This window comes from Populus alba, chromosome 15 (assembly GCF_005239225.2).
Source record: "Populus alba chromosome 15, ASM523922v2, whole genome shotgun sequence".
NCBI classification, from domain to species: Eukaryota; Viridiplantae; Streptophyta; class Magnoliopsida; order Malpighiales; family Salicaceae; genus Populus; species Populus alba.
Window position 1 is genome coordinate 9,214,617 of NC_133298.1, and position 71,478 is coordinate 9,286,094.

Genomic DNA, 71,478 nt, shown 5'->3' on the forward strand with positions numbered 1-71,478 from the left:
TTGTAAGTCACCATGAAGGAAGGCATTACTAACATTTAGTTGTCTAACAAATCAGCCTTGAGATAGCCTAATGGTAAGGATTAATTGAATATTACTTGGTTTGATTATTGGATTAAAGGTTTCATTATAATTTAGACCTGGTAGTTATGTAAATCCACGAGTCATAAGTCGAGCTTTCTACATTTCAATAAAACTATCGGACCGTGTTTTGATTTTAAACACCTATTTACTACTAACAACATTTATGTTTGGTTGTCTAAGTACCAATGTCCAAGTTTTGTTAGTGTGGAGAGCATCCATTTTAGCTTGCATTACTTGATGCCATTATAAATGATAAAGAGCGTGTTGAAATGAAGTTGGCTCTTATGGTTGAGCTGTAAGATTAGCAACAAAGCAAGCAGATATTTGATGTCATGAAGAAAAGAATACCTTGGGTTTCAGCTTCCCTGTTTGAGCTTGTGTAATCATATGATGATGTCGTTATGGAGCAGGTGTGGGGTGAGACTTTAGTGCTAAAACATTTAACTCTGGTGCAGTGGATGGAGAAATAAGTTCAAGAATTGGAGACTAAGGTGCTAACACACCTTGGACAGTTGCTACTAAAACATGATGTATTACTTGTTGATTTGAAATAGGTGATTTTTCAGTCACAGTCATGAGTAGCCTAAGTGCTCTGACTTTAAACAACTAAGAAGTATGTTTGCCAGGTTCATGCAAGAATCTATAGGGAAATTAAAATTCATTGAATTTCATATGGCAAGATATATAGATGTGACTTGTCTAAGGTTCAAAACAACGATATCCTCTGTGATTGTTTGAGTAACCAAGAAACACTCACCGTATTAACTTAAAGTCCAATTTTGATCAACTAAATGGTGCAAGTAATGGGTAGCAAGAGCACCTAAGAACTCATATAGAGTCATAAGATAGAATAGAACCAAAAACAACTTCATGATGTGACTTGTAACTAAGAATTGAAGCAGGCAGATGATTTATTAAGAACACTGCAATGTTAAAAGTTGTTGTCTAGAATTTTATTGGAATAGAAGCATGTGATAACAATGTTAATCTAGTTTTCATGATATACCAATGACAGCATTCAACCAAGCCATTTTTTTCTAGTGTTCCTGAATAGGAGAATCTATGAATGATACCCTTAGCTTTGAAATGAGTGTGCATAGTTTGATTAACAAACTCATAACCCCCATCACTTTGAATTACTTTAACACTAATATCAAATTGAGTTTCCATTTGCTTGAGAGATAGAGGAAAAATTATTGCTACATCAAATTTACGATTCATAGAAAAGAACTATATATATTGAGAATATTCATCAACAATGATTAAGTAAAATTGAAATCCATCATAAGAAGAAACAAATGTAGGACCCCAGACATTACTGTGAAGTGTATGCAGTAATGTCTGGGGTCCAAGGAAAGATGTAGCAAGATTCACAAGATTCAAATGGCAACTTTGTTGATTTTCCCAAAACACAACCTTAACAAAAGGCATTTTGTTTATTCATAGATGGTAAACATAATTTTATAAGAATTCAAGCTTGAGGATGGCCAAGTTGTGCATGCTATAAGTTAGGTACTTTATTGGCTAAAAAACTAACTAAAGATTTTGAGAGTTGTTGCAGGTTGATCGGATACAACACATTCTTCATTGAGCCCTTCAGGATCACTTGTTTCATCTACTTGTCCTTGAAAATAAATCCCTATAGATAAAATATAAAATAACATTTATTATCCCTTGTAAATTGAGAGACAGACAACAATTTTTTCTTAATTGCAGGAACCATAAGAACATCATTTAACTTAAGATTAGTAGTAAGAAAAATAATGTGTTCAATGCCATTGATAAGTAAGCCATGACCATTTCCGACCATGATAGAATCGTTGCTAAGATAAGAGTTAATACCTTGGACTTCATTTGTGTTAGAGGTCATATGTTGGTTTGTACTGGTATCAAAATACTAGGTCTCTTCTGTAATCTCTCCAATTTTGATAGCAGCAAAAGCTTTATATTAATTAGCTTCTTCATCGAAAGCAAAACATTCGTTTGCTTTGTGATTAGGATCCTTTCATTGAAAACAAGTGATGCGTAGGATTAGGCACAAGCAATGAATGAAAACCCACACCGTGGTTATGTTATTAGACATGTGTATATATTAATTACATTGAGTGATTGTTGCCTATATTACAGGTAACGGCAGTATTACAGCAATATACAAATCCTTCTATTGCTATGATCAAGCATGGAGATCTGGCTGCAATATCTCTATTACGAGTTGCTATTACTGTCATATCTTATCATCCCCCCTCAAGCTCAAGGCGGTTGAGATCCGATGAGGAGCTTGGCACGATTGGAAACAAACTTGTCCGAACTAAGTGGTTTGGTTAAAATGTCTGCAAGTTGAGCAGTGCCAGCAACATGTTCAAGCATAAGTGCACCACTGGCAACACATTCCCTGAAAAAATGAACATCGATTTCAATATGTTTTGTACGATGATGGAACACCAGATTCTTGGCCATAGTAAGAGCACTAATATTGTCACAGTATAATGTTGGAGATGGAAGACAATAGCCAATGGATTGTAATAGGTTCATGAACCACATAAATTCAGCTGTGGTAGAAGCTAGAGCACGATATTCTGCTTTTTCCGTAGAGCGAGATATGGTGGCCTGCTTCTTAGCACCCCATGACAACAAGTTGGCACCCATATAGATGGCAAAGCCAGATGTGGAATGTCGATCATCCTTACACCCTGCCCAGTCAGCATCACAAAATCCATGAAAGGCAGTGAAGGGCATGGGAACAAACTGAAGACCAATGTCTAAAGTTCCTTTAAGATAAAGAAATATTCGTTTGACAGCAATGAGGTGAGGTTCTCGTGGGGCTTGCATGTATTGACAAACATGATGAACAACATAAGATATGTCAAGTCGGGTGAGTGTGAGATATTATAGGGAACCCACGAGCTGTCGAAAAGGCAAGGGATCAGATAACAATGTGCCTTCAGTGGCTGATAAGTTGGTACCCGAGGCTATAGGAGTAGTAACTGGTTTAGCACTAGCTAAGCCAAACTTGTGTAAAAGTGACAGTAGATACCTTGTTTGAGTGATGGTGAGCATTGTGGCAGTCCTGGTGATCTGGAGACCAAGGAAATAGTGGACATTGCCAAGATCTTTCATGTGAAACACTGATGAAAGATGAGTAATAAAAGCAGATATTTGAGATGAAGATGACCCAGTAAGAAGAATGTCATCGATATAGATCAGTAAAAGAAGAACATCGGAACCCTGATGGCGATAGAATAGAGACTGATCATATGGACATCGTGTGAAGCCCATTTGCTGGATGTAGTTGCTGAATTTCAGGTACCAAGCACGGGGTGCTTGCTTTAAACCATAGAAAGCCTTATGAAGAAGACAAATATTATGGGGATAAGCAGGATCCTCAAAGCCCGGTGGTTGAGCCAAATAGACACGCTCCTGTAAGTCACCATGCAGGAATGCATTGCTGACATCTAACTGTCGGATGAGCCACCCGTGAGAGAGACCAATGTTCAAGATTAACCGAATAGTTCCTCGTTTGACAACAGGACTAAAAGTTTCATCATAGTCCAACCCTGGAAGTTGAGTGAAGCCTCTAGCCACAAGTCTGGCTTTGTATCTGTCAATGGTGCCATCAGATTGTGTTTTAACTTTGAATATCCACTTACTGCTGACCAAATTCATGTCTGATGTCTTGGGTACCAAGGTCCATGTGTGATTGGCATGCAGGGCATCCATTTCATCTTGCATAGCCTTCTTCCAATGAGTGAGTCGGAGAGCTTGACGATATGATGAGGGTTCTGAAGGTTGTGCTGTAAGATCAGCAAGATAACATACAGGAATTGGATGTCTAGTTGTGAAAAAGGATTTTGGTTTAAGGTGGCCTGTTTGAGCACGTGTAACCATGAGGTGAATACGTGAGGGTAAAGTGTTTGTGGACTCGGTTGGGGAAGGAGACACGACTTAAGGTTGACATGTTGTAGGTTATATGGGAGACACTTCATTGGGTTGTAAACTAGGTGGTGGCCGAGGTAAAGCATGGTGTTCAAGGGATTTAGGAAGAGTCTGTAGCTGAAATAAGTGAGGATTAGATGATTGTGAAATAACAGTAGTTTTGAATGGAAAATGCAGCTCATTGAATTTGACATGCCTACTGATATAAATACGACCAGAGTGCGGTTCCAGGCAACAATATCCCTTGTGGTTAGCTGACTAACCAATGAAAACACAGTAGACTGATTTGTAATCCAGCTTGGATCGACCAAAAAGGGACAATAAAGGGTAACAAAAGCAGCCAAAAACCCGTAAGAGATCAAAACTAGGAGAAGACCCGAATACAAGCTCATGAGGAGACTTATGCTTAACAGCTGAAGATGGAAGGCGATTGATAAGAAACACAGCAGTTTGAAATGCTGTTAACCAGTATTTTGTTGGAGCAGAAGCATGGGCCATTAGAGTGCGTCCTGTGTCAACAACATGGCGATGTCGCCGTTCAGCCAGACCATTCTGTTCTGGTGTCCCAGGACATGAGAGTCGATGAATTATACCATGAGTTGCAAAGAAATTCTGCAAGACTGTGCTGATGAATTCTCCACTACCGTCACTTTGAACAATTTTTACAGATGTATTAAACTGATTTTCCATTTGTGTAATGAAGGTAGTAAATATAGTTGCAACATCAGATTTGTGAGCTATAGGAAACAACCATATATAACGAGAATATTCATCAATAATAATCAAATAAAAACAAAAACCATCAAAGAAAGGGATAGATGCAGGTCCCCAAACATCAGTATGTAATGTGTGAAAAAAGGAAGTGGAATAAGATTGTCGAGAATGAAAGGGTAGCTTTGCAGACTTGCCTAACATACAGCTCTCATAAAAATCTATTTTCCCATGCAATGATGGTAGAGATAATCTGCTAATAACTTGAGGATGAGGATGGCCAAGGCGTGCATGCCATAAGTTGCCTGGAACTTTATTTGCTAAGAAACTGAAGGAATGATGTGGAACCTGCTGCAGATTGATGGGATATAAACCATCTGTCATTGAGCCTTTAAGAATCACTTGCTTTGTCTTCATGTCCTTGAGAAGAAATCCCTATGATAAAAAAGAAAGTAGCAATTATTTTCTCATGTAAATTGAGACACAGACAATAGGTTCTTTTTTATATCAGGAACAATCAGCACATTATTGAGCTTAAGATTAGTGGTAGGAAGTTTAGTGTGTCCTGTACCATCTATAGCGAGGCCATTACCATTTCCAACCATAACCTTATCAGTGCTAGAGTAGAGATCAATACCTTGCACCTCACTGGGATTTGATGTCATATGTTGGTTGGCACCGGTATCAAGATACCAGCTATCCTCTGCATTGTCTCTTACTTGAATGGCAGCAAAGGCTTTATACTATGCAGCTTCATCATCTGAAGCAAAACAACCATCAGTTTTGTGATTTGGACCACCACAACGAAAACAGGTGATACCTCATTGTCCGCGACCAGAGCTGCGACCTGTATGGGTGAATGAAGGTAGTTTTGTTCTAGAGGAACTATCACCAGATCGTGTGTTGTAAGCATCTCTGTTACGCCCTTGAAATTGCATTTTGGAATACCCACCAGGACGGTCACGCATATTAAAGTTTCCATGAGGTTTTGTATAAGAACGATTTCTGTTTGTGTAAAAGGCAACACTGGACGAAGTAGTTTTGGCATTTTGAATCCTGATTTCAAAATCACGTACCTTGCTAATCACACATTCAAGAGAAGGAAACATATCACGAGCATTAAGTGCTGCAATGATGGGACCAAACTCAGATCCTAAGCCACGCAAAATGCAAACAATGAGATCATCATCATCCATTGGTTTGCCTACACCACGAAGTGACAAAGCCAGAGATTTGGCCTTGTGCAGATAGTCTTCCAAAGAATAAGAACCTTTGTTGAGAGTCTGCAACTCTCCCTCCATTTGTTGTAGGTGTGACTTCTATAAGGAGTCTCTAAAACCGTCCAGGCATCATGACAAGATTCACTATTGATGACTTGAGACAGTGGACCATCTGATAAAGAGCTGTTGATCCATCCAAGAATCAACTGATCAGTACGCAGCCAAGTTGCTACTGCTGGATTTGGTTGCAAGGCACTATCTACTCCAGTAATGGTTGAGTCAGGACAAGTAATATCATTGGTTACATAACCAAGAAGGCTATGACCTCTCAGAATAGGTATGACTTGAGCCTTCCATAACAGATAATTATTTGAGGCAAGTTTGATGGAGATGTCAGGTAAATGAGTTTTGGCTGGTGAAAACTCAGGGGCAGAAGACATGGGTAAAACGGAGGAGGTGGAGGAGTCCATTTCAGGCTCTGATACCATATAGGATTATGCACAAGCAATGAATGAAAACCCACACCGTGGTTATGTTATTAGACATGTATATATATTAATTACATTGAGTGATTGTTGCCTATATTACAGGTAACGACAGTATTACAGCAATATACAAATCCTTCTATTGCTGTGATCAAGCATGGAGATCTGGCTATAATATCTCTATTTCCAGTTGCTATTACTATCATATCTTTATCATATCTTATCAGCCACCACGTCCACGACCACCACAATTTGAGAATTGTTTCTAATAAGTTCCGAGGAACCTCTATTTGAGCGAGAGAATCGAGTCTATTTAGTTCATGATGATAAAGCACTTCTATTGGAATTTCAACCATTGCGACCACAAGTACCAGGATTCACCCATGGCTTTAGGTTTGTATGACCACACTTCATATAAAAAGCAACATTGGAAGTAGTTGTTCGTGCTCTTTGAAGTCGAATTGCAAAATCACGAAGTTTGTTAATAACTCCTGCAAGGGATGGAAAAGTATCTATAGCATTCAATGTTGCTACTATAGGATCAAATTCAAATCCTAATGCTCAAAGAGTGCAAATGATGAACTCATCATCATCCATTGGTTTTCCTGCTCCACAAAGAGACAAAGCCAAAGATTTTGATGTGTAAATAATCTTGTAAAGAAGAAGTAACTTTGTTTAGGGACTGCAACTCGCCTTTGATTTGTTGAATGTAATCTTGAGTGTGAGTATCATAAAGGGTTTCCAACACTTGTCAGGCATCATGTGAAGATTCGTTATTGATGACTTGAGAGAGAGGACCATCAGATAGGGAACTATTGATCCACCCAAAGATTAGTTGATCAATGCATAGCCAAACTGCTACTTCAGGATTTGTTTGCAACACACCATTCTTATCAATGATTGTTGACATTGGACAGGGAACCTCATTCTTAACATATCCAAAAAGACCATAACCACGCAAGATAGGAATGACCTCAGGTTTTCCACAAAAGATAGTTGTTTAAGGCTAGTTTAATGGAAATATTAGGTAAGTGTGTTTTTGAAAGTGAAATCCCAAGGGAAGGGGCAGGGGACACAGTTTGAATCAAGGAAGAAAATGTCAAGGGGTTGAAGGCTATATACCATGTAGAAAAAGCTAACTTGTTTTTCTATGTATTGTTCTTATCTTTAAATAGGCATTACAGGGGGGTTGATGCAGGAGTGATTTGTATGCAGAGATTATGGAAACATAATGAATGATAAATACTGAGAAAATCATGAAGAGAATAAATAGGGATCCTAGATCCCAGCAGAGAATCCCTTCATATCTCTTCATTGTGAAGAAAAAAAAAAAAGCTAGAAAAGCTAAAAAAAGCCGTTAGTATTTGGGGAAGAAAGTTGATTAAAAGCATTCTTGCTGACTAATTAGTTGTGTCCGTCCTGTGCCCTGATAAAAAATCTCCAAAATTCGTCCTTTCCAAGCTATGGCCAAAAGGAGATTTTAGGTAACAACTCCACGACTTGCAATTGAGTGTCTCCAAAGTGAAGGGATTAATTCGCATTTCGCAGGTGCAAAAAGTCAAAAAGCTATTTCAATTAAATCTGGTAGACACTAACTAATGATCATCTTTGTCATGAGTTTGGTTGCTTCATCACCAATTTTCTCTACCACATGGGATTCTTACGATAGCCAGCGATTCCCCCCGCAAAAGTGTTATCTTGAAAGCATCCATGGAGGAATAAAACTGGAAGAACAGAAAGGACTCCACGACTGATTGCACCTAACCACCTTCCTTTGGTTCCAGAAGGGAAGGGCTTGCTGCATATATATATATATTCATTCCACTAATCACTCGAGACAGCGATAGCAGTAAGTAGCCAGACACACGCAGTTGATAGAGACATGTAGTAAGAATACGTGGCCGGCTACTTAACCTAATTTCGACGAGACTACTTGTATAATCCTCCATTCCTGCAAATCAAACGTCAAGGGATGCACATGCGAGTTAAGTGATTGAGATCAATTGTGACAGTACTGTACGTTTATGATTAATCAAGTGAAAATGGAGCACAATCATCCGAATTTGCTGGCTTATTTTGATCACTACAAGGGTTAATGCTTTTCTCAGAATGACACGAAATCATCAATGATGGAAATAGTCCCTCGTGGATCTCTCTCTCTCCTTCTCATATACTGTGTACACCTTTTTATTATTATTAATTTGGATTATCCGAATTAATTTGTGTTTATCTCAATTAATTTTATAAATCTTGAAGTTAATGATTATATAAGTCTCTAATGACCATAAAAAAACTTAAACTTGTAATTATTAAAAACTAAATCCAAGATATAACTAATTTAGCTATTGTTATACCATTTTGAGCATATTATATGTGGGAAGATTTCAGCACTTACTCCGAGCTCAAAATTAATCACACTCTCCTTCCATATGAATTATCAGCACGCTAGAAAAAACCCCAAGAAGATTCAATAATAATATTATTTATATATAATCTTTTCAATAATTTGTGAATGCGATATCTTAACTACTTAAAGACTTAAATTAATTTACATTATAAACATATGTAAAGTATAGAGAGTTAGGTCTCGTGTACATTTATAAGCATCGAAAGGAAGATAGAGTGATTTTCTGATTGTTGACATGTCTTATCCAATCTAACAAGCTTCTTATTTTTTAATGCCTTAACCTCTCCTCGCTAATTGATCAAATACTGTGAGTCGACGCAGTTGTCGGTTGAAAAATATGCTTATGCGTATAAACCTTGCTGTTTTGATTAGAAAAAAAAAAAAAAAAAAAACTAATTTCCTGATTTCTTGAAATAATCTTGTGTTTGAAATAAATATAAATTTTTTTTTAGAAATGATTTTGTTAAACTCTTTTTGATTCTAGCCCCGCAATCATTATTCATGTTTGTTATAATTATATATTGAAGCTTATGATTAAAATTATTTTTTATACTAGAATATGAAAATGATTAAAAATATATATAAAAAAATTAAATAAAAAATTTTAATTTTTTATAAAACATAGTTTAGATTTTCAAACAGGTCATAATCTCAACTAATATTGGTGTCTCTTCTTCTTTTTCCTTTTTTCTTTTCATGTTTAAATCTCTTCTTTGTAAATAAGAAAAATACATAATAACTCATATTTTTCTTGGATCCTCTTAATTATAATTTAACAAAAAAATGGCATTTCTTAGAACTACTTTGGTCTTACAAGTAAACGAGCTATGCTAACACATAACGAGTGATTAAATTCAGAAAATCTTGATTGTATTTAATGTAATAATCACCCATTTATTTGTGTTAAATGGTGTGCGAGCTAGTACGTACGTAGCACCACAGCAAATCAATTTGCATTACACCTTTCAAAGCTGTAATCCAAGGACGGAATTTTAATTATAATTTTAAGAACATGCAAGAAACATCACCTAATCACGAAAGAGAAGCCTGTCACTACAGTCAACCACGATGTCCCTTTCAACTGCCCATAATTTCATGCAAATATTGGACAATCTTCCTCGAGCTAACAGAATATATGCGTGAGGTGCAATAGTTTCAAATCTACATTAAAAATATTAAGCCTCAACGTCTTCCTCTATTGACATTCGTAATGCCTTCAAAATCTTGCTTCGCCACATCCATTCTGGAAAAATAGAGTGCTTGACAACTGGGTTTAGAAGCTTAAAACGCACAACTTCTTCCTTGAACAAAGGTTTTAAATCTTGTTCATCGCCATATATATACAGAAGAATGTGCTAGAGATGCTTGGAAGGTCTTGCTTAGGTTAGCGAAAATGATTTACGATTCTGTGCTTGGTCGAAGCTTTAGCAAGCAAGAGCAGAAGAAGTTGGGATACTGGGCATTCGTTGCTTGCTTGTTCATTGCATTGAGTTTCTTCACCAACTTTAAGCCCTTCTTGGGCCCTCTATCAGTTTGTAAGTCAAACATTATTCAGTCTTCTATACTTGGTGCTATCCCTCTTTAACCTATATGGATCTTGCATGCAGTGAATTTGAGGTTATCAATGGGAGAAGATGAGAAGCTTCATCTTTTTAGTGATACAGACAGCTCTTTGCTGATAGCCAACGGTAAGCTTTGATCCACAAAAATGTTCTGGAGCTAGGGACTGCCTAGCTCAATTCGGTTGTGTCAGCGACGGGCTATGTAATCCAAATAAAATTTATAATATATCTAACATTTTTGTTCACATAATTATTCTTTTTGTTATATTTAGTCTTTGTCAATTAATGTTGATTTCTGATGATGCAGAAACTCTAGGCAGCAGCAGTTCAACTGTCAATGATACAAGCAGCTCGCATGAAGAAGAAGAAATTATGAGGAGTTCATTAATTGTCAATGACACAGACAGCTCTCATGGAGAATCAGAAATTCGGGGTAAATCTTTCTTTTACGTATTTTCTTTTGAGAAAATCAGCTATATGTATTACTTAAGTCCAATATTTAATTGATTTTTGAAGATGCAGAAATTATAATGAATAGTACCTCAATTGACAATGCTACAAGCAGATCTCAGGAGGTATTTAAGGGTGAGTTTTTCTATTTTTTAAGAGAAAAATAAATAAATCAACAAGTAAAAGATCATCTCAGTAGCTCAGCCTGAGTTTAATATCAAGCAAGTTATATTGCATCCAACTTAGAATATTTTTTTTCTTGATTTTAACGCAGAAAGCCATACACGGAATATGAAAACCAATGATACAAGCAACTCCCCACCGTTAGTCAAAGGTGTGTTTCCATCAATTTTTACAAGAAAAAAGAAAAAGAAAATTAACAGAGTGATAATTAATTATGTCAAGACAGCGGTTAGCTATGCAAAGATGAGCTCAAGAAAGTTAGTGTATTCTTACATGAGTTGTTTAATTTTTGCAGAAAAGGATAGTTACATGGTCAACAATACAAACAGCTCTCTTCCAAAAGCAACAGGTGAGTACTTAGGATCATTTCTTAGAAATAAATCTCTAATTGCTTTAAGAAATCTGAATCATTGAGGATGTGAACAGAGTCAACAAACATCACATGATGAAAGCTAATAGCTCCCTGACTTAATTCTGATAATGTTGATTAATTTTTGAAGATGCAGTTGTTGTAACGAAGAACTACACAATCGAGCCTCAATGCACTATCATGAGTAGATCAGATTTCTGCGAGATTAAAGGGGACATCAGGATTGATGGAAAATCCTACACTGTTTTTATAGTCTCATCTGAAACTGACATCCTGACAGCAGAGAATACTTCATGGAGTATTAGGCCTTATGCGCGAAAAGGTGATCAAGCAGCAATGGCTGCGGTTAGGGAATGGACAGTAAAACTTGTGACCGATGCCTCAGATATCCCTCAATGCACTCAAAATCATAGTGTTCCGGCAATCCTTTTTTCTGCCGGAGGATATGCAGGAAACCATTTTCATGCCTTCACTGACGTAATTCTTCCTCTGTTCTTGACATCTAGACCCTACAATGGAGAAGTACAGCTTCTTATCACCAACGGTAGGCCTGCGTGGATTTCCAAGTTCAAAACAATAATGAAAGCGCTGTCTAGATATCAGCTGGTCAGCATTGATAACAGCCAAGATATACATTGCTACGATAGCATGACAGTAGGCCTCAAACGTCGAACCAACAAGGAGCTCAGTGTTGATCCTGATCCTTCAAGTTCTCCATACTCCATGAACGACTTCAGGAAGTTTCTTAGAAGCTCCTACTCTTTAAAGAAAACAATGGCAGCTAAAATCAGGAACGGTTCAAAGAAAAGGCCAAGGCTTCTAATCATTTCGAGAAAGAGATCGCGAGCTTTTACAAATGTTGGTGAAATAGTTACCATGGCTAAGAGATTGGGGTACAGGGTAGCCACAGCGGAACCTGATGCAGACGTATCAGGATTTGCACAGATTATTAATTCCTGCGATGTGGTGATGGGAGTTCATGGTGCTGGCCTAACCAACATTGTTTTCCTTCCAGAAAATGCAGTGCTAGTCCAAGTAATTCCCTTCGGAGGAACAGAGTGGCTGTCAAGAACTTACTTCGAAGAGCCTGCGAAGGGGATGAACATAAGGTATTTGGACTACAAAATCAGAGTAGAAGAGAGCACTTTGATACAGCAATACCCAGCAGACCATGTAGTTTTGAGGGATCCCTCTGCAATTTGGAAACAGGGCTGGTTTGCAGTTCAGTCAATATATTTACGTCAGCAAAATGTAACCCTAGATGTGAATAGGTTTAGACCCACTCTGGTAAAAGCTTTAGACCTTTTGCATCAGTGAATATGCTTCATTTTTTGCAGGATACAGAGTCTTCTTTGCCTCGTTACCTCAGTTTTCAAATTATATATATTCAGTTCTTACAAGTTACAGCACTCTTCTTTTCTTTTCTTTTACAAAAATGAGATTCCATCTCCAGGTTTAGAAAAAAAGATTTGATCCATGTATAAATAATGGTTTGTAGCATCACTAAAATTGTACCAGGAAGCATTGCTCGTTATAATATTGGTAATGATTCTGAATATTTAGAAAACAATTATGTGATTTATTTTGAATTACTCTATTTACTAAAGGCTCATGACACAAACTAGAAAAATAATAAGAACTAGCAACATATAATTATGTTAAATAGGATCGCTATATAAAAAACTTAATTTTAAATTTTATTATTAAATATTTTCTTTTCAACTAATCATCTTCTTAATTAGGTTTATAACTTCATAAGGAAATCTAAAAGTTAATCTTGAAAAACGAGAAAATTCAAAAATAAAGAGAAAAATAACAAACTAACTTGAATAACTCTTTCTAACCTAATATAGAGGCCTATAGAAGCCTTCCAAATCTCATGGGTAGATCGAACTAATCCTCATGAAACTAGGCTTGTAAAATCTCCTAATCATATTTAAAAATGATTCAATGGTCAAAGAATCTTTTCATTAGGTATATCATTTTGCATAATTCAAGCCTTTTCTTGGACTTAGCCTTGTCCATCAATTCATATATATTCTTGTAAGGCTATCCATGAAATCCAATTATAAAAAATCTATAATCAAAAACCACAACATCACTCAACAATCATGTTAATTCCCTATTAATAATACCTAAAAATAAAAAGTAAATTTTTTAACTATTTGGATCTAACTCAAACAACTGAATTTTTTTTAGTTTAAATGATTAGGATTTTCATCCTAACATTGACTAGGATCTGTTCAATTTTATTCTAACATATATTTCTATGTATTTTTTTAAACTTTTATAAACCACGCACACACACTCTTTGTGCAAATAATTTTTCAATGTATCTATAACTTTTTTTATGTAAAGCATGCATTATTTTTTGCACCATTAACACTGCTTCTCATGAATATTTTTATTTATAACATGTATGGTACAACAATTATAACATCACACAATAACTAGCATGGCCAGCATGGCTAGCTAATTGCAAGACATCAATTTCTCCATCCATCAATAACACTCTCCTATATATATATATATATATATATATATATATATATATATATATATATATATATGCACTAAGTTACCAGGTAAAATCCAATTTTTGTCTTGGCCACACAAAGATATCCAATCATACAATGGCGCATGCCACACAAGTTCTAACCAGACAAAAGCCAAAGCATTGATAGCCATATAGAGATACTCCCTAGTCATTGAAAGTCAGGCCTACGAACCATAACTACACTCAAACACGCACTCCCTATCATTTTATTTTCTTTTTTTCTTTTTATATATTATTCTATCTTCTTAAATTTGTTAACTTAAATATTGAAATGTCTCTTAGTTTTTTAAGTGACTAGTTTTTCAGGCACAACTCGGGCCAAATAAAGACATGCATTCAAGCCACCATCAGTCCATGACAAAGCCATGAAAAGTCCCATATTTTATTTGAATGTTTTTCATAACTTCATCAATTATGTTGTTTTTTTTTCTTGCTTTAGAGTGTGGTTTTAATTATTTTTTAAAACATTTTTTATGTTGAAATATATCAAAATGATATATTTTTTTTATTTTTTAAAAATTATTTTTAAAATTAGCATATCAAAACGATCCAAAACATACCAAAAAAATTTATTTTTAGCAAAAATAAAAATTAATTTTTTTAGAAACATGGTTTGCACCATATTCCTAAACAACTTTAAAATTAAATAAAATTTAGTATATTTCCTCTTACTTGCTAGACTTTTTCATGTCCAACAAAACTTCAAGGTAAAGGAGGATAACTAATTTTCTTATCACAAAAACTCTAGCTTGTTCAACTTTGTCTCTCATTATGTGCATGTACTCAACAATAATGTTCGAGCCATACAAGAATAACTTTACATTTCTCCATTCTATTAACAGGAAATATAATATAAAACTCATTTGTATGCATAAATTAATAATTGAATTAAAGTTTATTGAGTTTGAAAACTTGTCAAACTCATATTATTTTGGGTTTAGGCCACTTGTTAAACTCATTATTTTGGGTTCAGTTAACAATGAAATTTAAAAGTATTGGATCTGACAATATATCATTCATCCCTATATAATTCTAAACTCTTTTAATGCATAAATTATTAAGTCAAAAATAATAACTCGGAATTTTTTATCCTCCAATATCTATTAACTTCATTAAATTCTTCTTATACTTTCGGTTTTCCTTCATTAACAGAATATGTTCGCTAAAGAATCTTGGGGTCTACATTATAAACGAAATAAATAAATAAATAAAAACACAACAATTTTATTGTCTTCGATGGTGAAAACATAGGGAAACACTTTATAGTTTTTTTCATGCATTTAACTTATAAATAGGAAGTTTCTTTCGATTGTCATGAGGTATAACTTCATACTGGTTTGTAGCTTAATCAAAATTAATTTTTCTTTCCAAATGATTTTAAAGACATAACTTATAAATCCACATAGTGCATTCTAGAATGAAAAAAAAAATCAATAGATAAAACAAACTTTCTTAACCATCGGATCTGCCCTATAAGAGTAGCAATTTTAAATTTCAAATCGTACATTGATACCCTTTACATCTTTTTCCATAGGAACTATATACATAGGAAAGCTGGGGTCGGACCAAAACATGTTGTGTGTTTAAATTACCTTGTTTAATAAACAAATATTCCAATCTAAAAATGAAAGGAAGAAACTTATTTTAAAAAAAAAAACATGTTTGGTCTATATTACATACACTCGAGTCATCCCATTTGGTGGTTTTTTAGGTTCGTTTAAGGGGACAGAAAAATTCACAATGTTGGGTCATTTTAGTTAAATCTTTAAAGGGGAAAAATGGATAAATATCAAAAGGTTTTGGGCTACAGTAGCCCTTAAGACATGGAATGTTCGATGTCTTTTTTTAGATAAAGACAAACGGAAATGTACTGTGAAAAATAATTTAAGCTATAGAATGTTAAGTGAATCTTATAGCTATATATATATATATAATATATATATATATATATATATAGGTTGTACATGTCTTGCTCCTTGGAAGCAGCTGCTGCTGTCATCGACCTGGGTTTCGCTTCTGCCTAGCACAATCAGCCTTTTCTTGTCTTGTTTTTTTTTTCTTATGCAAACTTTTGCTGCCTTGAAGATAAATATCACTTTGAAAGGGCATTACAGACGTAGTATCCAATTTTGGAAAATCATGCAAACTCTTGGTCCTTACCACGAATCCAAACCCAACTGTTTATTCGAACAAAAATAGAGCTACCACTTTTTGTCAATTTGCATCTTTAAAGCTTACAATAGTCTCCTATCTCCTCGATTCATCAAAAACCAAAAAGAAAATCTCCTCTCTTAAAGAATGGTTCCAAAATCCATAAAGAAAGCCGCATTTTTGCTGCTCTTTATCGATCGATTCAATGTTTACTTGCTTCAAAATCACAGAACTACATGAATGCATGCATTTCTTCAAAAACAACTTTCCAAAATACTATGTGAATTTCTGTCACTTCTTCCAGATCCAGCTATATTGTATTCCAATTTGGGAAAGAAAGAAATGCCCTCTATAATCAAGCTCATTGTCCAACTTCGTGTTTTCATAGCACTCGAAATTCAACATCAGAGTGGGTGGAACTGTAACAGTAGCTCTCAAGGGGAATGCATTGTTTGGAACAAGTTCTGTAACTGGCGAGCAGAGGGGCTTTATCTCAGCTACATCTGTTACAGAATTGACTCGTGTCAGTGAAACAAAAGGTCGATGATACATTCCAACCGAGAAACAATTGGTTGATCCATTTCGTCAAGGGGTCAACATTAAAGGAGGAGCTGGATACAGACAAACAGTTGTTACTTACAAGGTCATTTGAAGTTAGTGCTTATAAAACTGCAACATTAGAAAGCATTCTCAACCTTCTTCAGGTTAACTAGTTCTCAGAAACATTTTGTACTGAAAGAATTCTGAAACATTTAACTTTGAAAATTCTTTCGAGGATGCAGGAAACAGCATTGAACCATGTATGGGTATCTGGGCTGCTAGGTGATGGTTTTGGTGCCACGCATGGCATGGAAAGGAATAACCTCGCATGGGTTGTAACAGGGATGCAAGTTCGAGTGGATGAATATCCAGCCTGTAAGCCCAGTCACTTGTTGAAAGAAAATTATTGATGCGTTGAACCACCAAGGTGTAGTCACATTTTTGGGAAATGGATGCTTGAGAAGCTTAATGGTTTTTGTAGGGGTGAAGTGATGGAGGTTGACACGTGTAGGGGCATCAGGTAAAAATGGAATGAGGCGAGGACTGGCTTATCAGAAGTGATGCCACCGGAGAAGTCTTAGCTCGGGCTACAAGGTATTTCTCTTAACATCCTCACCCTTTCTTACATGGTTCTCTTGGTTCCTCTAATAAGGTGTTGCAAATGTTGAGCAGAACTTGGGCGATGATGAACCAACAAACTAGATGTCTATCAAAGATGCCAGAAGCAGTCAGAGCGGAGATTTCACCTGGGTTTATAGAAAAGAAAACTTTTCAAGAAGAAATTCCTGAAAAGATCAGCGAGCTAAACACGAATGCCAAATTTACAAACAGCAACTTGAAGGTGATCTTCTATAATAGTGCCTTCTATATCAATAACAGACTTTGGCAGGACCAACAAAAAAAAATTATTTTTGTGATCATACTTGTACAATTTCACGATCCAAAGAATATTATATGCACAATCAACCAACAGAAATGGTGATAATTTTTACCTCAATCCAGGCGCAGAAATATGCTGACAACTTTGCCTGTTGTCCCTGTAGTCCAAGAGAAGTGATTTGGATATGAATCACCATGTGAACAATGTTTAGTACGTAAATTGAATGCTGGATGTAAACACATATAACTTCCCTGCAAACCATTCTCATTACAGAATTTGAATAGCCAAACAAGAGAATTCTAGCGTCTCGCTTCCTAAACGGATCATCCCTCACAAGTTTTTGGAGAACTAACAGGCAACCAGGATATCTCTCGCGTGTAGAAAAGAATGTGGCAGTTCAGACGTGGTTCAATCACTATGTGAACCTGTAGAAGAGAGTTCTGAAGAAGGACATCAAGACAGCAGTAACGTTGACAATGGAGATTCACTAGCATCAGCTTAAGTCATTGAAAACGTACACCCATCTTCTACAGATTACAGGAGAAAAGGAGAGTGGAGAGATTGTTCGGGGCGAACTGTGTGGAAAAGAAAGCTCTAAACTATGCAATTGATACTTAGTGAGCTCCAGCAAAGCACGAGGCTATATGTAGCAGCAACTACCAATACAGAAAAAATCTTGCAGACAAGAGTGATGAGACTTCTACTACAACCTCAAGAGCAATTAAGTATGGTATATATCACATACACAAGGGCAGGCCTGGCTTGCTCTCTTAGTTTCGTTCATTGGCTATTTGTCCTGTAATAGCCAAGAATGGTTGCTTTAATTGAATTCATTATCAGGTGTCAACGTGACTGCAACTTAGCATGATTTTATTTTTTAAAATGAATGGCACAGGTATTAAGATATAACAAATCCACGTAACATTCTATTCTTAACATTTTAATTTGAAAAGTGGAAATTTTATCCCTTAATTAGCACGAAACAAAACTATTCCAAATATTTTTGACAATTCAAGCAAATAAGAAACTGTAAAATGAAATCACAAGATCATGATATCAAGTCCTAGCAACATATATGTAACATGATCAGAGATCAAATAACAAAACAAAAATATCGACAGTAAAGTCAGGCTTGGAAACATCTTTATATCTAGAACCAAAGAATAGAAAACATTTATCTTTTAACCATTAATATGGCATGGTCAACAATGGATGAGAGGTATATTACCTACAAGACTGAACAATAATTCTGACAAGCTAATTGATCTCAGGGCTTTTCCATGCGCCAAGCTGTGCCAGTTGACCAAACCATCCAATGCTAGAGGGTACACAAAGGTTTCTGTTGGCCTTCCTTTACCATTTATGACATCAGTTACCAAAATTTGATGGAAAATAGATAGATGAATAGTGTAAATATTTTGTTTTACAAATGAACCCTCACTTGTTTTTCTTTTGGTAAGAATGATAGTGCTATTCATTCACTATACTGACAGTAGTTAGATATAGAAGTGACAGTGGCCCTTTCATTCAGCAATATATGTGGATCGATGAGATCTTTGAACTGAAGCATAAGGACCCGTGCATAGAGAAATTGTTTGTCTTCCACTCAGTTGGGTAGAAATGGAGCCTTCTGACTTTGGAGCATGTTAAATCTCACACCTTTCTAAGAAACAAGAGGTGCAGTGAAGTCTGAGTTTCCTTTCAGCTGCCATTTGAAAACTGGAGTATCTGAATCCAACATGCGGGTTCACAAAAAATTGCTTTAGTTCTTCCTTTGCTGTAAATGATATTGATAGTTTATTACTTAGTTCTCTATCACCACCCTAATTCCATTTACCACCACGAACTGGGATTCTGTTTGGATTTGTGGTCTTACTCTTCTTCAGAAGCACCGAGAACTGGTCAGTATTTCTGGAATATGAATGTGTCTCCCCCTTCAACCACAGTAGAGCTGCAGCAGCTGCATCCTTTTCTGCAAGTTTCTTACTGCTGCAAAGCTGCCCAGCAAAGTCCAGCCCGTTAAAGAAAACAGTAGAACGGAACTGGTTGTTTTTCAGTTGTTTTGTCTTATAAGTGGGTGATTCATGCCCTGCCCTGGCAAGTAAAGTTTGAAGCTCATTCTTAGAATTGTCACCCCCATCACCAGCAACATTTTTGGCCTTTTCTGCCTTCTTTGAGGGTGCTGGCAGCTGTCGACCAAATACAAATCTACCCTCACATTGGTCCTCTGAAACCAGCAATCTTATTGCCATCAGAAGCTCGTTGTGGGACTGTATATCCAACTTGGGATCTAGAAGCTGCCAGCAGCGAAAAAACATCAAACACCCAAATATTAGGACAGGGTGGATAGAAAACTCAAGAGCTTAAATGTGTCTAATCATCAAATAATTTGAACACTTGCACAAAAAAATAATACTTACTTTATTCTGAATCAGTTCCTCAAGCTCACGTTTTAAGCTTAAATACATATCTCCTAATGTGGGTTTCATAAAAAATTCCAAGTATCCTCCCAACATTTTTAGGTGCCCATCCTATCAAAATAAATAAATAGTTTCAGCAAAAGGAAGCATAAAAATGGATGTAAAAAGAGAAGAGTAGAAGCAAACAAGAAAACCATTAAAAAACTTACTAGTCCACCCCTCTCAATGTTTCCTCCAAATAAAAGCAGCACGGAATCAGAAACGCCAGTTGAATCACGGAGAAAAACTGAATTCACTTTCACTTTTTCATTGAAAACTAACCAAGGGTATGGAATTTTGGGCACCCCAGCATTCACAGAATTCTGTTGTGAAATACAATCAGGAAAACAAATGAATGATTATAAATTTGAATGTGGTGGTATCCTCAATTAAAAACAGGGTAGATAAAACAGTGCCTTCAAGGAAGACCATGGTATTTACAGATGTGAAACTTACCGAGTACAGAAGCACCTGGCCATCCTCCATTGTTTTCAGTGTTATCGACTTCTCCTTGTTCTACATAACAAAATCATATGATGCAGACATTATACCATCTCAACAAGAAAAGGTTCACTAATTACTAGCTCTGAAAGCCTGTGATTATGTTCCAATTAATAGAAAGGCCCTAGCACTTCATCACTGTTTCTCTTCTATTCCTTGACCTACCCATGCCCTACTTCTCCATTTCATTTCTTGAACAAAGCCTAAAGCACCGTTCATTCTATTTGGCTCATTGGAATTTCAGGTTATAGGACAAACAGAAGCTGGAAGCATGAACTAGGCGAGGAATAGAAACTGTTTCTTCAATCTAAAAAACTGCAAAATCAAAGAGAATAAAGAGCAATACACAGCAAATTTGCAGTATGACTTACCACAACAGAGCACATTCCAGGGAACAGGCCAGCACAGATGACTGCTCGCATAAGATGCTCATCAATGCTCCTTGAATTGCAATTTTCTATCTGCTTATCAACCAGTCCAGTATCCTTGAGCAAGTAAAAGAATTGTTTCCTTAAGGAATCAATGGCTTTTAGAGTCTGTGCAGAAAGAAAATTCTTCCAACAGTACTCATGACCAGATTGTTGTCTTTCTGCATCTTTCCAACCATTATAGGCCCGGACAAGTGCAAGATGGTCACTGCAATCACGACCAGCGAATTGTGCTTTTGCAGACTCTGCAAGCTGCAAGGAAAAAATTGCAAGTCATTCCTAGACTCCTTGTATTTGACAACATGAAACTTGGTCTTAAAACATCATCATAGATTTCAACAAAACACCTGCCACAGACAAGACAACCCCTCAAGAGATGAACAATTGAAATTCACACAAAGAACAGAAAAGGGATAAAGACGTGGTTTCTTGTGTACATTTCTTGGTCAAACAAATCTTTTTCTGCATCTCTGAACTGCTAATTTTAAATATTACAAACTGAAAATCTCTTAAGAAAGAATGTTGAGATAAAAACTCATTTTCCTTTCATCAAGTAGATTTATTTGACAGGACTGTAACAAACAACAAGAACAGAAACATGAAGAAAGGAGAGCTGAGACCTTAAACTTAAGGAATCCAAATCTTCTGAGGAAGAAAAAAAACTAGAAAAAAGAAATATGCATAGGTAACCAATGGAACAAGGTTCTCAGAAACATTCACTTGACATCAAAGGCAGTTCTCTCCTTGCCTCTAAAAAGTCTTCTATTATGTCTCAATCATATACACCATGGTAAACAAAGCATAAGTTTCCGAGTTAAAGCACCCATACCTTCCTATCATTCTTACCTATATTTATAAATTTATGCCCAAAAAAATCAGATCAAGATATGATGATAGTTCTACCAAACTAAATCCATGGAGAAAAGAATATCATCAATTACACACTAAAAATTAATCGAAACATCAGGCGAAACTATAGATATGCTGGAGACTTACATCCTTCTTGTCAAATGGTATTAAGAATGGATCTCTAACACTGAGACCAGCAACGACAGTCATTATTGGATCTAGGCAGTTGAAAATGGTCCCCAATATGAGCATTTTCCCGAGCTTAGGCTCAACTGGAAGCACTGACAAATGACGTCCTGAAAAGCAGCAATCCTGATTTAGCATCAATTATTTGAAGAATTAACCATCGCTATCTTAAAAAAAATCAAAAAATTGGATATGAGATCCAAAATGAACTTTTGGAAGAAAAACAAATGCTGCACCTAGCACTGTAAGATTTTCATGCTCATCTAAAGCCCCAATCAACTTCAAATACTCAACAGCATTTTGAACCTACAACACAAAACAGATGTAGAAAACTTAAACATAGACAAAAAAAAAAGAGAGAGAGAAAGAAAGAGAGCAAATGTTGGAGCTGTGTTAAAACTCGAAAATTAAAGTGGCAAGCCAGAAGACTGGCACGAGCAAGATCCACCAATATGCAGATTTTGATAACAGGCTCAGTTAGGAATTACCGATAGAGGCTCTGGTGGCTGCAGGGCCCTTGATAGGAACTCTGATATACTTCCAAGTTGGAGACTTTTGATTTGCAAACTCAAAGACTGTAAAGGTGTCCTCAAAAGTTCTGGTAATTGATAGTCAGCAAATGCATCATAAACACATCTGGGATAAAGATGATAACACTCGCCAGGTTGAACACGACCAGCTCTTCCCTTTCTCTGAAAAGCAAACACCGAACACCATTATAACCAAACCAGAAAACTAACTCTCAATGCAAAAGCAATTGTCCAGAGAAACTATACCCTTAAAAAAAGCCATAAATCATTTTAATTACAGAAAAATTCTCTGGGCAACAACAAGCATGTGGAAAATTGATAGGATTTTTCATGCCAAAGCTAAGTCAAAAATATCTAGGCAGATTGAAACATTATTGTTAATAAAAATAAGAATTTTGGCAAGCTGCACATAAATTAACCAAAAATATTCTGGACGTATGTTTGGATTTGGATAAAAGATCTGCTATCCAGTCTACCTCCCTTTTTTTCCTGCACCATACCATGTTTATGCCAAAGAACCAAAAGGGAAGACCATTTCACTATTAACAACTATTTTATCAACTGTACTTGGAACTTCCACTTGCAATGATTTAGCATGCAGAAACGAGAATGTTTGGGAGATTTTCTTAATCATATAGAGAGTGTAAATAATGCAGTTTAAAATCTAAAAACTTACTCAATAATATGCTGCTTTTAGGGCTATAAAAAAAGCCTAAGAAGGGAATTTTTTCTGCTTATTAACAATTTATGTGGACAGTACACATTATAAACAAGACCAAACATCTTATAAAGTAATGTTCTGGCCACTTTCCTATGGACATCCAACCTAACTCTTGTAAAGTTGATGTTTAAGAGAGTGGGCCTTACTTGCCGGGCAGCAGCCTTTGAGATCCAGGATGGAAGCAAACAAGGAGTATTATTTAAAGCATCATACGATGTCTCCTTTGCCTTTCCACAATCAACCACAAATACCACATCATTGATAGTAATACTAGTCTCAGCCATATTCGTAGCTAAGACAATTTTCCTCACTCCATCTTCGGGTTTATCAAATATTAACCTCTGGATGAAAACAAAAGGGATCAGGAATCAGGAAAATGCCAATCACTGGAATAAACAATACAAATTCACTACATATTTCCAAACAATAACGAAAATGTGGGAAACCAGAAAAAATGGCAAAAAGGAAAAGCAGAAATTAGGGGTTTAATTTATGTGCTATTTCAATATCATATCAAAGACAATGAAATCACCTGCTCAGAGCTGGCCATGGAACCATGGCAGGCCAGTAACAATACTCTGCAAGGATCACCCAAGATAGGATGAGCTTGTAGCTGATCTTTTAAAGAGTTAATGTCATCCCAACCAGTCATAAAAACCAGCACAGCACCAGGTCTCTCTTTCTTAACTATGTGACAAAGAACATGCTCAATGAGGTTAAAACCAATTGAGTCAGGATTCCAACAAGATAAAGACTCCTGAGTGCGTGAACTACACCCCTTAAAGTCAGCAACTTCAAGGGCATCCTGTCAAAAAGTTGTAAGGCAGAGCTAGTGAAAAAACAAACTCATGCATGTTACATGAATCAGACAATTTCATGAATTTATATACCTCAACAGAAGAAGCAATCTGGCTCTTCCTCTTTTTGAAAGCTTGAGCTTGTTTTTGCATTTTCCACGTCTTTTCTTGACCATAATCGTCGATTTGATTGTAAGGAGTCAGCCGATATCCTGTTATTTCAAGAATATTCTCTAAAAAATGTGCACGGACAGGATATGTAAAACCCTGGAAAATTGGGCAAAAAACCATTAGCATCCAAAAAGAGAAAGACGTCTTGAATCTACCAAGCAATCAAATCATGTTCTTTCTACTTTGGATTATAAAATATGTATCAGAAATCACAATTGTAACATAAAAAAGGAAGTGCATGCATGACCAAAGAGAAAAGAACAAAAATAATGCACACCAAGAAGTTATGTTGCAGGTAAATTAACAAGAGAAGCACAATGTTTTACATCTAGGAGGTGTTTGGTTTAGGAGTGAAGAGGGGGAAGAAATCTTAATACATTCTCTTAAGAGATTGGATACATAAGAAAGTAACCATTGTTAAGTATTTTTCATGAAGAATAAAATAAAAAACATGACATGTTTACTCATTATTTAGCTCGTTGCACACACCACTTCTTTGTTTTTCTACTGTATCTAACTCAACATAAGTCTAAAACTACATGTGCATGCATCAACCAATTTTTAAAAATTAGTACTATGTCCAGGCCAAACCATATTGTTTGCTATGTTCTTATGATGTCAAACAATTATCCCAAGAGTTTATAGACTAGATTGAAATATGAAGTTATTGTATTTCCTGTTTTAATTATTTTCCTAGTTAATTTTGGATTTTTATTATTTGTTTTCTATTTAGCTTAGGGCTTTAAATCTTTAAATTTAATTAGTATTTTACTATTTAGCAATCCTAATAGTAGATGGATTCTATTAATTAGATGGATTCTATTAATTAAATAAATTTTAATTAGAAATCCTTTCTTATAAAGGATTTATTTTAGTACTAATATAAATAAGGATATCTAGTTTATTTTATGAAGATCAAGACTATTATTCAGATTCAATAAAATACCAAAGAATTTTCTCTACATGTCTCTACAATTTGGTCAATAACCTTAGAGCTTGAGAACCCTAGTTTTATCTTCGCTATATTGGAGTAGAACAATTATCTCAGGAGTTTATGAACCAGATTGACAAGACCAAGCCTGAAAAAAAAGTCCAAAAAGAAACCCAAAATCATTTGATATAAAGTCTGAAGTTAATGTTTTCTTGTTTTAATCATTTTCCTGGTTAATTTTAGATTTTAATTATTTGTTTTCTACTTAGCTTAGGACTTTTAATTTAACTAGTAATGGAGTATGCAGAGAGGTACACAAATGGATTGCACCAAAAACAAGGGTGGCAAAAGAACAAAGAGCAAATGAACACTGGCAAAACCAAAAAAAGGAGTGAAAGAAACTCTAGAGAAAGCATTCTGCCACCTAAGCATCAAGAAATTCCAAAAAACTGAACAGGCAACCAGATTAGTAAGTAGTAACTTGAAATAAGCTAAGAGGTTAACCTGTACAGTTAAATTAAGCAGCAAAATTAACAAGATCTTTGCCTGCTGGTTTCAAAGGATAAGGGATTGGTTTCCTACACTTTATCAGGACAGAAATTAGCAATGCAAGACTTACAGGAATATGAATTGTTGGAGCACCGCCAAAGTAGGAAGAGAAAAGCTCCGCATTTAAGGTTGCACTCATCAAAATCAATCTCAACTCCGGTCGACGAGGAAGCAGATCTCTCAGTACAATAAGAAGGAAATCTGACAAATAAGAGAACCATGGTAAATATCAAGTGATATAACAACAAATATCTTAAATGAATTCCAAGTTACCTTCATTCATTCCACGTTCATGAATCTCATCAACGATGACATGAGTTACACCTTTTAAATTTCTGTCCAGAAGTAATCTCCTCAACAATATGCCAGTCGTACAGAATAAAAGTCGAGTGTCCCTTCCTCTTATACCCTCAAGCCGAACTTTATAACCAACCTTTTAAAACGAGAGCAAAATAGCATAGATCAAAATAATTTACAAACTCCTGATTTTTAATAAAAGATTCATCATATCAGAGGCATGGACTAACTGATTCTCCCAGTTTCTCCCCTCGTTCTGCAGCAACTCTTTCAGAAACAGCCATAGCCGATATTCTTCTAGGCTGTGTACATATAATACTACATGCAGCTCCGCGAGCAGCTTCAATCTCAGATTCTAGTATGTATTGAGGAAGTTGTGTGGTTTTACCACAACCAGTTTCACCAGAGACAACAATAACCTGCAAACATGCATCAGTTTATTGTAAATATAAATGGTCATTTGTAAGATACGAGCCATAATGCTAGTTGCAACCATAATCATTTGTTCATGCACACATCCATCACTTGGATGACTTGAGTGGTCCATATTATATTAGATTTAAGAGATGGATTTAGCACAATTTAATTCTCAAAGCAGGATTCCTCTGAGACAACTCGGTCACATAACAATTTTGTTCTAACTCTTCAAATTTTATTGCCTAAGCAGCTTGCTCTTTTCTATATACAATTCTTGTCTCTTACATTTAAGAATGCACCTACTTGAATTGAGGACACCTTGCTTACAATTGACCAATATAGTTTCCAAACAGGAATTTATTTTCAATCATTATTGGACCTTCTCGTGCATCACTACCCATAAAGCCATAAGAACACACAGCATAGCCTCCATATGCATTAATTGATACACTGTCACTGTTTAAACCATTTAAGGTGTTGTATTAAAAACAAAATTGGGTCATGCACCAAACCATCTGCATTAGGTATCAATATACCATATAATCCTACTTGCTCAACAACCAAAGTGGAGAGAAATGCATTCCTTGACATGGCATATAAAATTGTCCAAGAATCCCAAGTGAGCAAATTTTATTGAAAAAATAAACAGATTTCATCTTGGTCAAGACTTAGCATTGAATTATGAAGGAATGCTGAAATTGAAGAAAAAACGACTGTCCTAGCAGGAGTTACAACCTCATAAAGGCAAGGACTGCAATCAGAAGGCAATTACAAGAAAGAACATATCACAATCACCTGATTTTCAGATACAGCTTTTAACAGCACATCCTTTTCTTTATATGCAGGAAGGCTTCTACGAAATTCAATCATCTTTTGGCCCTCAGGAGATTCCTACACAAGAACTAACACCCATCAACACCATATCTTGTAATGTTACATTAATGTATAGCAGAAAATGAGAGGTAAAATCTGCGCTTAATACAAATCAAATTGACTCCTTATAGAACCAATACTTTAGGATAACATATTTGACAGCAGAAACTTAAAAATTCCAGCAGGAACAAATATAAAATTAAGGATGTTTAAGATGCATATCCACTACACAACCTTGACAGAAAATAAATTTACAAGAGTTTTAAAAAGTTCATGTACTTCCTGAAACATAATGCCAACGTTCTCAAAAAGTGGAAGAGCCACTACCAAAGTTTACCTGAAATATACCAAGTGCTTCATCACAAAATCCTAGAACATTGAAAAACAGTACTAAGGCACCCACTACTAAGATATCATAATATACACTAGTGCACCACTGTTTTACTTGTATGTAAAGAAAATCATGATAAGTTATAATGCAAAACGACTTGACAGACAAGAAGGGCAGTTGTTGCAAAAGATAACTCTGTGAAACTGATCAGGGTAAATTTACCTGCCACTTTTCTTGTTGATTACGAAGCTGCAAACTCTTCCGACTAAGAATTCTCTCCATGGCAACACTATTTTGTACTGACAGTTCTGGCCGCTCATAGATTCTTTCATCGGTGTCCATACTCCCACCACTGTTTGATCTTGACAAGGAATTAGGAGGAAAAAATCCTCTGCTCGTGGGCTTTTTGGAAATGTAAGCTTTGAAATGAGCATCTACTTCTCTTTGTAACCCAAAAGGCAAGATCACCTATAAGTTTTTCAAGCGCATTGCAAAAGTGAATTATATGAATGAAGAAACTTAGCCCCCCAAGAATTATGCACATACTTCAATTAGTGAAAAGAACAATAAGTTCCCACCTGGATCTAATGAGCTGAGAAGTATTTGAGAGCAAGTTTCTAACAGAATGATCAGAGCATATCAATTCATTACTCTTTTATATTGTAAAACTATAATACAGTGAACAGTGAGGGACATGGACTAAGAAAAGAAAATACCTCTCTCTGTGGACGCTTATCATCCAGATCATGTCTGTAATTTGGCAAGGGGACTTTACTAAACACAACAACTCTTGAATATTGACGGCTGCAAAAAATAAATTATATTCAAACTATGCACGCAATGGTTATAATGAAGAAACAGCAAAACAAATGCTTACACTTTAAGAAAAGATTAAAAATACCTGTGTAAACCCATTCGGGATGCCATAGCTGATAGATGCTCAAAATCACGTCTGTCCTTTTTCTCCCTGGATACAACTTCTTGCTGATCTTTACTTTTAAGAAGCATGGTTAACTTCCATTTCCAATCATCAACGTTGTCAAGGGTCGAGCCAGTCTAAGAAACATGAATCAACAACAAATACGAATTAAAGTTGTATGAGTGAGAATATTGTTCATTATGTGCTTAAAAAGCCAAGAAATTCCATTTCTTAAAAAAGACTACATTTTTCCTCAATGCAACCAAAGAAAAAAAAAAAAAAAAAACAGACAGGTTACATGCTTGAACTTCACTTTAATTATAAACCCTACAGATAAATCACCAACCCATAAAGGAACAAAGTTTCATCGAGTGTGCTGAAAATAGGCATAGTTTTTTCTTCAAAGGGGCAAAAAGGGCAGCTGAAGCAAATGATATATTCAGTCAGCATTGAAAGGGGGAAAAAACACTTTTAAGAGCTAAATTGTGAAAAATCAAACAAAATCGAACTAAAAACCAACCATTTCCTTCTGGGAGGAGCCTAATTCATAATCGGATTCATCACTAGAAACATCCCGGTAAGCAAACCTGCCATAATTAAAGCTCTGCATAGACCTGGTATATGGCAAAGCAAGTTTCTTGGAATGAAAATCAGCAACAACAAAACACTTGAATGAAAAAATCCCATGATGCCTGAATCGAAGAGGGCGGGGCAATGGCTGGTTAGTAAGAGATAGGGTTTGGTGGTTTCTAACGGAAACAAAAGATGATGAAGAAAATAAAGAGGGTTTAAGGGTGGTTTTAGCTTTGTAATGGAAATGGAGAGATTTTGCTGTTTTGGTGGAAGTGGGTCTTAGAGACATGATTGTGTTCATTCTGATACAGCAAGGCATGGTTTTCTCTTCTTTTTTCTTTTTTCTTTCTTGGTTGCTTGCTGGGGTTTTAGAAGGGTTTTTGTTACATTTGCTTGGATTAGGGTTTATGGTTCAGAAATACTACTTCTACTACTCTGACAACAACCTGTGTTGTTGAAAATTTTAGTGCAGAAGAGAGAGAAAGTAAGAGGGTTGTTTTCTTTCTGGCTGGGTTAGCTGATTGTGGAGAATGAGGCCGTGCAGGAGCAGTTGTGGAAAGTCCAGATCTTTTGTTTGTAAGTTTGAAGAATGGATAGCCCTTTTTTTTTCTTTTCTTTTTTGGTTTATAAATTGTTTTGGGCAATTTTGAATGGTGGAGCTTTGGAGGAGTTTTTCGGCCTGCTCGGCTTTTTTACCTGTAATTTTGTACATGGATAGAATTTTAAGTTATATTTAAAGATTAACTTAAATAATGTGTTCATAATATAAATATATTTTAAAATATTATGAATTTTTAATTCGTAAAAACAAGTAACATTTTATTTTAATTTCTAACATAGTATAAGAAGATATATCAGTTTTACAAATGTATTTTATTGTATAATAATTTTTAATTGAGAAGTACAAATATGCTATTTATGTTTAATAAAATAAAATAGTATATAAATCATGTGAAAGAGTTTTTAATACTAATTAAATACTTAAATAAAAAGCTAATTTTTAGTTGAGTATGCAAGTATTTAATCCCAATATTTTTTTCAATTGACACTTTTTTATTTTATTTTTTTGTTTTAGAGGTTTTTTTCTTACCAAAAACAATTCATTTATATTTTTATAAATACACCAAATATATATATATATATATATAAAATAAAAAATAATAATCTCTTTAAGACATTATAAAAATGCAAAATAATTTTTTAAAAAAAACTAACTAATATTTAAGAAAGGTGAACTAAAACATTTACAAAAACAGAGAAGAAATATTAATTTAAATTTAAATCAAAATATTAGTGAACCCATAAACTAGAAAAGATATTTAATATTTTTTAAAAGATAAAATAGAAAGTCAATCTTTCCATTAAAAGTCAAAAACATATATGGATGTTTAACCATGACATTTCTTTTTAATTTATGAATTTTTATTCTTTATCTAAAATGATTGATTTTTATTTTTATAAAACATCATGAAAATATAATTTATTTATATCAAATATAAAATAAAATATTTAAAAGATAAATTAGAATAATCTATTTGAGACATTATAAAATTATAAATAATTACTATTAAAAAGATGAACAAAAAAAATTAAAAGATCAAAGAGAGAGTGTTAATTAAAATTTAAATAAATAATTGAATACAAAGTAAAAATATATAAAAAAAAAATAGGGAGCATTTTTTTAAAGTTCTCTTAAAAAAATAAAATAAAATAAAAAACTAAACTTCATGAGTCCAATAAAGACATAACTACAAAAATGAGGTACGCATTTAATCTTGTCCATTAAAAGGTTTTATCACATTTATAATAAAAATTAGTTCTTTTTTTTCATTTTAGATTAAAAAATAATTTTCAATTTAAATTTCTATATTTTAAAATTATATAAAATTTATATAATTGAATAAAAAAATCTCAAGTTATATTTAAAAAGAATTAGATGAGAAAATAATTTACAAATGAAAAGTAGAGAAAATAGGATTTGGAGGCTCTATTTAATAATGTAACCATTTAACCATAAAAAAATGCAAACACGTTGGTCTTGTAATGTGCATAATCATCAATTACGCATAGAAACACTTAAATCAGCAACACAACATTAAATATATTGCATTCTTCAATTTTAATTATTGATTTTATGTGAAATTTTAAAATAATATCTCTAATATTTAAAAATATTAAATCAAACTCAATTTGATAATTTTTTAAAACTTTTAAAATTTTTACTTAATATTGATTTGCTTTATAAACCTTTTTTTAAGATTAATAAGGAACTTAATCATATTAAAATTATTATTAACATCCTAAACTATTTTAGCATCAATTAAATAAAATATTTCAGCTTAAAAAATCTCTTTATTTTAGAAAAATTCATTTTTGTAAAAATATTTTAATTAAAAATTTTTAATTAAATCCTAAACCAATTAGAATATTTTAGAAATCAATCTTCTTTTTATTTCATGATGGATTCCAACCATATTTAAAAAATCTACTTGATCTGACTAGAACAATAATTGAAGATCTTTTTTAATAAAAAAAAAGTCATTAGAGAAAAATAATTTTGCACATAAAATTAATTCATAATTAATACTAATAAAAATCAAAACATGCAATGAACAACTTTAATTTTCTAACGATGGCTCTAATACCATTATTGAATTTTTCAAAACACATACATGCAATGAAAACAATAATTTAAAATTTTCTTGGGAGTCCCAATAATTAAATTACATAATTTAGGTTCGTTTATGATTTGAAAAGATTACTTAAAGATTTGATCTTCTTTTTTTAGGTTTGATTAATTTTTTCAAAGTTAGGTTATCACTAACCACAAGTCATCCTAAGTTTCCAACCTTTAACAATAATTTACACAAGGTGCTTCCAATCTAATGACTCGTGTCACGAGTTTGAAAAGTTAATGTCGTTCGTATTTGTTTTTTTTTATTTTTTCTCATTTTCTTTTACGACTTTATCATTCTACATTAATTTCTTTTTTAAAAGATTGGTTTTGCAATTATTTTTAATTTCTTTTCCATGAGTTTATTTCGATCTCATGACCTAGGTCACGGGATTCATGTACATTTTTTGAACATATTTTTTTTTAAAATTGTTTTGTTTTATTTGGTTTTTGAAGATATTATTCTAATTTATCTATATTTTTTTGTTTTATACAAATGAAATTTATTTTCTAAAAAAATATTTGTTTTTAAATAATATTCCTAATATGTTCGTCTTGTGCAATATTTTGTTTTAGGTCGTGGTTTATTCAATCAGTTTTATATGTGTTTATATTTCTATTATTTTTATTGATTTAAATAAACAAGTTAAGTAAACACAATCGAATAAATGTTTTATTTTGTGTGATTAAATATTCTGATCTATATCCATGTCTCAAATTTTTTTAATTTCTCTTTTAATTATTTGTTAATGATTTCCCCCTGTTTTATTTACATAAATGATTATCAATTTATTAAATTATATGTTTGCATAGGCTTTTAGATTTATACTTTGAATTTTTTATGTAAAAAAACACATCAAAATAGTTTGCATACCCGGAGTGCAAATTAAATAGCTAATTTTTTTTTTTTTTGTAACTAAATTACTTAGATATAAATATTGTACTTACTTTATAGTAAAAAGAAAAGGAAAATTACAAGAAACTGGAGCTTATTGCCAAAACATGGTGGCTACAAACACTATTCATTCTCTTTTAAATCGTTGTGGATTGTAATAGTCAAGTTTTTTAAAAAATTTAATTTGATTTTAACTTTTTTTTGACATAATTGAGTCATTTTGAGCCAAAATTACATTTGATAGCATAGTTTTTTTAGAAGAAAGGGTTGGATTGAAAATCAAAAAATCAAAGTGAAAATGGTGGGTAAAATAGGTGTTGGCTTTAAATTTCATACAAAAAAATTATTTTGATCTCCATCTTTTTAATTTTATAGGTGATCGGTTCCTTTAGTTGTCAAAAAATTAATTTTGATACCAAAGTTCATTTTTCTTATTTTCCAGTCATTTTTTTTTTATTGAGAGGAGAGAAGGGACTATGAATTCCAATGTAAAAAGAGAAAATGATTATTGAGGATGATTTCAGCCACAAAAAAAAAAATTTTAAATTGGTATCAATGAGTTCCATTTTATGAGGGTGGTTTTACCTAAGTGTTTTGTTTCTTTCTTCTTGCTCGAGGAGACATGTCTGATCACGAGAATATTTTTAGGTTTGGATTGATTTTGGTTTTTTTAAGGTCATTAATAAGTTTATCAAAATATTTGAGGGTGTTTTCTAGATGTTTTAAGTCAAAAAATTGGATGAAAATGAGTTTTAAGACAAAAAAATAAAGTCATAATTTTTTGCTAACCTTTTGTTGCCGAATTATGCGAAGGCATACGGCACGTCATTTACTAACCTTTTTTTGTAAAAAAAATAGGATGAATGACATGTTGTATGCTCCTATAAGAATATTTTAAGAAACAAAGACATGCCCAGGTTCACAAGCTGGGCTGAAAGTCCCATGCACATGAGCTCCTTCTAGGTGTTTTGTTTTTGCTATTTTATATTTGAGTTAAAAAATTTGATAAAAAAATCATTGAACTCAACTCAATTCATGAGCTGAATTGCAAATTTAATGGATTAATTCATAGTATTTGAATTATTATTTTTTTTTTAATGCTTTTTATGCCTTTCATTTTTAAAAAAAAATAATAATAATTTCATTCTTTTTGTATCAATGATGTGCTTATTTTGGTACCATATGCCATTGCCATTTTTTTTTTTACTTCTAAACAAAATGTTTAATATAAAAAAATTATCATTTATTTTATTATCGTATAATTATATAAAAATAATTTTTGGGATAAAAAATTATTAAATTTGATGACATGTATAATTTATGTTGCAAATTTTCTTGATTAACTTCGAGTTTATTTAATTTTTTTAAAAATAAATATTATTTTTTATTAATTTTATCCTTTAATATTGAATTAATTTGGTTTTGAGCTTTTTGCTTTTTTTTTTTTCAAGAATATCCCATAAATAAATTTATAGCTAAACTCATGTTAACCTAAATAAATTTAATATTTTTTCATCATAATATTAAATAAAAAAATCTTTTAATTAATAATTAAAATTTATTTTTTTAAAAGATATAATTCATTGAATATTTTGTTTTTGCACTTTAATTTTTTTTTACGTGCCAATATACTTGTTGGAGTCGATTTCGCTATTTAAAAAACTCAAGTCGCTTCGCCGTTTAGAAGCCCGACTTTTTTCATCGTTACAGAACTCTCTCGATCTCATTCCATCGCTCTCTAGGGTTTCTCTCTTTCTCGTTTACCCCTACCTCCTTTTTTAATTTACACTCTCTCGCCACTAAATTAGGGTTAGCGTTTAGAAAAACAATCAATGGCACTTGTAGCAAAATCCGCTCCTCGATCTTCCAAAACCGAGTCGTACGTTGACAACAAGCGGAAAGAAGACATCCGCCATGCCAACATCAAATCCGCTTGCGCGGTGGCTGACGCCGTCAGAACCAGTCTTGGTCCTAAAGGAATGGACAAAATGATTTCAACTGCGAGCGGCGAAGTCATCATTACCAATGACGGCGCCACAATTCTTAACAAGATGGAGGTTCTCCAACCGGCTGCGAAGATGCTTGTTGAACTCTCTAAATCTCAAGACACAGCTGCTGGTGACGGCACCACCACCGTCGTTGTTATTGCCGGATCGTTGCTTAAGCAGTGCCTTTCACTCCTCTCCTCTGGTATCCACCCTACGGTAATCTCCGATTCATTACATAAAGCTTCAATTAAAGCTGTTGATGTTTTAACTGCAATGGCTGTGCCTTTAGAGTTAACGGACCGTGATTCGTTGGTGAAATCTGCTAGTACTTCATTAAATAGTAAAGTTGTTAGTCAGTATTCGTCGTTGCTAGCTCCATTAGCTGTTGATGCTGTTTTGACTGTTGTGGATCCTGAGAAGCCAGATTTAGTTGATCTTAGGGATATTAAGATAGTGAAAAAGCTGGGTGGAACCGTGGATGATACTGAGATGGTTAGGGGTTTGGTTTTTGATAAGAAAGTGAGTCATGCTGCAGGTGGGCTGACGCGTGTTGAGAATGCCAAGATTGCGGTTATTCAGTTTCAGATTTCCCCGCCGAAGACTGATATTGAGCAGAGTATAGTGGTATCTGATTATGCACAAATGGATAGGATTCTGAAGGAAGAGAGGAATTATATTTTGGGTATGATTAAGAAGATTAGGGCAACTGGGTGTAATGTGTTGCTGATTCAGAAGAGTATTTTGAGGGATGCGGTGACAGATTTGTCCTTGCATTATCTGGCGAAAGCGAAGATTTTGGTGATTAAGGATGTGGAGAGGGATGAGATTGAGTTCATTACTAAGACTTTGAATTGTTTGCCCATTGCAAATATTGAGCATTTCAAAGAGGAAAAGTTGGGGCATGCGGATCTTGTTGAGGAGGTTTCACTTGGAGATGGGAAGATTGTCAAGATTACTGGGATTAAGGATATGGGAAGGACTACCTGTGTGCTTGTACGTGGGTCCAATCAGTTAGTTCTTGATGAGGCAGATCGGAGCTTGCATGATGCCTTATGTGTCATTAGGTGTTTGGTGAATAAACAGTTTTTGATTGCAGGTGGTGGGGCACCAGAGATTGAGTTGTCAAGGCAGCTTGGAGCATGGGCCAAGGTGCTGCATGGGATGGAAGGATACTGTGTGAAGTCATTTGCTGAGGCACTTGAGGTTATACCATATACTTTGGCAGAGAATGCAGGGTTGAATCCTATTACTATTGTGACTGAACTGAGGAATAGGCATGCTCAAGGAGAGATCAATGCAGGAATCAATGTGAGGAAGGGGCAGATCACAAATATTTTGGAGGAGAATGTGGTTCAGCCTCTGCTTGTGAGCACAAGTGCCATCACACTGGCAGCAGAGTGTGTGCGGATGATTTTGAAGATTGATGACATTGTTACTGTCAGGTAGATTGAAATCGAAGATGAAATGTGTTAGGCTATCTGTCTAGTAGTACCTATGATGTATTGAATGTGTGGTTTGAGCTTCGTATGAATGGGGCTGTTTTTCCTTTTGTCTTTCCTTTTCCTCCAGAACTATGTTATGAATGGTTTACGGTTAAAGAATTTTGGTGGTATATGCCTTGTTACTTGATGTTTGATTTATTTTTGGATATTTTGTGCTATTTTGTTTGGAGATTTCTTTTACTCTTTCTCAGCGTTTAGCTTTCCTGTCCTTTGATCTATATAGATCATGGTATTCAATTTGCATATTACATCTGGTGTGTTGCTGAATAGACTGGGATTATTCTAGTGAAGCATCTTTTCAGCAATTAAACTGCCGAATCAATGTTTATTGAGTTTATATCAACGTGTACCCATGAGAACCTGTCAACTTTCACAGATGCACTCCACCATTTTCTCACAGGTTTTTCCATGATGTGATAATAAATAATTCGAGCAAGATGATAACAATCTTTGCAGTAGTGTACGATTGTGTAAATTGCATGCAACTAAATTTAGTACCTATTGTTACCTGCAGCTCCAATTTCTAGCTTCAACTTTTTTTTCTTGATACCCACCATTGTCATCTTGCTAAACATCGGCCGCATAGTTATGGTATTATGGCTTTTGTAAAGCTTCGTAGCATTTGTCATTTTAACCCCTCCTCTACACATCTAACATGCTCTTTGTTGCCCTGAAGTAATGCTATTTGTTACAAACAGGCACGACTCCTCCTTTTCAGTCAAGGATTACTTCTGAATATTATTAGCCTTTCAAGTTCTTTGTTGATGTAGTTTACGAGTCTCCATCATCACTGTGCTCGACACAACCTTCTCTACATGCCAAACAACTCTCTCCTAGTCAGGGGACAGAATAACCAACAACCGAGACCACTTACCAAAAATCCCTTCACGACTGCCTAGTAAATAAATCCATAAATATACGTGGGCATCCATGATCGCTGCACATAAATGTATACCCATCATGTTCACAATCCTAGTAAGCAGTATCCTACTATAATTTATCCAGTAAATTATGACACTGCTTTTGCTTTTAGCTTGTGGTCGTTAAAAATATGACACTACAAGGTGGTTGGTGTTCGTTTTTTTATTTTGATGTTGATCATGAGCAGCTTGAAAGAAAAAAAAAAATTGCAAATGCCAGAGAAGCCTGATGAAAGGTTCAGGTGGGGATTTCGGTACTTTGGAGATTCTTGTATCTTGCCCGGATCAATCATGCTTCTATTACAATGATGTGTAAAATGGATTGTACCTGGAAGTATTATGTCGGTCTCAGGAAAAGTTTAATTGCAATATAGGATGGCTTCTTGTTTTCAGTAAATCAGGTTTGCTTGTTAAGGCTCTGTTTCAACTACTTGATTTTTTTCTTCTTCTTTCCATGTGGACGATATAGTTTTGGTACATAAAATGGGTATGGAAAGGAGTTGATCACAGATAGATCCTTACTGTATTGTTGACCCGTAGCAGAATTTTTTTTTTTAATGTAAAAAAAACATCCAAGTGTTGTTAATATTTTTTCTAGAAGAAAAAATAATTTAAACCAAGTGAAGCATGATTTCATATGATATTGTCGACTTGATATAGTTTGACTCATATAAATTTAAGAAAAAATTATTAATTTTTTAAAAAATTACCAAGTAGACAATATATTGGACTGACTTAGATCGATCTAGATCAACTTGTCAAATCTACAACCTGGTTCATGAGAGCATGATAACCCCATGCAAAATGAATCAAAATAAATTATAAAATTCAATTCGTAATCAACCTCATGTGGAAGGATGCAATTGAAAACAAATCAATTAAAAAAAGAATAAAAAAAAAACTTAAATTAACTTGCGAGTTAACTCATAAAACTCATGATCTAGTAATGAGACTAGGATAACCACATCAAAAATAAACTGCAACAAATCATGAAACCCAATATTCAATGGACTAAATGTTAAAAAGATAAAAAAAAAAAAAAAACCAAAGGTAAAGAAAATCATTGTAATAAATAGTGTTTTGTGAGTTGGTGTACAATAAACACCACCTCTTTTAGCTTTTGTTAATAATAACTAGCTATTTGCAAGAGAAATGAAAGAGAGGGGTTTGATTCAATTTAAAAAGAAGGGAAAGTTAGCATTTTATGATGATTGGAACACTATGCACTCTTTAGGAAATGCACCATTTAAATAATTTTTTTTTTTGTCGTTTGTTGAATATACACGTGTAGTGTGGTAGTGTATTATGGAAATGATTCTAGAATTTCTAAGGATATGCAACAAAATGGGAGAGAATGATTTGCTCATGATGACTGAATGATGAATTAATGCTCTCTCCCTCCCCCCCTTCTCTCTCTCTCTCTCTCTTCTCTCTCTCTCTCTCTCTAACTTCACCATTAAAACAATCTATATTAAAGTTGCTTATTGGTTCCATAACATCTAGAGATTGCAAATATTAGTTCTATTCCCATTTCACTTTCTAAAAGTGGTATCAGAATCTTAGATCTTTAGACACTAGACATGTCATCTGGCATAAAGTCTTAAGATCTTAAGAAACTAGAAGACTCTATTGACTTTATTAACAAGGAAAAAACGTAAAAATATGAGCAAGTGATGAGATTACTAGAAGTTTATGGCCATAAATTAGAAAGCACTTAAATTAGCCATGACGCCAGAATAAAAGATTATAAAGACCTCATTAATGGGCTCTTTTTTAACATTTTTTTTCTTTTGTAGAAGGTGCAATCAACTATTGTTGAACATATCCCATAAAAGCTTCCTAAGACCTTCATAGTGGAGGTTCTGCTTTAAACAACACTATTATAAGGTACATAAGCCTAGAAGGGATTTTTCATGCTTTGATGGTGATGATATACATAAATGATTTTATAAATGCAATCAATAATTTGATATGAAGGAGATAAATGATTCCAGAAATTTAAAATAGCCTTTTATTACTTGGATGGTATGACCTTCTATTAGCATCAAAACTTCATAAAGAATTTAGGAGGTCAAAAAGTCTATTGAGGTGAGCATGTGAAGGCTTTGTTGACCTTTAAAGTCACACATTTATTGTTTTATATATTTTAATTATAATAATAAAATAAAAAATAGACTAATAATATGCTTGGTTATGAATAAGCGTTAAACAGGTTTTATATGAAGAACATATCAACAAGCATGATGGATTACATGAAGAACTCAATTCGAAAGTCTAAGAATGGAGCAAAGTGAAGACTTAGAATAAATGTCCATTTTAATTCTTAAATATAAATACTTATATCTTAATTGATAGAACAATTAGAATGAACTCATACACTTCACTTTGCATGACTTAACCTAATTTTGAGTTTAACTTTGGAGTGTTAAACTCTAAGTAATCATTAAAACTAGTTTAACTTTAGAACAAGTCCAAGAGTTTATATGATTCCTAAGTCTTTAGAATTCACCTAAGTTAAACTAGTCGATCGATTGACTTAACCAATCTAAACTAGTCAACCATTTTAGCTGTCAATAGAATTGTAATGACTAAAGAAGAGTATGATGTTAATGAAAAAGAACATGTTGATAGTGATGATGAACTTGAGGCTATGTTTGAGACACCACCAACTGCTTTCTTGCTGTAAAAGGCTTTTTACTAGCACATGGTCATATAAGATAAAAATCCACCTTATGCATCTTGAGATTGATAAGCATCAAATTAAAGAAACTCAATCACACATGAGGATACTAAAAACAATAGTTGAAGACTTGAAGGATATCAAAAACATGATGGCTTCTCTTCTCTCTCGTTATCCACCACCCTAGATCATATGTATTATGTTTTGTGTTTAAATGTTTTTATGCTTTATTTTTTATTTCTTTTCTCAATGTAATGGATATTGTAGGTTTTTTTTTTTTTTTTTAAGATTATGTACTTAAAAATATTGTAAATATGATTTTTAATTTCCATTGACATTCTACTTTTATATCCCCACCTTTCCATTACATTTTTTTGTTGTTGATGATACAGGAGGAAAGAGGTATTGTAGATGTATTATATGGTAAAGGACAACTTAATAATATATGAATGCATTAAGGGAATATACATACATTAAAAGGGAGAAACTTGAATTTCTAAATGCATATGTAAAATGTTAAATGCTTACATTCTTAGATAATGCCAAAAATGTTAAAGTTTCCTATATATTGCATTGCAAAAGATAAAGGGAGACTCATTTTAATATCTAAGCTATCTATTTATTGCTATCATAAAAAAAGGATATTTTTTACCGTTAGAGTTACACATTCATGTTTTTTTTTATATATACTTTGATGATAAAAATAAGATGAAAAATGAACTAATAATATACTTGATTGAGAACAAGCTTTAAACAAGTTTTATACAAAGAACATATCAACAAGTATGATGAATTATGTGAAGAACTCAATCTAAAAGTCCAAGAAGAATGCAAAGTGAAGACTCATAATAAATGTTCATTTTATTGCTTTAATGTAAATCTTTATATCTTACTTGATAGTACAATTAAAATAAAATCATACACTTTATTTTGCATGCATTAAAGGATTGATAATAATTATATAAATCTAAGTTAGATGGTTTACCTATGTTAAATTGTTAAATATGAAATTCTGCATGAACTAGTCAACTGTTTGAGGTTACCAAATCAATTGGTTAATCGTTTATTCATTAATGATGAAAACTCGGGAACTCTGCAGAAATTGGATGATCATTTTAGCTGTTAGTGGGATTGTAATGACTAGTTTTCTTAGAAACTTTTATATAGCTAGTCTGATTGGAAAATTAGACAAAGAATCCGAACATATATGATAGCATGATCATATTCTAGTTTATATTATCAAACCTTCATATTCTAGCAAAAAAAATATTCAGTTTTATTGTCACTACACTTAAACACTTTTATATCTTATAAGTGCTATCTAGTGAAGTATATAGATATATTAGAACCTCAAATTATAATATCCATTCTATTGAGAGAGTTTGATGTGAAAATAAAATCATTATTGAATACCTTTGAGAGCTAGGTAAAAAACTCTTGGTATTATTGAGAGAACTTCACCCTAAAAAAATAAATCTTGAAGAGGATATATTTTCATGCAGACAAAGTCTTGAAGATGGATTTTCTTCAAGTGATTTAAAAAGTTTTTTGTGAATTTATCAAGTGGAATTATATTTTTTAACTTGGATCAATGAAAGAATACGATACTCAAGTATGATCTGGTATTTTAGATGTGGATGTAGGTTTTTTCGAAATTTGTTAAAATTAGTTTGCAAATTCTCTTTCTTAACTCTACTTTAAGTACTTTAATTATATTATTGATTATTACATTTACTTAAACTAATTTATCTTATATGTAAAATTTAATGATACATCAAATTCAGCATCCTCTTATATATTAAATTGTCAGCTTTATGTTAAAGATTTAGGGGACAAAAAGATCCTTTAGTCTACAGTCGAAGTATCTTAAGCAAAATAAAAATCTAGAGGCTTATATTCAGGATTATGATATTCTATAGAATATGCAGAGATTAATGAAAAACAAGCCCTATAGTTCTTTATGGGTGGTTTGAATATGGAGATTAAAAGCATGGTCACAATATTAAAACCCAAAGCATTAAAGCAAGCCTATAATTTGGCCCGTCTACAAAAGAATACCCTGTCATATCATTAAAATCACCACAACAACCTTAAACATTCCATACCCAAACTGAAGTGGGGCATCAAACAACTACAGTGGCATGAACGAGACACGAAGCAGAAATACGTCAAACTTGCATGAACATTGGAGCTGAGAATTGACGAAACAGACATAGAAGCAATCGCCATACTCTGTTCAGTATGCAGAGAGGGGGAAAGAATGTAAAAGACACTATACATAATAAGAGGTTCCGCCACACTTGATATGATAATGAGAACCTTGCCTATTAACAATCTCTTGATCTTATTATTTTCCTCTGGTAATGAAACCTTATTTAAGACTGGTGGAGTCCTTGATTCATTATTAAAATGGATAGGTGTGGCAAGCGACTCCCTTTCTCATTTGCCTGGATGTGTGATTCCTAGGACAATCATCACTGCAGGATCTTACCACACTAATTAATACGTTTTTTTTTTTAGCGGCAGAAACTACTCCACAGCCACCACAAGCATGGGCCATCTCAGTTTCCACTCCTCACCATGTTGCCACATCCACCACCACAACCGCCACATCCACCACAACCCCCACAACCACCACTATTTCCACTCTTCATTGGGTCACCACAACCACCGCCACCAGAGTTTCCACTCCTCACCATGTCCCCGCATCCACTACCACAACCGCCACAACCGCCACCACAGTTTCCACTCCTCACCATGTCCCCGCATCCACTGCCACAACCACCACAACCGCCACCACAATTTCCACTCCTCACTATGCTTCCTTTAGCCACATCCACATTCAGCTCCATGTTACCTTCAGAAGCAGCAGTCAGGCTAATTTGCTCAGGTTCCTCATGAAGGCCTTTGGCCTTTTCCACTAAACTATCTACCTCCAGATTTTCTCTGTTAGAAGTGAAGCCATTATATCCTTCCTTCTTCAAAATATCAGTAAGTATGAAGGCTGATATGATTACAGGCAACACCAACCATGATTCCTTTACCTGTTAATATGTTTTAAATCAGATGCAATTTGGGATATGTAAATAGCATTCTAGTCAATGTGATGAGCAGTAATGTACCTTGACAAATCCAGACTTTAAATCAAGCAATGCCACAGCTTTTCCATATGGATACTCAGCAGAAAATTCAACTGCAGTCATAAAATCTTGTTCACTTCTCTTCTTCTCGCAATGTTCAGGCTCAAAATCGAGCTTTTTTCCCTGGAAAAGTTTTACCTGGCCAGAGAAAAATTCAACACAAGTTTTGTAAGATACTCTGAAACGATGGCAAGTTCCGTGGTTAGCTAAAAAATTAAGACTCTAAAACCATGGAGGACGATGCATAGAGTGAAAGCATGATCCATGTGGGTGAGAATGCAGTCCTATTCAGGTTGAAGACCCCGATTAGTTCAACTCAGCTAAACTTCAACCTTTAATTAGTACTAGGAAACTATTGAATATGGCACATTGTACTGGTTTCTATGTTGGTTTGCAAAATCCTTGTTAAAGATTCGACGTCAAAGTAACAAAAAAAGTGTGGTTCTTTCACAGATAATCAATATTATTAGTGATGTTCTGGTTATTTGTAATGATTGTTCATAATGGAAATTCGTAAAGAATAATGGATTTTAAAAGAATTTTAAGGATATCAAAATAACAAATTTTAGAGAAAAAAGTGAAAGGTAAAAGATGACTACCGTCTGACAGCCTATGAGCTCAAAGAGATGACCATCTTCATTGGATTTCTTTTTTGGCTCAAGGTACCACTGAGAATCCATCAAACACCACCGAGTCCCCACAAACTCTGCAAGAATACATGTTTCACCGGTCTTCATAACACCAGTTACTTGCTGCTTAAGAATGCTTCTTTCTTTCTCCTTTGCCTTTGCTGAGTTCCTAAAGTACAATTAAAGCCAGAAAAGGATATAATGCTTTGGAATATATAATAAGGTCCTGCTATCATGTCACATGCCAACAGAAAGATGCTTGACAAGCATACACGACCAAAAGATCTCAAGTTTCTAACAACTCGAACAAATTCTACTACCACAGTGAAAGAAAAAGACAGGTTCTGTTAATGCAGGATAATTCAACAAGTAAAATCTCCAAATTTGAGAAAACTAAATTACCATGTAGAGTTACTATAACCAAAACATATTTTATTGGAGACCGAGTGTGAAATTATCTATTAGCATAATCCTTGTTCATTTTTAAGATTCATTACACAAGCTTACAATATAACATATGAACATGTATTTCTTTGAATAATGAATTTAAGGTAGATGCAAGGCGTTGAGTGTTTGGAGTAATAACATTCTGATATAGACCATAATTTTACTGGATATGTAAAGGCTGGAATTACAGTTTTAAACTTGACATGATATGTGGATACAAGCATACCTCATTTGTAGGCTGATAATCTCAGCATCAGTTTTCTCAACTACAGAAGTCCAGATCTTAGGATGTTGTGCCCTTCCAGGAAGTGGGAAGAAGCAAGAACTTTTTGACTGTGCTCGGGGACGAATCATGTGCAGTTCATATGGTGCTTGGATGGGAACACTAAATGAGACAGCGATTCGGAGGCAGATTGGCTTTGAGCTCATATTTCCAGAAGTAGGCTGCAATTCCACCCATCTTTCCACAGAAAGTTCAGACACTGGATTCAGAAAGTCTTCCAGGGAGAATGAGGTAGTGCCCATTGTTTTACACACCTTGGTTAGTGGTAAGTTGGAAGGTGAATGTGATACAAGTTCAAAGAAAAGCTCTCCCTTAGGTTCACATTGGAAAGAAGCAACATGTTTGTCTCCTGATTCTGACAGGATAGTAAGTTTCCGCTTAACATTAAAGAATAAATCAGGTTGCTTTTTATTAAACATCACAAAGAGGTTTCCCTTGTGCCTCTCTGGTAAGTTTTTGACTCCCACAATCTCCAAAAGGACCTAAATAGTAAGGAAAAAGAAAAAAGAAAAAGAATGTAAGATGTTTCTGGTCACAGTAAAATAGGCAGCATGTATAATCAATTGGCATATGTAGAGCACCAAACAGAAAGGAAACGGAAGGCACTTTAGTGGTTGCACTAAGTGATACTGATAAATCAGAAAGGAGGTTCAATGTATAGGTTCATAAGCTTCTAGGCTGCATAAGAAATGGAACATTCCTATTTTTTCCTGTTACAAACTAGAGGTTAGAACTTGAGATCTCTTGAGGGGAGGGGTGACACTAATGTCAGTTGAATTACAGCTCATTGGCTAGAACAGTCCTAACTTTAGATTCATTGCCCATATACTGATGTGTCACTTACACTAAAAAAATAGTGGATAGGAGCAGGAAGAAAGAGAGGTTTCTGAGAACTTCAAATTGACAAATGATAAACAAAATAATAAATCTCGGGTAAGGACAAAAGAACAGTGATCAGAAATTACCTCAACAATCTTCAGCTCTGACAGTTCAATCATCTTCTTGTTTTGATTTGATTTTTCTAACTCTTTGCTCAAGATATTTGATTGGAACGGAATGGTTGTAAGAGGAGATGGATCACTGCCTCTATACATTGCACCTGCCTTCCAATACCTTCGGCCAAATGTCTCTTCCCAATGCCTGGTGGTTCCAAAAAATCCAACATCCAGCTTCTTCCCTTTAGATCTGTCAGAGTCCATGTCATCATGCTCCAGTATCCTGCCAAGTGCTTGACTCACATCTTTACAGTAAGAAACAGGATGCAACTGGTGTGTGTGCCAGATAAGATCAATGTCGTAAGTTGGAACACAAAAGCAATTTATGGACTTTTCCCAGTTCCTCTTGATAATATGCAAAAACCCTTTATATCTGGCTATAGCTCCTTGAAGGAAAATATCATTGTTCATATGGGGTCTGGAAACCTGTCACAAATAGGAGGAAGAGAAATAAACCGGGGAATGTAAAAAATAAAAACAAAAATAGAAGATCAGGGCAACAGAAACCTTGAGCTGCACCTAACTCCATGTGTGTGCCGAAAGTGTATGAAGTAATTAACCATGTAAAAAGAGTTTGCACATGTTCATAATCACAAAAGCAAACCAGATAACTTTAAACGGATGGTTCTTTAACTTTCAACTGTGCTACTGGCACTCGCTTATTGATGGAGTTAAGAATAGAAAGTTCGTTTAGTTTTTTATAGAATACGGGGTTCTACCTCAGAAAGATCATGAAAGGGCTCTCCACCACTTACAGATTTATTATGATGTGAAGTTTTTGAGATGCCATACAACCCTAATGAAACTAAGAATACAAATGTGTTCATGCAAGATGCTTCTTTTTCCACCATTTCTGAATAGTAGGAAGCATTGTTCCAAATCATGCTTGGGGAAAAAAGACAGCTGTAAAAACATTAAAAATTCAAGAAAACTTTCCACGATTGTTTCTTTATGTAATCAATTAGTGACTTTAAATTGTAAGAAACTGATCTTATCGCTATTCTCCATATCCAAGTGCCAACCCTAGCAGTTATCAGGCTACTAACTACATTTATTTATGAGACAGCGACAAAAGTAGCATCTCAGCCAAACTATTCTAGCCATATGTCATCTTCACTTCAAATGATAAAAAAATATGATTGCCAATAAATTCAAAGACTGTGACATAAGCGATCAAGATTATCCTTTCATTACCTGATAAAAGAAAGGGCTCTGCCTTTTAACTGCCGACACCAAATCATAGTTCGTACATTTCTCAAGGGTTGAAATTTTTTCATTGACAGCTTCTGAGAAATCCAAATCCAAGTCATAACGCTCATGTGGATAGAATCTATTCCAAATTTCTTCAGTTTGCCTTTTACAAACTCCATTGACAGAGGATACAACATCAGAGTAATCGAGGATCTTTCCATAAAGTTCTTCACAGTCAGATTTGTACCGTAGCTGGATAGCAAAGCCAACAAACAATGATTACCAATTCAATGTAAAAAGTCAAGGCAACAATATCGTAGTTAGTAACCTACTGGATTGAGCCGGTGGCAATGCCAAATCCATTCACAATCAAGAGGCACCACCAATGGTCCTTCAGAAATTGGCGACTCCAAATGTTTTGCAAGCAAGGGAAGCCAGCAAGCATTGTACCTGAAAATTGAGATTAACATTCATAAAATTGATAGATGTGTGCAGGGATTGAACTTCCATATGAAAGGTACACTGAAGAGACAAACTACGACTAAACCCCAGAAAATATTAAGATTCAAATCCTCCTAGAACGCATATAGAAAAAAGACAAAAAAAGAGGGTGGATACCTTCTTCACTTTGATTTTAGTGGTCTTTTCACATAATTATAATCCATAAAATGACAAAGCAGACTTAAACACACAGATTTCTCTATTCCCAAGTGATTGTATTAACAAAAAATTTACAACAACAACAAAGAAACAAACCAATATATATATAAAGAATAACCAGCAGATTTGAAGTCCGAAGACAAGTAAAGGTAAGGTGAGCCAAATGAAGCAAAAGAAAATCAATTCAGAGAATTGGATAGGGTTAGATTTATTCGTGCCTGAAAATGGCCCTGTCAAGGGTAGGACCATCATAAAGCCAGCGATTCTTATCAACAGCAGCAAGAAACTGAAGTTGCTGTTTCGCTGCAGCCAAAAGATCTACAGTTATCTCAATCTTTTGAGCTTTAAGCCACTCAAACTCTTGTTCTTTCTCCCTCTCCATCTCCATCTCCCTCTCTCAATTCTTTTTACCTGATTATTAAAATAATACTTGTTCAGTAGTGATTAACAAAACCCATCATCTAATAAAAATAAAAATAAAAAATAAAATAAAAGAAGGCCCAGAAAACTTTCAGAGACTGGTTCAAAAGAAAACACAAAAATATGCTTTCAAAAGCTTTATGTATAAAATTTGAGAATGATCGATCAACTGAAACTAAAAGGTCAACGTAAAAGAAATGAATGGGATTGATGACAAAAGGATGAATCAAGTCGTGAATTTTTTTTTTTTTGGAAGGGGGGGTCACCGGAGATTGTTTACGGGAAAATGTTCAGGCGGGAAGGACTGGGGATAGCGGAAATTCTCGCTTACTTGCTTTGCTTTACTTCCCGGTTGGTGGTCTGGACATGGACATGATGGAAGGAGGAGGAGACAGGTCCTTATAGTAGTACTTTGAATATGAATTGCCATTTTGACATTTTCACTTCTTTTTAACTCTTTTTGGTACTTGGAATGACGCAATTATCCTTGTCAGATCATATAGTAATTTACTAACCCTTGGCAACTTTTTTCTGGGCATGCTTTTTCTATGGAGTTATTTTTATTTTATTATTTGAATTATAGATTTGATGGATTGATTAATTCAAGTTATATTATATATTTTTTTTATTAATTTGTTTTATAATTTTATTCTTTAATAATAAGTTAATTAAGAATTAAGTTTTATAATTTGATTTAATTTATTTTTTATTGGGTTATTGTAATTTTATGACTTGAAATATGAGTTTAATAGATCAATTTAGGTTATTTTTTATTTTTTTTAATTTTATTATTTAATATTAAAAATTAAAAATTAAAATTTTTAATTTATTTTAATTTAATTTCATTAAGTTTACAATAATAATTTATCGAAGAAAGCAAAAGAAGATGACATGCACAAAGATCCAAATATTATTTAACTTTATTTGATGTCTAACAAAAAATGGAAACTCGGAGGAAATGGTGGATATTTAAAAAAGAAAAAAAAAGTTTGTTTATTAGTATTTCTTTACGATGCTGATGATGCTAAATTAATAAATGGCAAAAAGAAGGAGATGGTTCCAAGGAAAGGAAGGAAGTGAGTGTGTCAATTGAATTGGTATGTAGTCCATTTCCATTCTCTTTGCATATTTTCTTAAGAGGAAATGTCAAGGAAACTTAAAGACTTCTTTTTATTAGAAAAAGACATGACCTTTGTTTCAATTTGTTTGTTCAACAACTTCCTCTTCTTTAACTTTTTTTTTTATTATTATTAATATGAATACTCATGCTAATTTATATGTACTTTAACTAATTTTAAAAACTTTAAAGTTAATGACAATATAAACTTTCAATAATCCTGATTTTTGTAAAACTTGAACAGGTAATCTCTAGGAAGCAAACCTAAAACTTAATTAGTTGAGCTATTATTCTAAAAGGTTCTATTTTTTAACTATTTCCTTTTGTGTTGGGTGGCTCTAGGATTCATGTTCGATGATCTAAGAAAATAATTGTTTTTTTCTTAATATTTTTATTTAGGAGTCTTTAAAATGTATTAGAGATTGTTTTTGAAATATTTTTAGTTTATAAATATATTAAAATAATAATTTTTTATTTTTAAAAAATTATTTTTGACATTAACATATTAAAATGATATGAAAATATAAAAAAATAATTTAAATAAAATAAAATAAAATTCAAATTTAATTTTTTTCAAAAAAAAACTCATTCAAACACAAAAATAAACGGGCAAAACAGAACAATCAACAAAAAACGTGAACTCATATGGACAACGACAAGAGGTTGCGTGGAAAGTTCTCCTTTCAAAGAGGCAAATGGATGATTTTATTGTCAAGCCTCTTGCTTGTACGAAACATGTAAGAGGTTTGTCTTGTGTGCAGTACAATCATAGGAGAACCAGTACACCTCTACTCTTTGCCAGTACTATGTTTTATATCAAGAATTAAGAGATTTTATACTGGGATTTTAATCCTCTCATATCTTGTAGAACCTTAATTTTTTCAAAATAAATAAATACCTATGACTTAGTTGGTTTATTAGATAAAAAAAATTAAGAAGATAAGACCGGACCTCCATGATACTATATAAATTGTTTTAATTTTTTTTTAGTTGTTATGTTTTTGTAAAATTTAAAAATTTTTATCCACATAAAAAAAATATAAGATTTACTCTTAATTTATATAATAAAAAATTAAAGAGATAAGATGGGACCTAAATGATACCATAGCTTTTAGAAAAGAGTGTAACGACCCCAGATCACTCAAAGCAATAATAATTTCAGTGCTATTAATTTTAATTATTTTATCATAAGATATTCCTTTCAATTTCAATAAAATATTGGCAGCATTTCCCCACAACTGTAGTTTTTCCCTTCTTCCATGCATTCCTGTATAGCATACTTAACTATCAATATATCCCATTGATAATTCCCATCATAATTTTCATCATATCATGACGGTCATATTACTCCCCACGTGGCGAAGTGCAACAGTTCATTGTTGGTTATCAAGATCCAAAACATGCACACATCATGTTTATATACACATAAATTATACAGTAATGTCCACCTAAAATCATACATAAATTATACAAATTAGTTACTTTATATAATTTCCTTAATTGTCGATATCCTGACTATTATTAAGTATCAAGTTACACTCATTGCTTAGTCACCAATCCCACGGTGATGAAATATTCCTTTATACCATGTCCTTGACTAAGTATTAATACAATATTATAACTCAAGTTATTGTTGTCTTGGTCACTAAATATCATTCTATAACATAATTTTAATTATTGTATTACGATCACTAAATATCATCATAACATATCTTTAATCACTGACATTACGGTAATTAAGTATCATCCTTCCTTTCACAATTAAATTTTATGATATATCAAACACATGTTATATCATTTATTGTAAGAGCCTGGGACAACCGGGGTTTTACTCGCTCACCTAAGCCCACAAAGTGTGCTTTTCGAGGGGTGGGGTTTCCTCAAATCCAAAAAAAAAAATACATGTTCTATCAATCCAGTCCAGCATCACCATACACAACTTATACATATTCAATCCAAATTCATTATATACTATTAATTAACAAATATGATATTTATCAATAAAATTATGTGAATTGAAAAAACAAGGTGTGATGCACCTATTTGCTCCTCTAATCATGAACGATCCCACTCCAGGCACCTCTCCTGTTTTAAAATAAGACATGTCATTAATAACATTTTTTAAACTTCATCACAAACATGAATTCTCATATAATTTCAATTCCATTCATATAAGTTCATCGTCATATTTTGATTTAGATTTTTAATTATTTTTCTTCAACTAACTCATTAAAACTCTTAAAACATTTAATTTCTCATTTCATGCTTAATCCTTTCCATTATGGTTGTTAAAAATGCATTTTAACTCGTAAAATCGTATGATTTTAAGAGTTAAAACCCATAAAACGTGTAGAAATAGGGTTAGAACTCAAAAATCAATAAAATAACATAAAACCGGGTCAAACTCGTATAAAACCGGGCCAACTCGCAAAAAACATGAAAAATGTTACGTTTTCACGAGTTAACCAAAATGTCACCGAATGCAAAATTAGAAATGCAAAAACTTTTTACTCGTTGCACTAATCTCTTTTCTTTCCCAATTCCCACCCGACCACTTTCACCCCACCTGTGACTTCGTCCTTATCTCACACTCTCCCTGGCTCCAGACTTCGTCCAATCGTCCCCTCCTTGTCTCACACTCTCCCTGACTCCCTTCTCCTTTCCCCAGCAAATTAAGAAATCACTTTCCCCCGATCCGGAGCGTTCTTAGCGAGATGAAGGTAAGAATTGATTCTCAATCCCAAGCTTTGTTTTTTTTTTTTCCTGTCTTATAGTGGTGATTAGAGACAAAAAATGATATGGGTATGTTGTGAATCTATGTTTATCTTCTGGGTATTCTACAATTAAGTGGTTTGCTTCTGGGTATTTTTTCGAAGGGGGAGTGGTATTGCACTGCTGCTAGTAATTTCATGAGCAGCTTTGTTTATCTTCTGTGAAGCTTTCTAACAATGGTTTACTGCCGTGTGTTATGATTTCTTTTAATGTTCACCTATGCTCTATTTGATCTTGCTTGCTTTGGTGTTGTAGATTCTATAATTTTGCAATCTGCATAGACAACGATTTAGCGAAGCAAGGAAGTAACGAAGCATTCCAATTTCCAAGATTATAGGTATTCTGTAAATCCAAAAACTGCAAACTTTAAGGCAATTAATGCACTTGTTTGGAATGCCTTTTGCATTTAATTTATCTAGGCTCTTTGTGTATTATTGGATAGGTAGTCTTGGAATGCCTTTTACAGTAAAATGCTAATTCACCGATGTCTAAAGGTTTTGAGCTTGAATTAAGCACACCAAAAGAAAAAAAAAACATTTGTGATAAGAGCCTTTTTTTGCAGTAATTGATAAAGACATGTACGTAGCTTTTTGCAACTAGCATCGATATCTCTTGCCCCATATTCAGTGAACAAACTAAATATGTTCTCGGTGAAATAAAGAGTTTAGGGGCTTACGTTTCAGCATATTTGGGGTCTTAGGTGTTTTAGCAAGCATCAAGCAATTTTAAGTTAGTTTATCTTATAATTTTGTTGTCTGGATGCTTTAAAATGAGCTCCTGTTAGAATCTGAATGGTAGAAGAAAACTGGCAAACAAAATGAAAGCAATTTAATGTGGACTGCATCTCTCAAATGATATCATCCTGCAAGGCTTTGATTTAGTGATATTTGGTTTACATTGTATTCTTTCCAGCTTTAAATGACATCCATGCAGCTTGTATTCTTATTGTGACCATTTGTTTAACTATGAATGATTTTTTAATTGGTGTCAAGACTTTGCTTGAATTTTCCCCATAAGAGTGGTATGTGAATGTATAATCTTAATTATGTCCAACATTATAGCAAGAGTGGTTTTGATAACCTTCAAAAAGCCTTATTGTATCCCTTGTTGATTTAGAATCTGTGATGAACTATAGGGTACTAGAATAGTTGCTTTTTTTTTTGTCTCACTAGAATAGTTTCCCATAAAAAAATGTATTGAACTGTAGGATACAACATGCATATTTGTAATTCTTAAACAAATGATTGAACTGCAAGAAACAAATGATTTTTGAACTGTAGGATACATGGCATCTAAAAAAACTATAAGTGGCAATAAACTTGACGTGGGATGGCAATATGGTGTAGATGTTGACAAGAATTCAAGAAGAGTGCAGTGCAAGTTTTGTCAGAAAATTATTAGTGGAGGCATTTACCGTTTCAAGCATCATTTAGCTTGCACTTGAAAGGATGTTGAGCCATGCCAGCAAGTACAAAAGATGTAAAGAAGAAGAATGTCTGGTGAAAAAAAGAAGCATCTAAGAAGAAAAGAAAGGCTTTCCAATATATTGGAAAAGATGAAGATAATGATGAAGGGAATGAAATTACCTTAGTGGACAAAAGAAAAAAAGTTGCGAGTGGGAGTGGAAGTACACAAACCACCATCAATCAGTTGCTAAAAAAAGATCTTAGAGAAGAAGCATGTTGACAAATTGCAAGATTTTTCTACACAAATGCAATTCCATTTAACTGTGTGAAAAACCCTGAATTTGTTAAGGCACTTGAATCGGTTGCAAAGCATAGGCCAGGTTTTAAGCCTCCATCCTACCATGATATTAGAGAGAAGCATTTGAAGCAAGAAGTAGATCACACGATCATCTTACTTGAGGAGTACAAGTTAGAATGGAAAAAAACAGGTTACTCAATAATGTCTAAAGGATGGACTGATAAGAAAAGACGTTCTAAAAGGACATTTTTTTTTATCATTCATAGATACATCTAATATATCCAAGACTTCTGATAAAGTATTTGAGATGTTGGATGCTATTGTGCAGAGGATTGAAGAGGAAAATATGGTGCAAGTAGTCACTAACAATGCTGCAAATTATAAGGCAGCAGGGCAATTGTTGATGGGAAAAAGAAAAGGATTGTTTTGGACACCATGTGTTGCCTATTGTATTGACTTGATATTGAAAGATTTTAAGAAGAAAATAGAGGTCCAATAAGTAACTATTGCTAATGGGAGGAGAATCACCTCATACATATATTCAAGAACTATTCTCATTTCTATGCTCAGACACTTTACAAAAAGAAAGGATTTGATAAGGCCTGCTGCCACTAGATTTGCTACTACATACTTAACTCTTGGATGTTTGAGTGATTGTAAGATACAGTTGATGACAATGTTTACTTCCATCCAATAGAGGTCATGTAGGTTTTCAAAAACAGAAGAAGGGAAGCGAATTCAAAGTTGTGTTTTGGACAACAAGTTTTGGCATGATGTTACTACATGTATTAAGATAGCATATCCTCTGATAAAAGTTCTTTGATTAGTTGATTCAGATGAGAAACCAGCTATGAGTTTTATATATGAAGTAATGGATCAACCAAAAGAGAAAATACAAGTGAATTTTGATTCTGTGAAAAAAAGGTATTGATTATATATCTTGCTAATTATTTATTTACTACTATCAGTTGATTATAATGTTTATCAGCTAGGTCATGTAATGTTGATGATAATATTCTTATTTTTATTTTGTTGTTATATGCCTATATGGATTATCATTGATGCAAGATGGGAACTTCAATTTCACAAACCTTTACATGTAACAACATATTATTTGAATTCTCATTATCATTATAATTCTAATTTTAAAGTTAATGCCAACATTAAAATTGGATTATATCAATGCTTAGAAAGGATGGTGCCCAATGCAAGTGAAAGGTGTAGAATTGACTTGCAACTTGATTCATTCAAGGATGCAAGTGGGTTGTTTGGTATTAATGCTACCAAGGGATAAAAAGACTCCAGCTAAATGGTGGGATTCTTATAGGGATGAATGTCCAAAGCTACAAAAATTTGCAATTCGAGTTCTAAGCTTGACTTGTAGTTCATCTGAATGCGAGTGAAATTGGAGTGCATTTGAGATGGTAAGTTTTTTCCTTTTTAATTTTAATGTTTTTATATTTTATAAGAATCTTATATGGTATTAATTTGAATTGCTTACATAAGTTCATACGAAACGAAGAAATCATTTGCACCAGAAAAAAATAAATGAGTTGGTATTTGTAATGTGCAATCTGAAATTAAATGATAACCTAAGTAAAAAAGCAAGCTAATGATTTTGGTGAAGTTTTTTGTCATCTCTCATCTGATGATGATTGGATAATCGAGGGAGAGAAACATGATGGCTCATCCAACTTTGATTTGCTTGGTGTCATTGATAGTGCAACACGAAGGAAAAACGGTAAAGAAGATGAAAGTAATGATGAAGAAAATCTTAATAATGTTAGGATGGAGTGTCATGGAATTGAAGATGATTTAGAGATTCAGAATGATGTCAATCCAGATAATTCAAAGAGCTTGGAGTTAAATATTGTTGATAATTTCGGTGCTAGTACTAGTAGTAGCACTAATGTTTCTAATATCGGTGCTAGTACTATTAGTAGCAGTAATAATCCTTTAGATGGTAATAATTTTGATGATTGTTTTAGGAATAACGAGGGAGACAAAGGCAATGAGGGTGTGTTTAGTTTACATGACACACCTACAGACTGTTTGTTTTAGGTGTGTTAACTTTTAGTTATTGAAATACTATGGACATGTATGAATTTTTATTTGAATTATGTATTTTAAGATGTTTAGATATTTGTATTGTTTAAAATATTTTACTTGTGATTTTATGATTTTTAGTTAAAAAATTTTACTTTTGATTTTACGATTTTACGATTCGAGTTTATGAGTCGAGTTTATATTGTATGTTCCATGTCGTGTCAAAAAAGTGTTTTTGACAGCCTTGATTCAAAATGATAACAATATTGAGAAATCAAGGAGTTTTGAGTTAAATAACATTAACAATATTGGTATTAATACTAGTATGGCATTAATATTTACAATATTGGTGTTAGTACTAGTAATGACACTAATAATTCTTTGGATGAAAATGATATTGATGAATGTATGAGGAATAATAAGAAAGATGAAGACAATAACGCTAATTTTAGTTTACATGACATTTCAGCAAATTATTTATTTTAAATTTATTAATTGTTGGTTAATAAAATTTATGGACATAAATAATTGTATTATATTTTAAAATTACATAAATTATTTATGAATTTTTATTTGAATTATAAATTTTAAAGTGTATATATAAAAAAATCATTTTATAATTTTACAATTCAAATTTATATTATATTTTTTATATCTTGTCAATAATACACTTTAGATAACTTGGGTTGATACTATTGCTGACAATGATGACCTCTAGACAGGAATCCCTGTCCGATCTAAACCACTCCCAGATTCAAGTGTGTATCTAAACACTGGAACTCTCTTGTTTCAAGCCCTAAATTCACTCGCTTTAGTAAAGCAATTTCCACCTTCAATGTTCTCCCAATAAAAGTAACAAAACAAGTTTCCTATATCATGCTTTTATCTGTGGATATCATTGCCAACAACTACTACCTCTTTATCAAAATCCTTCTCTGACTGCCCACGAAATTAGGTGTGTATCCAACCACTGGCTCCTCTTATCTGGAACAATATTGAGTGGAAGTTTCACGGGCTTGTTAGAACATTATTTACAATCCTCCTACCAAGCCATATGCATCGATTCCCTATAACATGGTTAGCTTTCGATCCTTCGAAATAACCTGACAACGAAGTTGTTAGTGTAAGATGATTTTACCAGTTCAGACTGTCAGATAGGAGATTTTTACTCCCCAAAAACTGGCTTTTTATCAGATAAGGTCTTTTATAATGGTGCTCTTCACTGGAGCAGGGAAAGGGGTGATTCTTGTATATTTTGATGTTGATCAAGAACAACTTGAGAAAATGTCCATGTTACAAATTGTTGATGGCTGGAATACTAAACATGTTTCTGTATATATTTCAAAGAGTGAGATTAATGGTGCTCCTGACGACCAATTTGATGAGTATGAGATGGGAAGAGAGTAATCTGGATGGTTTCTTAAGCACCTTATCAATCTTAAAATAATTGCCAGAACTTTTCTAAGCTGGGTCATATACATGTTTTTCAATTTGTCCCTATAAAGTAATTGTATAATCTAGCATCATTAGCAAGGCAGTGTGTGAAAAGCAAGATTTCAGAATAGCATTGAAATTCTCCTGGCTTTATATCTTCAGATAGAATCATTTTTAAGTACAGAGTTAGTTGCAGACTACTAGGGGTACAGTTTGAAGAGCCTCACTTCCTCTGAATGGAGTTCAAGTCTATAGCCAGCTTAGCTCAAGATTCAAAATAAAAGAGGAAATCTGAGAGAAACCAAACCCCATAAATATACATACATGTTGAGATGCTGGGCTAATCTAAAAACCATTAGAACTGATTGTTCTTCTAAGAGTAGCCATCGTTTTCAGAACATCTTCAGTCTTGGAGATAAATAAATAAATAAAGGGCAGGATATTCATGGGATGTCAGACAATACAAGGCCCCTCTTCCTTGTCTTTATTCTTGTCTTCAAGAAGGTTCCTTGCCAGGGGCTCTTCCCTGTTTTGAATTTCCACTCTTTTCTCTTCAATTTTTCCCCATAAAACAGAATAGAGACCAAGCATGATAAGAACTGCACCAATAATCCTGAAATGTAAAGTAGGAAAGTTAGTGTCAAAACATAACTCTGTTCTGCTTATATGTTAATTGAAGAATTCCATGAATTTTGAATGTTATTTTTTTTTCTTTGGAATGTTCACATACCCTCCAGAGTACAACTGATCACCAAGTATTAGAGAAGCCATAATAGCAACCAAAATTGTCTGCATTGGTTGAAAGACAGCAACAAAGACAGGACCACCTTTGTGAATGCACCATGTCTGAAGGGAAATGACTATAGCAGAGGACACAATCCCCTAAACAAGAATGAAATTGAAGAATCCATTTTAAATTCAATACATAATGACAGAAAAATAAAAGGAAGCCTGAAATTTAAGTTAATTACAGCATATAAGATTGTGAATAGTTCTTCTCCTGATTGGATTTTCCAATGGTTGACGTCAGTTTCTACAAATGCTGCAATGACCAAGAACTGGATCAATCCGAAAAGGCATGTAAAAGAAGTGACAGAGAGCTTTGCCGGATACTTCTTCAACACAGGAGCCTGCAAAATATTAATTCATATTTTAGCTCATAAGGTCAGCAGTAAATTATATGCCATCTACAATTTTTAGCAATCTAGATCAGATTAGCACATGATTTTCATAGCTGTGGTCCTTTGCAACTTATATGGTGGTGACAAAATATGCTTTACCTGAAAGACCATCCAGCCAGCCCATGATAAGCAGTGCCCAAACAGGAATATGCATCCCCGTGTCCAGTTTTGCATTTTGTTTGAAGACATATCTTCTTCAGATGTTATTCCTTGTTCTTGTTGTGTTATCTGATGCAGAAGAGGAGGGCCTTTGTAGAGTGTAATGACAGACGCACCCCCTATACTTGCAATGGTTCCTAAAACTTTTGCTAGTCCATCTCTCCTAGAAATGTTGACTTTCTCAAGTCTGAGGAGAAAGGTAGAAGTTCAAGAAATGTTTCTTTTGTTGAAGAGAAAGAGAAGAAAGTTCAACGTAGAGAGTCTGTGTTACCCTAGAGCAGAAGCCATGACAAAAGTGATTGCAGGAACTGAATTTTGCATTGCTGAAGCAAAAGCTGGAGATGCATAATACAATCCCAAGAGATAAAACCCTTGGTTTGCAGTGATTCTGGAAACAGAGAAAAGACAAGTTAGAACAACAGAAAGTAGTGAAACCATCACATTATACATTTTAGATATCAAATGTATCTTCTCACCCCAATAATGCTAGAAAGAAGAGTTGAACCAGCACAGAGAAAGTAAGAGGTGGTCTTTCCTTCCTGAAAAATGTCAATCCAAGATAGAGTGCAAGTGTAAATGCCAATCCAAACCAGTATATATATATATATATATATATATATATATATATATATATATATATATAAACTACCAAAACAGAAACAGAAAAGCAAGCACCGAACTGAAGACTCACTTCTCAAAGAAATAAGCGAAAGGTCCCAATAAAAGCAATGCAATGATGTTCCTGTAAACTGGGTAAACAACTTTGCTAACACCAATGTTTAGTGCTACCCTTGAAACAATATGAAACCCTGAATAGCAAAACTGTAGAGCAACTAAGGCCAGAAGAAGTTTCATTTTCTGAGGGAGAACACTCCTATCTGCCATATTTCCACCCTCCTTATTTTCTGCTTGGCCTTTGGATGTTATACAATCACAAAATCTGAAGTCGCTTATATAGTTATGTGTACATAAAGGTACATGTGTTTTTTCCTTTTGGCTGGTGCCCGATATCATATTTATACTAGTTGATGTTGCATGGAGGAAGTATCAAGCCACCTTCACCTTACATGCATAAGCAATTGGTGATGATGAAATGCATTTGCCTCAAATATTATTTCCTAGTTGACTTGAGATTTGGATTCTGTTGGGGAGACAACGTCTAGGTGAAGCATGTTGGCCAGGTGATTAGAGAGTGAGAATTCCGGCTCTAAAGCAGTGGATCATGAATCATGAACCCACCAAATGTTTCTAGTTAAGCATGGTCAATAGCATTATTGTTTTGTGAATTGATAGCAGACACAATAATGCTAGCAATATACATAAACTTGATACCAAAAGGCAAGTTTGTCATCTAGATATACTAATTATTTCAACAAATAATAATTTTGCTGAGAATTATGCTATGGGTGGTGGTGGTTATTGTGAATTTTTATAGGTGCAGAAGGTGGGACAAAGAATCGCTGGTTGCAGCATGCATGTGTTCCTCCATATGATTTGGGTATTTCCCATTTTAATATGTATAAAAACAACAAGTTGAGAGAGACAAAACACATGCAATTTTTACAATGGATCACGTCATGTGTTCCTACTCCTAGGATTGAAGCTTGTCACAGCAGAAAACTTCTCCTAGCCAGTAGTAAAGCCAGTTTTGTTTTTCATTTCCCCCCTTGAAAATTCATAAATGCAATGTGGGAAGCCAAGGATGGTGTTTTGCACTAGGCTTTCCAAACAGAGGACGTGGCTTGACAAGATGGAGAAAAAACCATGCGGCAATGGTTTGATATGTTCTTGAATGCTTTTGTGCTGCTTTGCCGCTCTTGTTTTGTTCTGTTCTGTCAGCGAACAGCTCTCTCTCTCTCCAATGATTCTTTGATTGGCTCAGAGCAAAGATCATGAGACCTACTACGCATCACTGACGAATCAATATCTTTAATCATCATAGTTTAAACGGATAATGTGGTGCGATTTCTTGTTTCTTAGCAAGTTGAAATGGGATCGTGGTTGGTTCGAGCAGAGCCTTTTAATATCTATTTGTTTTTTTTTTTTAAATATTTAAAAAATAAATAATTTTTTTTTCAAATTAATTTTTTTAGTATTTTTAAAATTATTTTAATGTTAAAAATTAAAAAAAAATATTATTTTAATATATTTCCAAATAAAAAACAGTTTGTCACCGTTTAAAATACCATTTACATTCATGCCAAGCATCAACACAATGGCTATAACTTCAGGACAGAACTGAACATGCGATTTTTCTCTACTAGACAAATGTATCTAATTTGAGACTTGGGAAGATTTGGTTAGGATAAATTCATGGCCACATAGGAAATTAGCACTCTTGAGCCGCGACATTGCATGGTGAACGATTGGTAGAGGTTTTTTTTTTTTTTTTTTTTAAATTTTTCAGTCTACATTCACGAACCACCTGTCAGCATGGTGAACGAAACATGTTACAGGAAAGTGGTGGAAAGACTGGCTCTCCACTCTGTCTGTATCCAATTCTGTCCACCATACCTTGAAAGTATGTAAAAGAAATTGAGATTCTTGTTAATCAGAACGCCCAATCACAGAAGCAACATGGAGTTGTTTATAACTTGAATGCTGAACTTGAAGCGGCTTGAAAAGGTTTAATTTAAAGCATATGTTCATGGAAAATAATCTTTTAGAAAAAATTGCAAAAAGCACACATGCATACCCCTCCTATCTATGTTTCTCCACTTTACCTGTTTCACCAAAAGAAAAGGGATAATTAATAAAGCAACAAACAAAAAGTATTTGGAGTTTGGACAAACTGAAGGAATTGTTTGCTCACAAATGTTAAGCCACTTTTTTTGCAAGAACAGTAGACTAGTCCTAACTTTGAGCAGCAAGATATTTCAAAAACTCTAAATTTTATACTCTAGGGTTTTGGGCTCTCAAAATCTTAAATCATACTCAAGAGATAGCAAAACAACGTTTTCACAGGACTCTAAAATTAACAATTATATAAATCTCCAATATCTCTCAAATTTGTGAAACTCAAACTGGTGATTTCTAGAAAGCAAGCCCTGAAGTTAATGATCATGTAAGCCTCTAGTGGCTTCAAAATTTATGAGACTCAAACTGGTAATCTCTATGAAGCAAATCTAAGGTCTGACCAGTTGAGCTACACCTCTCAAGTTTCGAATTGTTTTTGTTATTGTTATTATTGGATGAAATAAAAAGTTGGGTTTCTTTTAGGTATAATACTCTGCTAGTGTTCAATTTATCTATTTTTCAATGAGATCAAAACTGCCCGATGGTTAATAGGAGGATACTAATAAGACTTTTGAATCACTATTACCTATTAAGAAAGACGAGTGCTGAGAAAACAAGGTAAAGATTGCCAGGCTACAGCAGTGAATGTACTATTGGAACGGCATCTTCAAACATCTAGCAATCGTTACAGGACCAGCAACCGCAAGCATTACCACATCACTACATATTTCACTGATTACACAGTAGTGCATAGCTTCGTTTCTAGACATCTGAGTATATCAGTCAAGCTAATGTACTGCCAACAAGAGATGAACCAAGAAACAATAGTTTGGCAGTTCTTACAGAAAAATAAGTGTCAAGACCTCCATATACTGATGGCCAGCTGCTGGGATGTTTTTCCAGCAGAATGAACTTCGGTGGCCCTCCGTGTTAACTGTGCTTGAAAACAATGATGATTGCAGTGCAATTATCTTTGCAGCGCCGCTCAAGAACAGCTTCCCTTACAAGACGGCGGCTCACAGCTGCAACAGTTAAACCTTCCTGCCAAACATGTCTAATTTGTAAGTCATCAATTGATGTAGGGGTCTAATTAAAAAGAAAAAAGAATCAGAATCAATGCTTAAATACATTATTGGTGTGAAAGTAATTTGCAATTCAAAACATGGAGCATGGTAATCCTAGAGGTTTCTATAAACACAAATTAATTTCAATATCTAGATAGAAAGTCATGCTCAAATTCGACAGTAATGCCTTAGCTACAATTTTTGTTGATGCAATTCAGCTAGTTTTATGACTAGCTTTTAAGTACTTCATGAGTCATATTTGTGGCAAGTTCTAATTTTAATGAGCCGGACCACTTTGCCATCCATGCACCAGCATTAAATATTATATAAGCACCTTGTATCAGATATCATGTACCAATTCCCATGCAACAATATAACCTCCTCTACCTTAGAAATAAAAAACAGTAATCGAGGATGAAGGAGCTCTTAGGCATGGGAAAGGTACATATAACAATTTCAATGAAACTAGGTTGCACACCATCCTTATATATAGGCCTCAAAAAGTGACATTCGCATGAAGGTTATAGCTCATTTCTGAATGGAATTCTATACAGGTTATTTACTTGCTTTGTATGTACTTAAAGGCAAAGAAATAAAACTAGCACTCGTAATCCATCAAATGCTATTTGAATAATACAAGGCAATTAGGATTTCGCTTCCGAAAAGCTTGCAAAGATGCAGTAATTTTCCATTAAACTGCCACCCTTCCTTAAGTTCTGCTACAAGGTAAATTTCAACAGCTAAATCAAGAAGGATAGCACAATGGGCAAAATTCAACTAATTATTCAAGTTCTACAAGGAGTCAAATAGTGCTTCACTACTAAACAGGTGTACTTTTACCTTCAATAACTTCTGAACAAATTCAACAGCATCACTTGGTCCAAATACCTGAAACAAATACAGAACTTCAATGTGTAGCATTATTTTTCAAACGTATAGAAGTAGAGCTCAAAGAAGATTAAAAAAACATTGACTAACTATAATAGCGAAGATGTCAGACAGAAATTGAAGCCATACCCCCCATAGGCCATCACAACCAAGAATAATAAAGTGCTCTCTGTCTGTGAGGTCAAAGGAATGAATATCTGGGGTTGCCACAACACCTACCTGCAATTCCCACACTTATTTCAGATAGCAAACACATTGTACCTTGCAGGTTGATTCAAAAAGTAATTTCACCCAGAATAGATCAATACTAGCATTTGAAGAGCACAATAGCACAGAATAAATACAGACAGATTAAGAAGAAAAATAAACAACGTAAGGTATTTCAAACTATATATGATATGACAGCGCAAAACTCTTCACAAGTTCAGGGAATACCATAAATGACTGCAGCAACTTCCATACTGTAGGATGATGAGTATATATGGCTTTGATAGTAAAGAAAGGACATGAAATAATTGATGAACTCATAATGCACCTGGCACTTTCATATATTTATCAAAGCTGCAACCAAATCATTTGCTTATTTCTCTATGGTTCACATCTTCCATTTAATTAAAAAGAACCATCTCCGACCTCTCAATTGTTTACAAGAAGCATTATTGAATCCTAATGGTATTACATTAGCATCGAGAAAATTGAAAATCATACCAATCTGAGCTCCAACTCTGATTTTTGGTAAGGATATACCACACTTTTGCTTGTAGAAATTTATTCAGATTGCCACATTTCAATTTATCTCTAGATCTATAAGCCTACATACAAGCTATAGCATTATATTTCTCTTTGAACCAAGTCTCATTTCCAGCTACATAACAAGGACAAATATACAAATGCTGTCATCATACATAAATAGAAAACATGAAACTACAGTGTCAACTGTGCAAGATGGAAGCGCTAAGAACCTTCTTGAATTGGCGGTCTCCAAAAGCCCTAGAAACCTCAAGGCGACCTTGTAATCGTCCATTTGAACTCACACTTCCACCAGCCTGGAAATTGCAGGAGCACAAATATCAGATCATAAGAGTTAAAAGTTAGTAAATTCATTCAAATATCAAATAAGTAGAAGCAGTGATAATTTCATCATCCATATAGGATTCCTTCTTTTCTTTTCAGCTTGGATTGGCCTCAATTTTTTTTTTTTTTTTTCATGTTTTTCCTTTTTCTTTTTCTTTTTCTTTCAACAATAGAATCAAGATATCATCCAAAATCAGAAAATCATGGTTGAAGTTGAAAAGTGGGACTAAAGAACTTATATCATTCTAAGCTTATATCATTCTGTCGGGCAACGGTGCCTCCAGGACTTATCTTGCAAATAAATAATTTGAATCACTGCATCAAAAGACTGATGCCTCCAATACCGATATCCAGAAAATATAATTACTCACCTCAATATTAAAAAATTCATTTAAAAAAAAAAAGAGAGAGAAAATAAAGAATCGAAGCACAATATCAGCTTAGAGTAAGTATAATTTGAACATTATAGTTTCTACCTTTTGTATTCGAGCACGTTCCTGTGGATATATGGCTTTGTGTTCCCTTGTCAAAACAATAGCCTTCAATGGACTTGCTCCATCCGGGTGATTCTGTGATCCATCAATAATGGATGATCGGGCTAAAACTGCTTTTGCATCCCCTATGTTAGCAATGAAAACCTAAGACATGTTTGGTAGTGGCAAGTCAAATATAAGTTCATCAGAGATGCCGGAGTATAATAACCAAAAGTAATGCAAAAGTTCATCATTAAGTTAGCAATACTAGATTCCATAAGCAAACACAGATGTGATTAATGTGTGTAACTTAATATGAATTTTCATTCAGATATCAACAGCTGATATGTATGAAGGAGGGAAAGAAGAATATGATAAAGAAGAAACAAAGACAAGGAGAAATGCAATAGATGTAGGTGATGTGTCCTCTGTCTCGTATTTGCAAATAAAAGATTTGGTATATTAGATGGCGCATGCAAGTATTGATAGAGATAGAGCAGGTAGGGAAGAAGAAGCTAGCATTAGAAGAGCTCATAAATTGAGGCAGGTAAGAATTCAAAATGACACGAGAAATTCATAGAGATTATCATAGCTGGGTATGTCATAAAGATAGGAATGTTCCAGCAGAAATCTGTGAGAGTTGGAGAGGGAATTTAAGGGAAAAGTGTTTCTAGAAAAAATGGAAGAAAGCTACACACCCTCGAAAAGAAAAATGACAGAGTATTTATGTAGTACATATAGTCACCTTTAATCACTAATCTTTGTGGTTGATGAACAATATAGTCTTAGTAGTTTCATTGGCCAATAAAGGAATGGGATGACATGTTTAATAATGACACAAGATGAGTGATTTCAATATTCCTAAGGACCACAAAGGAGAGGACCTTCTTGAAAAAACTTGATCCGAACTCCCCAAGACAAATCTCCCATAAGACAAAGTTTAGTCATAAATCCTGCAACAATTCTCTTAAATAATTCTCTTTGTTGCTCATGCTGTCAACAACAATAAATAATGGTAACTGAAAATATTTGGAATTAATCAAAGAATTTTGTTTGTACCCAAAGGTCCCATGCTAATTAGACAAATGTTCAGCAACAAAACAATCAAAGGCAAAGGAAAGGAAGGAATATCCTTGTGGAAGGAAAGTATACAAAAGTTAAACCAAAGAACTAGAATTTAATTCACAAAATCAGACCTATATTCCAGGTGAAGGTCTATGCAAATAATATTATCTCACTGTAGGATTGCAGCACTTATTTTTTAGCATCTCCATCTAGCATACACTAGACCTATATTAATTAACTGTCATGTGACTGATAATGTTGCATCATGAGAACCATTCCTTAGAAAAATAATGAGAACCTGCTAGGCACCTTTTTAACTATAGGTTCAGCTTTAAATAACAATGGCAAACTTAAATTTGATAAGGGCTGCAAACTTACTTTTTGTCCCAATACCCATACACATACAGCCGTAGCACCATCCTGCCATCCTCCTAAAAGAATGTTATAAATGAACTGGTGAATTCTTTGGTGAAACTTGAAACATTTACTTAGCATGTTTACTGCTCTATATAATCCATAATTAGAAAAATGGAAATGAGCAAATTTAGAAATTAGCAAACAGTCAAGACATTTATCTAAGAAAAATCATGAGTAAAGAAGCCCATGACATCATTTTTTTTTTGTGTGTTAAAGCAATCCACGAAAACAAAAGTACAAGACTAACATGTTTAAGAAAGGGATAGATCTTTTGAATGAAATGGAGTGATGTTATCGGCTCAAAAGTTCAAGCAGTATGGACCATGCTTCTTCGGGGTCAAAAGCAGAATATTTTGCTAAAAAACTGTGGAAATTGTTCAAGGTACATAATTTCAGAACCAACTTTATCTTGGCAATGAAAATAATAACTAAAAAACAGAACGTACACAGGTCATAATTAATTATTTATACACTGACGCCATCCGTGACTCGACATATTCAGCAGTGGTTGTAATACTTGCAGTGTATTGATAATTCCTTTCATTCAATTTTCCAATTTCCCAAACAATGGACTGTGAAAAAGAAAACATTGCTTCTAAAATAGAAAAAGGATTAGGATGAATACATCAGAGACTTGATCATGGAATTTACCTGAAGTACTTTCTTGAAGGAGAGACTCGTCAGTTTTCCGAAAACCTAAATCACAAAAAAGAAAAAATAACAAAATATACCTCAAAACAAAAGCATAAAAAACAGAAAAAACATAGACAAACTTCACGTCCAATAGATTTTGCATAACAATATTGCAGAGAAAATATGCAGTAGAAGACATGAAAAGTGAATTCATACCATCAAGAATGGCCTTTTTGGCAGCTTTCACATCCAACTGCAGCACCGGAAAACATACACCATCATTTTTAAATGCAAAAGGAAATATTTTAACCACAGAAAATCAGGCAACAAGAAAAATCATCAGATTACAAAGGCAACAGGTAAATAAATAAAAAAAAATAGAAAAAAAAATAGAAAAAGAAACGATGGTTCATAAGCAGGCACAAACAATGAAGAAGATATTAGAATTGAAAGGAAATTAAAATATCAAACAGCAAAAACAAATGAATATTTGATTCAAAAGCTACTCTCTAGTCATGATTAAACAATGCAATACAAGATTCTGAAATCATTATAATTTCCCATTAAAAAAAGTTCTCATGAATTTCCACACTGATTATGATAACCCAGGAGAAATAAATAAAAAAAGAAGCAATAAACAAAATATAAACTAAAAACACACCAACTCACGTGGTAAGCCAGAAGAGACAACGTTTTTATGTAAATTCTTCTGAGCATACTCAGCTGCTAACCTCCCTCCATGTCCATCATATATTGCAAAATGTGCGCATCTGCATATAATTAATTAATTAGTTTTTTTATTATTTTTGTTTTTTTCTTTTCTAATTTATTTATTTATTTATTTAACACAAAATCAGAAACAAAAAATGAAAAAGAAAACCCTAAAAACCTCAATTTTCCAGGAGAGTCCAAGCTAGCATCTAGTAACACAACCCAAGCATCCTCCATGGAGTGTCTCGATCCTTTATCCTCCGCCGCATTGGCTTCGATCTTAAACTCCTTCTCCGCCGCAATCTGTTGCTGTTTCTGCTTCTTCTCTTCCGTTCCACTGTCGTTTCGCTTGCTTTCTTCACTCGTCAATACTTCAGCTTCAGTTTTTTGTTTCTTTGACTCTGAATTTGATTCCTCGATGATGATTGGGTTCTCGCGCTTCAGATTTGAGGTCTCTGTTTCAGTGACTGGATTTGTGCTTCTTTCGCTCATTTTTTGGAGTCTGTTTGGTTGCAGAGAATAACAAAAAAGGATTTCCTTGTCATTTGAGTTTTTTCCTTCTTATATATAAAGAAAAGGAGTGTTTGTAAACGAGAACAGAGTACACTGTAGCCGGGATAAGGATGCGCCTGGGTGAGAGAATAATGAATAGAAATTGCATGCACTATTAGTTATTATAACAAACTATTAAGGTATTATATATATATATATATATATATATATATAAAAAAAAATAAAATTTTTATTTTTTTATACTTTTAAATTATTAAATTTTAGTGTTTTCGGATCATTTTGATGTGTTAATATTAAAACTAATTTTTAAAAACTAAAAAAAAAATGCATTTATAAAACAAAAATCACTTTAAAAAGCAACTACTATTAGGGTGATTGTTTTTGGTTTGATTCGGTTTTTATCAAAAAAGAAAAGTAATCAAAACCGGTTTCTTTTAACTGAAACCGGTTCAAATCTACTGGTTTCAATTCAGTTATTTTGGGGGAAAAACCGGTTTGGCTCGGTTTTTCCTGATTTGACTCGATTTGTTCAATTTGGCTCAGTTTTTTTCTGGTTTGGGTTCGGTTCGGTTTTTTTAGTTTCAGGCTTATAAAACCAAAACCAAACCAATCAGTTTTTTTAAAATTCTAATCGGTTTTTTTTCACGATTCTGTTTTTTTGTTTTTTTTTTATTTTCTCGATTTAATTGGTTTTTTAGGTTTTTTGCTCACTCCTAACCATTATCATACTTTCAAACACACTTCTAGAGTTGTGTGTAGGGTGATATTTGGTTTTATATTAAAAACAAATTAACTTGAAATGTTTTTAAACTACTAACCAGTTTTGTATTACCGGATAAAGAATGTTTATTTTGGTTTGGATTTTTATGTCAAACCAGTAAAATATATATTCCTGTGACTAGGTTTTTTATGAGGTTTTTTATTTATGTAAAAAAATCAATTACAATTGTCCATTTTATTATTTTTTTGCTTTTTTATTTGATATAAAAGAATTTTCAATTCCAGTTTTCAATCTCCTTTATCTTTGTTCTTTACTAAAAGAGGGTTTGAGAACATGACAAAGTTGTTTTTTAATATTTTTTTCAGTCAGAAATGCATTAAAATAATTTTTTTAAAAAAAACTCATTTATAACATTATCACATCAAAATTATCCAAATATATATATATATATAATAATAATTTTAAGTAACAAAATTATTTTTTAAAAAATACATTTTAAACATTTCCAACTAGAGGCTAAACCACCCAAAGCAAGGAACTATCTTTTGTTTGATATCACATAACACTTGTAAATAAAACAATTTATAATGAAAATCATACAAGGCTTTTGGGGCACAACATATTAACAAAAGGTTAAAGTTGATATTATTGTGCTCCAAGACATAGTTTTCTATTCATTTTAATAGTGTAATTATTATCAATTGCCTTTTGTTTGATATTATATAACACTCGTAAATAAAACAATTCATGATGAAAACCATATATGGCTTTCGAGGCACAAAATATTAACAAAAAGCTAAAGTTGATGGTGATATTATTGTGCTCCATGACAGTTTACTATTAATTTCAATAGTGTAATTAATGTCTTACCCCTTGGTCATTTTCTGTTTCACCTTTGTTTCAAGGGTAGGATGGTTTTTTCCATAGGACATGAATGTTTTTTTAGAATTGAATGAGGTTATTTTGGTAATTATGTTTGTAAATGCATAGTAAAATAACAAATTTAACTCTAGAATAAAATAATTTGATTTTTTCTGCACAAGGATAATTTTGCATTTTCATGTTTGGTCGAATAGCGGAATTACGACATCACTTATACATTTAGGGGCTTTGTAGTAATTTTCTCTTGTGTTTGTTGATTGGCCTTTGCAGTAATTTTTTCATGTTTGGCCTTTGTATTAATTTTGTAGGTTATTTTTTAAGGTGCTTTTCGGTAAAAAAAAAATACAATAAAATATTTCTTTTTGTTTTTAAAAATTTATTTTTTGATATCATCGTATTAAAATTATCCAAAAATATAAAAAAATATATATTTAAAAAAAAAAACACGATTTCAAACACGTCCAACTAAAGGCTAAACCACCATAAAACAAGGAACTACCTTTTGTTTGATATCACATAACACTCGATTAAATAAAACAATCCATGATGAAAATCATACATGGCTCTCGGGGCACAAAATATTAACAAAAAGCTAAAGTTGGTGGTGATAATATTTTATTCTGAAACACAATTTACTGTTCATTTCAACTGTGTAATTATTGTCTTGCCCCTTGGTCATTTTCTCTTTTAACTTTGTTTCGGGGGTAAGATGGTCTTTTCCACATGACATGAATGTTTTTTGGAAATTTAGTGGGGTTCTTTGGTAATTACATTTGTAAATGCATGGTAAAATAACAAATTTAACCTTGAAATAAAATAATTTGATGCTTTCTGCACAAGGACAATTTTGTATTTTCATGTTTAGTCAAACAATGGAATTACGACAGTACCTATGCATTCAGGGGCTTTGTAGTAATTTTCTCTTGTGATTGTTGATTGGTCTTTGTAGTATTGTTTTCATGTTCGGGCTTTGTAATAATTTTGTAGGTTGTTTTTTAATGTACCTTTTTTGTTTAAAAAATATGCAATAAAATAATTTTTTTAAAAAAAAATTTATTTTTTATATCATCGCATCAAAATTATCCAAAAATTTAATATATATATATATATATTTTTAAAAAAAAAAAACACGATTTCAAATGATAAAAATCATATATGGCTCTCAGGCCACAAAATATCAGCAACTATAAACCATAAAAATAATTACAATCAAAGTAATTAATAGAAGTTAGTACAAGAAGATTTTTGAAGCAACATACCATTATTACCTAAAGCATCAAATCAAGAAAATTATAGTGCATTCATGTTAATTATATAGCCTTAGAGAGGTTTAATCCTCTCTAGTTCTTTCCACCATAAAAAATGTAATACATAGTCAATCATTTATGATTGTATCAATTAATCATTTATCACTATAATTAAAGCCAAAGATGAGTGTATTCATCGCCTCCATGTTGAATTAAGAGTTGAAGTTTAGAAATGAACCACCAATGTGTCAAATAAAAAGACATCAAACAAAAAACTTCCACCTAAACTCAGAATTATAAGAAATCACTAATAGGAAATTACAATATATCCATGTAAGGTTGTGATTGTCTCTTATCATCGGCATAACTCACATAAATATTTCTTCCTCCTATATTATGCAACATTAGTATGCAATAGTAAATATATAATCTAGGAATCAAGGTACTAAACTCCCTAAAAAAACAACGTAAAACTTGATTGAAAATAATAATAAGTTTGTATATGAAAAATATTTTTGGTTGAAAGACTCCACGAAAATTAGACATGTATGGTGGAGAATTAAAGGGTAATTTTGTAATTTGAAAAAAAAGCTTGTCAGAGATGAAATTAAAGGGATGTATAAATCTTGTGTTAAATGTTGTAATTCCAAACCAAAAAAATAATAATAATAATAATACATTTAGAGGAAAAAAAATTAATATGGAAGGTAGAAAATCCCAGGAAAAAAATAACGAGAAACCTAAAATGAAATAATATAAAGTTGTGCGTAAAAAATACCAATGATTGGAGATTTGACAGAAACAACAAATGGGACATAAAATGAGTGGCATTTTTACAAATAAAAAGAAGAACCCTCCCTCTCCTCCATTAAAGTTGACGATATCAAGAGTCAGAGAAAGGGAGAGTTTTTGCAAAAACAAAATTCTTTATTTTTTTTGTCCTTTTCAAATCAATTGAGACGACATGACGGTGCTTTCATATGATTTTCCATATATAAAGACAACCCAAGCTTGAAAATTTGAGGGAGGGATTGGGAGCTTGGGAAATGGAGGGATGAAGTTACTAATTGGAATAGATGAAGGGAAATCTTGAAATTTCTGTAAAAGACCCATTAATTTGGGTTAAATGATGATGGTATGATGTTCTCTTCCCAT

At 33.6% G+C, this 71,478-nt stretch overlaps 6 protein-coding genes across 10 annotated transcripts; 2 read left to right on the top strand and 4 right to left on the bottom strand.

Moving 5' to 3' along the window:
* The first annotated feature begins 10,024 nt into the window (after nt 1-10,024).
* LOC118037359 (beta-1,2-xylosyltransferase XYXT1) lies at nt 10,025-12,741 on the top strand. Of its 3 annotated transcripts, none has more exons than XM_035043322.2 (7): nt 10,025-10,372; nt 10,445-10,525; nt 10,707-10,832; nt 10,916-10,984; nt 11,124-11,183; nt 11,328-11,381; nt 11,533-12,741. In XM_035043322.2, the coding sequence occupies exons 1-7, from the start codon at nt 10,231-10,233 to the stop codon at nt 12,717-12,719; spliced, it is 1,719 nt and encodes a 572-aa protein (XP_034899213.1). In that variant the 5' UTR covers nt 10,025-10,230; the 3' UTR covers nt 12,720-12,741. The 3 variants fall into 3 exon arrangements, with proteins under 3 accessions (XP_034899213.1, XP_034899215.1, XP_034899214.1); XM_035043324.2 differs by having other exon boundaries at nt 11,539-12,741; XM_035043323.2 differs by having other exon boundaries at nt 10,922-10,984.
* A 5,903-nt stretch (nt 12,742-18,644) lies between these two features.
* On the bottom strand, nt 18,645-29,681 carry LOC118037358 (DExH-box ATP-dependent RNA helicase DExH3). Its single transcript, XM_035043321.2, has 19 exons — nt 29,010-29,681; nt 28,472-28,626; nt 28,287-28,374; nt 27,793-28,038; nt 27,162-27,257; nt 26,180-26,368; nt 25,926-26,085; nt 25,723-25,853; nt 24,095-24,268; nt 23,737-24,009; nt 23,351-23,545; nt 22,442-22,645; nt 22,190-22,259; nt 21,915-22,063; nt 20,862-21,170; nt 20,446-20,505; nt 20,160-20,312; nt 19,951-20,061; nt 18,645-19,827 (listed from the first exon to the last, which is right to left on the bottom strand). The coding sequence occupies exons 1-19, from the start codon at nt 29,379-29,381 to the stop codon at nt 19,354-19,356; spliced, it is 3,609 nt and encodes a 1,202-aa protein (XP_034899212.1). The 5' UTR covers nt 29,382-29,681; the 3' UTR covers nt 18,645-19,353.
* Nucleotides 29,682-34,288: 4,607 nt separating this feature from the next.
* On the top strand, nt 34,289-36,231 carry LOC118037357 (T-complex protein 1 subunit delta). Its single transcript, XM_035043320.2, has one exon. It carries the CDS (start codon nt 34,464-34,466, stop codon nt 36,063-36,065), a length of 1,602 nt encoding a protein of 533 aa, XP_034899211.1. The 5' UTR covers nt 34,289-34,463; the 3' UTR covers nt 36,066-36,231.
* Nucleotides 36,232-41,766: 5,535 nt separating this feature from the next.
* Nucleotides 41,767-47,929, bottom strand: LOC118037356 (glycine-rich domain-containing protein 1). Of its 2 annotated transcripts, none has more exons than XM_035043317.2 (9): nt 47,818-47,929; nt 47,285-47,477; nt 46,739-46,856; nt 46,410-46,658; nt 45,186-45,641; nt 44,164-44,702; nt 43,461-43,659; nt 42,844-42,999; nt 41,767-42,765 (listed from the first exon to the last, which is right to left on the bottom strand). In XM_035043317.2, the coding sequence occupies exons 2-9, from the start codon at nt 47,452-47,454 to the stop codon at nt 42,283-42,285; spliced, it is 2,370 nt and encodes a 789-aa protein (XP_034899208.1). In that variant the 5' UTR covers nt 47,455-47,477; nt 47,818-47,929; the 3' UTR covers nt 41,767-42,282. The 2 variants fall into 2 exon arrangements, with proteins under 2 accessions (XP_034899208.1, XP_034899209.1); XM_035043318.2 differs by having other exon boundaries at nt 47,753-47,898.
* An 8,147-nt stretch (nt 47,930-56,076) lies between these two features.
* On the bottom strand, nt 56,077-59,285 carry LOC118037355 (WAT1-related protein At3g18200). Its single transcript, XM_035043315.2, has 7 exons — nt 58,591-59,285; nt 58,376-58,438; nt 58,171-58,287; nt 57,840-58,086; nt 57,531-57,689; nt 57,290-57,441; nt 56,077-57,172 (listed from the first exon to the last, which is right to left on the bottom strand). Exons 1-7 carry the CDS (start codon nt 58,911-58,913, stop codon nt 57,013-57,015), a joined length of 1,221 nt encoding a protein of 406 aa, XP_034899206.1. The 5' UTR covers nt 58,914-59,285; the 3' UTR covers nt 56,077-57,012.
* An 818-nt stretch (nt 59,286-60,103) lies between these two features.
* LOC118037354 (probable protein phosphatase 2C 8) lies at nt 60,104-67,508 on the bottom strand. Of its 2 annotated transcripts, XR_004685591.2 has the most exons (11): nt 67,139-67,508; nt 66,911-67,019; nt 66,466-66,502; nt 66,268-66,312; nt 65,578-65,630; nt 64,138-64,299; nt 63,550-63,633; nt 62,717-62,806; nt 62,540-62,587; nt 61,479-61,676; nt 60,104-60,622 (listed from the first exon to the last, which is right to left on the bottom strand). XR_004685591.2 is itself a non-coding variant. In XM_035043314.2 (10 exons), the coding sequence occupies exons 1-10, from the start codon at nt 67,450-67,452 to the stop codon at nt 61,566-61,568; spliced, it is 1,053 nt and encodes a 350-aa protein (XP_034899205.1). In that variant the 5' UTR covers nt 67,453-67,508; the 3' UTR covers nt 61,205-61,565. The 2 variants fall into 2 exon arrangements, 1 of the variants encoding a protein (XP_034899205.1); XM_035043314.2 differs by lacking the exon at nt 60,104-60,622 and having other exon boundaries at nt 61,205-61,676.
* Nucleotides 67,509-71,478: the final 3,970 nt, after the last annotated feature.

Coding starts and splice junctions, on each gene's coding strand:
- LOC118037359 (XM_035043322.2), top strand. CDS start 10,231: ATGATTTACGATTCTGTGCTTGGTCGAAGCTTTAGCAAGCAAGAGCAG. Junction 10,985..11,123: donor ATCTCAGGAGGTATTTAAGG/GTGAGTTTTTCT, acceptor ATTTTAACGCAG/AAAGCCATACACGGAATATG. Junction 11,382..11,532: donor CTCTCTTCCAAAAGCAACAG/GTGAGTACTTAG, acceptor TAATTTTTGAAG/ATGCAGTTGTTGTAACGAAG.
- LOC118037358 (XM_035043321.2), bottom strand. CDS start 29,381: ATGCCTTGCTGTATCAGAATGAACACAATCATGTCTCTAAGACCCACT. Junction 23,546..23,736: donor CCATGGCCAGCTCTGAGCAG/GTGATTTCATTG, acceptor GTTTTCATCCAG/AGGTTAATATTTGATAAACC. Junction 22,260..22,441: donor AGCCACCAGAGCCTCTATCG/GTAATTCCTAAC, acceptor TTTGTGTTGTAG/GTTCAAAATGCTGTTGAGTA.
- LOC118037357 (XM_035043320.2), top strand. CDS start 34,464: ATGGCACTTGTAGCAAAATCCGCTCCTCGATCTTCCAAAACCGAGTCG.
- LOC118037356 (XM_035043317.2), bottom strand. CDS start 47,454: ATGGAGATGGAGAGGGAGAAAGAACAAGAGTTTGAGTGGCTTAAAGCT. Junction 46,659..46,738: donor ATTGCCACCGGCTCAATCCA/GTAGGTTACTAA, acceptor TTTGCTATCCAG/CTACGGTACAAATCTGACTG. Junction 43,000..43,460: donor AGCTCATAGGCTGTCAGACG/GTAGTCATCTTT, acceptor TTCTCTGGCCAG/GTAAAACTTTTCCAGGGAAA.
- LOC118037355 (XM_035043315.2), bottom strand. CDS start 58,913: ATGATATCGGGCACCAGCCAAAAGGAAAAAACACATGTACCTTTATGT. Junction 58,439..58,590: donor TTCGCTTATTTCTTTGAGAA/GTGAGTCTTCAG, acceptor GACATTTTTCAG/GAAGGAAAGACCACCTCTTA. Junction 58,288..58,375: donor TTCTTTCTAGCATTATTGGG/GTGAGAAGATAC, acceptor CTCTGTTTCCAG/AATCACTGCAAACCAAGGGT.
- LOC118037354 (XM_035043314.2), bottom strand. CDS start 67,452: ATGAGCGAAAGAAGCACAAATCCAGTCACTGAAACAGAGACCTCAAAT. Junction 64,300..65,577: donor TATGGGTATTGGGACAAAAA/GTAAGTTTGCAG, acceptor AACATGTCTTAG/GTTTTCATTGCTAACATAGG. Junction 62,588..62,716: donor GTTGTGATGGCCTATGGGGG/GTATGGCTTCAA, acceptor TATTTGTTTCAG/GTATTTGGACCAAGTGATGC.